The sequence below is a fragment of the Ziziphus jujuba genome, chromosome 6 (genome assembly GCF_031755915.1).
Source record: "Ziziphus jujuba cultivar Dongzao chromosome 6, ASM3175591v1".
Lineage (NCBI taxonomy): Eukaryota > Viridiplantae > Streptophyta > Magnoliopsida > Rosales > Rhamnaceae > Ziziphus > Ziziphus jujuba.
Window position 1 is genome coordinate 11,169,715 of NC_083384.1, and position 70,402 is coordinate 11,240,116.

The window sequence follows — 70,402 nt, forward strand, 5'->3', positions numbered from 1 at the left end:
GAGAGGGATCAATGTCCAGCGAGTAAGAAAAGAGCAAAGTTCTTTTATGGATTTTGATGATTTTAGTTTAAAATTTAATATAAATTAATGATATCACTCACCTCGTGAATACTTATTGGGCTTTAGCCATTTGGGGATGAATTTTACTTGTCGTATACAAAGCACATTTTTGGTATGGTATGTTTTTTTATTTTTATTGTAGACTCTGGAGGAAAAAGCCATTTAACATAAAGTTTGATGAAGTCAAATATGAATTCAGACCGAAAATTTGTTTGTGTTCATAAGATAGGTTGGTGGTAAAACTATTGACAACATTTTCAACTTCTTTTTTTTATTTTTTATTTTTTTATTTTAAAGATTAGAATATATGATTGATTTTTAGTTTTTCCTTTTTTCTTTTCTTTTTTTCTTTTTTTTGTTATCTAATTATGTCTACTTTCTTTATCTCAAGTGTCAGTTATGTGATAATTATAATTTGTTAAATATCTTAAAAATTAATAAAAGTTTATTAACTTGAAGGAAAGAAAACCTTTAAAAAAAAAAATTGAAATCTATGTGTTCAATTCTTACTAACTACTAACATTTGGAATAAATGAAATAGAATAAATGAATTACACATAACTATGTTAAAAAAATAAAACTCAAACTATGTTAAACAATGACATTGGTATCCAAATTAATAGTGGATCTATGAATTTTTTCTGGAGGCATCATTACTATATTAAATATTAATTGTTTTTGTGGTTTATCAAAAAATATGTTTATGTATGTGTGTGCGTGTGTGTGTATGTGTGCGTGTGTGTATGTGTGTGGTATGGAGAAATATATAGGCAAAATTACAACAATTTAACTACTAATGTCCAACTAATTACAAAATTCACTATACCATTCTTTTTAAAACAACTATAATTATAAGGACTACCAAGACCCTTTCGTAATTTATATTTGAACAGGATTCTCCGATGTTCACGAAATATTTGTTTTATTTAGATGTATTTCCTCATATTTGTTCCAAATTTAATATAACCACAAAAATAAGTTTATTTTAAAAAAATAATAATAATAAAGCAATTTGTCAATTTCGATGTAATTACAGCAAAGCAGAAAATAAATAATAAATACTATACTGTTCAAAATATATGTTTTTAGTTTTATGGATTTATTTTTCTATTACTAGAAATTAAATGTTAAAAAATAACAATTAATAAGCATGATATAACTAAGAAAATTGCTAACAAGTATTAAAAGTATGATATGATTATGAGAAGATAACAGATAAATATACAAAAAGCAAGGTAGATAAATTAAACAAAATACTAAAATTTAAAGATAAAATGGTAAAAAAAAAAACACAAAACAAAACAAAAACACTCAACAGGCATAGGTTTATAGATTGATTTGGGGGAGATTGGGGAAAACCATACCAAGTGTGATAAATTGGTAAAATAAATTAAAATAATAATAATAATAATAATAAAGTTGCGAGGGAGTCTTCCATGTGCCCTCTTTGGCCTCATGTGGGTCGCTGTATTTACACATCATGTCTTTATATATATATATATATTTATAGCTCAATTATTTATAATTTAGGCAATGTAGTCTTGACAGTTTGAATTAATAATCCACATGGCACGCTAAATATTGATATCTACAATAATGGTTTTCCAGCTAAAAAAGAAAAAAAAAAAAAAGAAAGAAGAAGAAGAAAGGTGTCTATAATAATGTCATTTTTTCTGTTTGACAAAATGAACCATAATATATATCAATCTTTGAAAATGAAATAATATTTTATCAAAGTAGTTAAGGTTTTCACAGATGAAATTTGTATTGAAGTCGAAGTACATTTGTTAGGATGAATATCTGGGGTTGATGAAAATGAGATCTTCCAATAACAAGTTGCATAAACATAATGAAAACGAAGAGCAATATATGTGGTTGTGTGTGGCTGTCACAATTTTTTAATAACAAAGGACAATTAGGTAATTGCTGTTTTTTTTTTTTTTTTTTTTTTTTTTTGCTTTGTGGGTCATTTTCAAATTTTGCCTTTAGAAATTAATCATTTAATAATTTTTTTTTCTTTCATATTATAAAAAGTTTTAATTTTATAATTGCAATCAAACTAAGACTCATTTAATTTATATTATATATTTTTAGAAGAAGTAAAAACAATATATATACACTTTTTTTTTATTGAAGGAAAATATAAGCCGGTGTATAATCTAACTATTCCCTCCTCTGTGAGAGTTTAATTATCCTTTTTACATTAATCTCTATACTTGATAATCTGCATTTTTCTTATCCAAGACGAAAGCATCCTTTCATTGTCCCAAAGAAGAGAAAAACAATCTCAAATCATCATTTTTTTCCAATGAAAATTCTCAAAATATTGTTGAAAAATAAAATTTAAATATTGTTTTATTACAATTTATCATATATATTATTCTTTTTTTAATTGCTTTTCAATTTACCTGGGCTATCATGTTTATTAGTGATCCAAAAAAGGCCCAACACCGAAAATAGACTGCATTATGAATCGCGAACAGCAAGCATTTCGGCACCAACAGACTGCTGACAAAATCAAGTGACCCATTAAATGTTGAAAAAGACTACTAAAAAAGAAACAAACATTGAACGTGTTAAAAACAAAAAAAGTTTAATAACTTTTTTATTTTAAAGAAAATTTTCCAATATGTTTCCATATTCGATGTAAAAAAATCTGCCATTTATTTTAAAAATTTGATCATTTAAAAAATAACAAATGATAAGCTAATAAACAAAGAAAACTGCTTCAAAGAAATGAGTTAATTTTGAAATTAGGAGCAATAAACTTCTAAATCTTTAAACTATATGCATTTTGTTTTTCGATTTTGTGGGAGCAAGTGATTTGAACTTGGACCAGATTTTTATTACTTGATCATCTCTGCTGAGACAACTATATGCATATTAAAATTAAAACGAAATTGTAAATTTTTTCTAATTTTATCTTTGAAATTTGCTATCAAACAAATTATATTAATCTATTTTCTTGTATCATAAAAAGACACTCATTACATTCATAAAAATTTAAGAACTTTTTTTTTTCTTAAATTTTTATTTTTGCAATAACTGCTTTTTTTTTTTTTAAGTGTGTATATATATATATATATATATTTGTGCTTCTACCAAGCGGTCCAAGCAAAGGGGTTAAAGTGAAAATAGCAAAACACAATGGGGTCCTCTAAGATATTTCACATAGGTAATAGTTCTTTCTTCTACACTATCGGTGGTGTTGGTCTCTGAGACTCTCAGACCAGAAGCTGAAGAAACAAAAAAGAAGAATATGGACATTGCTCTGTTTTCCCCATCTTCGCTTTTTCCTGATGAGGATGATTCTTCTGGGTCTGGTGGTACTCTTCCTCTCTCTTTCTCACTGTCTTTGGGTTTTCTTTGTTTTGTCATGTGCTCTGCTTGCTAAATTCTAGACATGTTGGGTCTTCTACCATTCTGTTTTGCAGGTGAAGAAAAGGCAGATACCCAGCAAAGCTACGTGGAGAGGAAGCATGAGTTTCCTCAAATGGTAATGTTGATTCCTCCTCTACATGATTGCTATCCACAAAAAGTGAATTCCTTTTTGCCGTGTTCGTTGTCCCACTATTGGGTTGAAAATTACTTTGATTTTGTTCACCAAATTTGTCCCTTTTTGTGATAATTATTTGAAGTAGTTCAAAGCCTTCAATTTACAATAAATAAAGACGTGTTTTGGCCTTAATATAATTTGCGTAAAGTAGCATGAATTTGGGCTTCTATGATTATTGTGTTCAGCAATCAAACTGGGTATTTAGGGATAATGTTGGGTTATTGATTTTACAAATTTGCATTTGTAAATTGAAACTCTATGCATATTAAAATCTATTTTCTACCCATTTCAGATAGAACTAACTAAATAAATAGCATCCCTCATGCATGGACTTTAATATCTTAATAATGTTTGGATACTTCCCTTTATTCCTTTTTGATGATTTTGTGTAGTCCTCAATATAGAAATTGATTTTCTATTTTACTGATATAGTCTGTTTCTTGAGTATTTCTTTAAAGGTTTACTCAAGATTTTGATGTGATTTTTCATTAATCTGTGTTTCTGGACTGTTTGCAGGAGTTGTTTATCCGAGAATTTTCATTTCATGAACTAAATGCTAATTTACTTTGGCCTGGGACATTTGCATTTGCAGAATGGTTAGTTCAAAACAGGCACTGGATAGAAGGACGACGCTGCATTGAACTTGGCAGGTATATCTCATTGAAGTGGATATAGGCTATTAACAATTTTTATTCATCATAGAATGTTGTTCCTGTGATACTTTCATTAATGTTTCTATCCCCTTGGTACCTTATGTTATCCTCTTTATGTGTGTTGTTCCCTTGTTTATATGTATGTTTACAACTGAAACACTCTCCTTTCTACTATGACTGTTCAGTAGGTGTATACCTGGCATTTGGTTAATTATGAAAATTTCTCAGAAATCCACTTATGACTAAATGTGGGATCTTTTACATGAATACATAGATTTCCAGTGCCCCGTCTTTTTAAGGAATAAAAGTTTTTCGAGGCTGTGGGCCTGTGCTTGGATTATATGTGTTTGTTTGCATTCTTTTAATGATGAACCAGCTGACTCTAATTCAGGATTTTAATAGCAATATCATTTGTTTCATATTTTGTCCATCTTAACTCCTTGTATAGGATTATAAACAAATCCACAATTTACAAACTGCTTTGCTTGAATTGATTTTGATTTTTGTCGTTGCTGATGCTGCTTTCTGTATTGATTTTGCAGTGGCACAGGTGCTTTGGCCATTTTTTTGCGAAGATCATTTGATCTTGACATCACAACATCAGACTATGATGATCAGGAAATTGAGGAGAACATATATCATAATTGCAGGGTAAATGGAATAACACCTATCCTACCCCATATAAAACGTGAGTTGTCATTTTCTTGGCCTTGTCAACTGAGTTCCCCTTTTCAACAACCTCGGGGCCTAGTTTTGGATTCCATAATTACACAAACAGTTGCATGCTGATGATCTCTTCTAGTTTTTGACGGAGATTCTCATGGGGACAATTGATAACTCTGTTCACTCCATGATAGATGTTTCAAATATCAATTATTCATCATCATTGTTCCCTGGTTTCTGTAATAATTTAGCCTGATGGTTTCCTCCCATGATTCGGCCATAGAATGAGGGCTTCCTACTTTACTCTCTACACATGGATTATTAGTAATTGTTACCAATTCCATTTTTTAAAACTTTATTCCATTTTCTTTTCTGGCATTTCAGTTTGGTTGATAATGCTCAACATGGGTAGTTGCATTGAGTTCCTGTTTATGTTTTAAATTGTTTATTTTTGGAGGATTAATTTAATCCAGATCTCAATTACATTTTCAGATACATGGGGTGACAGGTTTCCAATCACGGATCCTGATTGGGATCTTATCATTGCTAGTGACATTTTGTTATGTAAGCTTCTAATCTGTTTACTCTCTTATGCCATTCAATTAATCAGCCTTAACTAATGGTACCAATAAAGATTAAAGTTCTAAAAGATAATGAACGATTCCCCTTTAATTGCAAATTGAGTTGCACTGTCTAGAAATTATGTCCTTGATTATTACCAAATTGTTATTCAGTGAGTTGCATGAATTGTAAATTTATGATCAAGTTCCATTCATGATTGGTCCTTTTTCCTTGACTGTTCCAGATGTGAAACAGTATACAAACTTGATTAAAACTCTATCATTTCTTCTCAAATCCTACAAGCCCAAAGATGGGAGAGCAGTTACTTTGCCAAAGAATGAGCAAAATGGTGCGTATTACACCAGTGATTTCGTGAACATACAGCAGACACTTAATAACAAAGTAATTTGCTAACTCTTTACTTCTTGCCACCAGGAGTGTCCGAGGGGCTTCCCCGACCGTGCTTCCTAATGAGTTGGAGACGCAGAATTGGAAAGGAAGATGAGTCACTCTTCTTTGGTGGTTGTGAGGATGCTGGTCTTGATGTAAATCACATTGGATCTCGTGTGTATTGCATTAAGCCTAGAGAAATAACCACAAACAGCAACTAATGGAGTTTTCTTAGAAGTGGGAATTCATTGAAGTTGTCTCTCATTCTGAATTGGCATGTACTCTAGGGAACTGGCTGAAAGTTCTTGCAATGGCGAGAATTTCAGAATCATTATATGAGAAAACAGTGGTAAGGCCACCGGGTTGTCCTCCACCTTGTGTTGCACAATATGTAGAACATTTTGAAATTCTGTCAAGATGAGTACTGCTTAGCCTTAAGTTTCGAATTTCCTGGCAGTGTCTGATTCCTCGTGCTACTACTGGTAACTTTATGAGTGTTTCATGAAATGAAAGTTATCAAACAAACGCTTTAAAGTTATCGAAAAACGAATACCAACCATAAACAGATAGTACTTGTATTTATGAAATGGTAAATAATAAAAATTTAGTATTCAAGAAGGGAGAAAAAAATTGCAATAGATTGACCTCGATTACTGTCATAAATTGTTCACAGCCTGTTGAGATCATACGTGGAGAAGGGCTTCAAATGTATTGTTAATTTCTCTTGTAAACAGCTTGATTTTCTTCATAAATTTGATTAAGATAAGAAAAATCATAATGACAACAAATGATCTACTCCCATGGCTACAAACAAGTGGTCAATGAAAAGAGGGAATGAAAGGGATTAGTGGATGATGAAAAAACCAAAAAAAGAAAAAGAAAAGAGGATCGAATACTAGGATCTCAAGATCGAAAAAATAAGAAAGATAAAGAACAGATACTATTCTAATTTTTTTTTTTTTTTTTTGGTGGTAAATAAAAACAGAATACTATTAGGCATGCATCGTGATCAATTTGTGATTCCTAAAGTTTTTATTGCTAATTGAACAAGCTGGTTTGTCTTTCCCAAAATATGAGTTTAAATTGCTTAAGAAGTCAAGCATGTGTTATGCTTTTTGTTATAATTAATATTGCTGGCAACCCTTTTTGATATTCTCTCTCCGGTAAAATATACTGTGTTTTCGAAAGCATTATGGCCTTCTCTCACAAATAGATAAGGGTGTTAAAAAAAAACCAAAACAACCCAATAATCCAATTTTGTACAGTTGGATCTATTAACCAACCTTTCATTGGATTTTGAATCGATTCGGATTGAAATTTTGAAAAATCAATTTGGTTGGATTTGAATCAATTTTTGAATTTAAAAATCTAATTCAAACCAAATCAATCTATTTATCATATTTTTAAAAAAGCATATAACTTACATATAAATATATTTAATAAAAAAATATAAAATTTTCATATGTGACCTTTTTCATTGGTGGGCTCACTATATTTAATGTAAAAAAAATTTGAGCCGTTTATAATATAGAAAGGCTAAAAAAATGAAAAGGGTTAAAAACTTAAAAAAAAAAAAAAATCCAATAAAATCAACCAATCCAATTTAACATCTGAACTTATCCAATTGAAAGTAAAAAACAAACCCCTTTATAATTGATTAGATTGGATTAAATGTAGATTGGATGTAAAATTTACAAAATCGATCAATGTTAAATCAGTTTAGCTACTTGATAAAACAATTAATTATTATGAATGGATGAAAAGATAGATGTGATCCATTAATATAGATCCCATGTGGATCTAGATCTTATGAGGATCCACTCCCGTGAGCACAGAAAATTTGTTCGGCATTTTCTATCCTTGCATGATAAGATTTCCTTTCACTTCATTGACATTTTACTATGTCTAAGGGATGGTGACGGGTTTAATAACTTTTATAAAAGAGGGAAAAAAAAAAAGAAAAAAAAAACACTTTTGGATAACATTATAATTCGCCTAGGATATCAAATTAGAGACAATATAAAATCTATCAAACTGGGGATAGAAAAATATGTTCTTCCTTTATATCCTCATTAACAAGTTAATAAATATATTCAATAGATTCAAGAATATTTTAACTAGTAATTTATTTCTGTAAGAAAATATGTATAACAATTTTTATTTTTATTTATTTGTTTATAAATCTCCCTTCCTCTTAAAACCGGTATATTGATTTTTTGTTTTTTCCCAAATAAGAAAATGATTTTATTCTTACCAGAGGCATCGAGCAGATACCATATGGAGCTTTGTGCCTACCTCTCATCATGTATGACAGGATGTGGACCGAACGTGCACGCAATTCAAATGAAGCTGTTTATTATGATTATTATTATTGAGATAATTTCTTACCTTGTAAAAATGTAAATAATTAATATTACAGTCATGCAATTTTTCATCACACTTATTTATCAAATAATATAATATAAGATTGGTAAGAATAATGCTGAAAATATTAATTAATCTAATAAAAAAACTTAATAAATGATAAATATTATTATATTATTTGTTTATATTTAATTGTATTTATTTTTTAAAAAATTAATTTATTCATATTTAAAGTAAATTAAAAAATTTTATCAAATAAAATTGATTTATTTAATATACCTCTAATCTAATCAATTTGAAAACACGAATATCATATGAAGCTAGAGAGCGGTTCATTATACGGCATTGGAATAGAAGTACTGTCAGGAATGAGTTAAATAAAGTGGTCCAGACCAGCATGTGATAAATACGTGGTTCAAAATATTATAAAAGAAAACATGCCACATGCATTTCTTCACTCATAACTGCTCAATTTCACGTCCACTCCATACTCGATAGCAATTAATGCATCTTTAATTGGCATGTAAAGTCGCTGTTAATCATTAAAATTCTTTGCATTATTAATTTCTTTTTTGCTAATAAGTCCTTTCATATGAAGCCTACGTTTCATTCAGTCAAATTAAATAAATAAAATAAATCTATGTTTGGTAAAAAAACAAAAAAAAAAAAATGGAGAAAATATAAGAATGTTGATGGACAGAAGGCTATAGATGAAAAATTGAAAGAGAAAAGATTAATATTTGAATTACATGAAAGAAAATAAGGTTCAAATTTGCTTTTTTGGTATTAGACGAAGAAAGCAAAACATTTTCTTCTTTGTTAAATTATCACTTTAGCATTTGTTAATGTTTACTAAATCATCACTTTTATCAATTTGGTTAATTAAAGATAAAAATTATTATATGTAAACTGATATATTTAATAGTTTTATTTCCCTATTCTAAATCATTCACTTTCAAATGGTTAATTTTAGTCAAAAAAAAGTTAAAAAGATCTATTGGAATCTTCTCTATTATCATATCTCTCCTTTCCTCTTCGTCCAATAAATTATGCAATTTAGTTACACTGAAACAAAAACAAAAAAAAGTTTATATAATCTTTCTTCTCCCTCTTCATCTCATTATTTTTAATTAAATATTACCACATATAGATAACTATTATATTGACTTAAATGCTTACTATAAAATGGGCATGAACTCCTTATTACGTGTAAACCTTTTACCAATGTTAATGAGTATATTTTATATGAATTACATGTAAAAAAAAAAAAAAAATAGCTTGCATCTATTACATATTAGAATTCTTTTTTCTGGGATTCTGGAGCCCATGTTATAATGGACTTCTACGAGAAATTGAGTGGAATTTTTCCAAATTGTTACTCCTAAGGTATGTTTTTTTTATTATAATTTGTCATAATTTCATATAAGTTAAAAATAATAAAACAATATTTTTATGAGCTTCAAAAAATTTAAGAGAAAAAAATTGTTGGTGCAAATTTATTATAGTAAAATTATATATATATATTTTATTTATGATGAACAATATTACTCACTGCATGTTTATCATCTTCCACTACGGATAATTATAAGAATATCAATGAATGGAAAACGAGCACTCATATATATATTGATTTGATAAGCAGACCGTACTACTGAAATTTGAGCCAGAAATTACACTTACAAAAGTCGGCAAAAAATCAACATAAGAAAAAAAAAAAAAAACGACAAAACAAATACATATCAAATATAACGTGGAAACGCAACCACATGTGGTGTCATCAAAGCCAGTTCCATCAAAAATCAAATATAATGAATAATGATAGTGGCACAAACCACAATTTAAATCATTTAGCTAGCTAGTCAAACATCATTATGCTTTTTTAATTAATAAAAGTAGTAGCCAAATCGTGCATACCGTCCAAAATCAAATTTATCATATTCAAAATATTCATAAAAAACAAGGAACAAATATAAATCAATAACATTCATGATGATGACATATCTAAAATTCCAGCATCACCACAAGCACCGAACCAACCCCAATCGATGCAAACAAGTAGATGAAAATCTGGTGGCCGTTTTGTTCTGCCGAAAGTGTCAGTGTGTCAGAAGACGAAACTTCCTGGAAGTTGCTCTAAACCCAAAACCTCCCTCAATCAGTTAGTGGTCCCCACACCATATATATACATCAAATACCAACCTCATGATCTGCAAATAAAAACCAAATATATCTGATGGAGTCCGTCAGAAGAACTAGGGCCACATATACAGATTGGAATGGGACCAAAACACTCTCTGTACATATATATATATATCAACCATTTATCAATCATGCATGGTCTTGAAGCTGATATGTCTATGAAATTTTTTTCAATTTTAGCCCAATTTTATATATTTAATATGTATATATATATATATATATATATAAATACTTATTTAAGAATGAAGAGGATGTATGAACCTTCGAGGAAGGTCCAGGGGGTTTCGAAAACCAAACATGTGGGGACAGTATTTTTTGTGGCTGTGTGTGTTATTGTAGATTTGGGTTGGAATTTTGTAGGGTATCCTAAGTGGGCATTTTTTTTGGAAGTAAGTGCTAAAGTGGTATGAGGGAATTGTATTATATATATATATGTATATATATTTATGTATATGCATAAAAATTATGTTTGAACAAGTGTTTTCGACTTGGGTATGGGGTGAGGAGGGTACTACTTCCCAGCTCTCATTTGGGATAATTTCAAAATTTAATGTGTTTTGAAGAGGATATATAAGATGAATTTCTAAATTTTTTGGTGGGGTAGTTACAATTCAGATCGTCTAGCAACAATCCCGAATTTCAATCCCCAAATTGAAGGGGAAAAATTGCAATTCAGAATTTAAAGTTGATGTTGATTAATGTATATAAATATGTATATGTGTGTGTGTGTGTGTGTGTGTGTGCGTGCATGGTTCTCAGCCAGTATTAATCTTGACTGAGCAAACAAGGACGACGGTGACCTCGCATATGGGTCATAAATTTGTGGGGAAGTAAAATTTTGTACAATATATTGAGGAAGAGAAACTTTGAGATGATATTTTTGATATTTATACAAGTTGTACTTTATGTATGAAACTTAAAAATTGCTTCTGAACTCAAAGAATAAAGAGGATGAAAACGAAAAAAATAAAACCTATATATATATATCCTTATAAATATAGGAAAATATAAGGAGAAATATATATATATATATAATTGTTTTTTAAACATATAAATATCTTACGGAAATAGCATTTTTTAGGTTACGTACGTACAAAACTGTTTCCAAAAATTGTAAGTCAATTTTACATGTTTGCCTACTAATAAGTCGTTTTAAAATTTTTAGAAAAAAGAAATTTCAAAATCTTCGATGAACAAAACAAAACCTACAATTTGCGCCAATTTCTTCTGAAGATACATATTTTGTAGAAAGAATCGAAAAAATTAAAGTCGATCAAATGCTACAAAATTGGAGCACATACAGAATTGAGAAAATGACAGAAAAAGATGTGAATATAAATACTTTTTTTTGGGGGGGGGGGGGGGGGGGGGGGGTTGGGGGGGGGTGTGTAAAGAAGAAGAAGAAGATAATGTCTGGAAGGTGGACAAAAATATATAATAATACATCATTATGCATGCATGCATTTTTGAAGTTTAGATAGAAATAAACGGAGAGAGGCTTACATGCAATTTGCTTTGTTGTGATAAAACTTCTTTTCCGTCGAAAAAACTTTGCTTTACACTCCACATTTCCACTGTGTGTGTTTATACAATACATATATATTGAGGACAAACAATTTTAAGGACGACCAATTATAGAAGAAGAAGTAAGAAAAACTTCAAAATGAAAGACGATGTTTAAAGTAAGAAAGAAAAGTTATAGATAGAAACTCATGCGTATATGTGGGAATAGGTAAATTCCGGATGTTAGAAATATTTATAGGCACAAGTTAGAAATTTTAAGAGATTTGTTTTTTTGTTGAAATCTCCTGCCACGAAACTTCTATCTATCTTCCCCATTTTTGGCACTTTGTTACTCTCCCATATATAAGACACTTACTGTCTCTGTATTTGCAGTCTCTTCGGTCACGAGATTGGGGAACTGGCGAGGTTTTTGATTTTGATTAATTAATCTATTTATTTTATATTTGGCACATGTCATAATCGTAAGTCAATGTATAATTTGTATAAGCTATATAACATTTGATATCATATATATATATATATATTCTTACTTTAATAATGATCACTTCTCTATTCATAACATTACCAAGAAAAATTGTTGAAAATGCACCTCCACACCCCAGGTTCATACATTGACGTGGATAAAATTCCCCATTCTCGCTTGTAATAAGTTTAATATAAAAAATTTTAAAAAAAAATTTCTGTCTTCATAATTTTTTTTTTTTGACAATGTTACATGTTTTTCTTGTTAATTTTATCCGGAGAAAATATTTAATTAATTAAAAATGCCGTTCCACATGGATTCTTTTGTTTTTTTTTTAAAGAGTCGATTTACATGCAATCTAGATGGTCAATTTTTGTCAATTTCAATTAAAATGAACTTATTTGATATCGTCTTGTAGTTTAGGGGTATCTTTATTTCTTCGTACTAGCATTTATTTCTGTGCAATACACGATATGTGTGACCATAATAAATAGATTTTAATAATAATTTATAATAATTAATTATATTTAAAAACCTACTTAAAAGCTTTATTATTAATAAGTATATTTTGATTTTTTTTTTCAATCTATACTATAGAAGTTTGTTAATAACTATAAATTTGACAGCTACATATAATATTATTCAATTTTATAATTCAAATTCAAAAATATTTACTTATTTAATTTTTTCTATTTATGAATTTTTCCTATCCAATTTTTTTATATGTAGAATTTAAATTTAAATTCAAATGCATTTATATAATTTAATTTAAATTCAATATTTTTCATCTATAGAATTCAAATTCAAATGTATTTTTTGATTTCTTGAAAATTATTAATTTTCATATATTAAATACTAATAATGTAATTTATTTATTATTATTATTTATTTATTCTATAAAAACGTTTTTACCTTATAAGATAAATTATTTATGATATTTAAATTATAAAATGTTTACCTATTTAATTTTTTCCATCTATAATTGTAACAGTCCAGATCACTCATATGAGATATTGTTCACTTTGTGCTCAGCCCGCATAGTTTTGTCAAAATGCGTCTCAAGGGAAAAGTATTCACACCCTTTTCTAAGGCATACTTCGTTCCCTTTTCCAACCAATGTGGGCTATCACAATCCAACCCTCTTGGGGCCCAGCGTCCTCGCTGGCATAAGATATGCTTTGTTCTACTTTCCAACCGATGTGGAATCTCACAATAATATTTAAATTTAAATGTATTTATATAATTTAATTCTAATTCAAATATATTTATAAATATTTTCCATCTATGGAATTCAAATATATTTTTCAATCTTTTACAAATAATTAATTTTTCTATGTTAAATTCTTATAATATAATTTAATTATATTTATTATTATTGTTGTTTTTTTTTTTGGAAAAATTATTATTATTGTTGTTGTTGTTATTATTATTATTATTATTATAAGTTAATTAACAATAATCTAGATTTATATATATATATATATATATACATACTATATCTATTCTTTTTATCGTAAAATAAAAAGAATATCTTTTATTCTATAATAAAAAAAAATTAATTTCATTATTAATTATTGTATATAAAATCTTTTATTTTATAATAAAATAAACATAATGAACTAATAAAAATATATATAATAATAAAGTCTTTTTTCTAATGTTTTCTTATAAGTATATAAAATTTATATACCCATAAATTTGAATACACCCATAAATGAAGAGAATGTGTTGATGTCCTAATAATTAAAGATGAAAAAAATGAAAATTTGGCTTATATATATATATATATATATATTATCATAATCTACATTATATTTGACCATATAGAAATATATTATCATAATATACATAATAATTGACTATATATATGTACTATCATAATGAAGAGAATATTTTGATAAATTATCATTGACAAAATAAAATATACATGATAGTTGATCATATATATACATATATATTATCATAATTTTAAAATATCTTATAAATGCAACTTAATATATATATATATATATATATATATAAGTCATTTTAAATATTTACCATAATTTTTTTGATAAGAAAATAAATCTCATTATTTGTTACCGCATTTGAATCTTATTTTTTTATAATAAAGTTCTATTTATTATTGACCATATATATATATTATCATAATTTAATATTATCTTTTAAATGCAACTTAAAATATCTATATATATATATATATATATATATATATATATATATATATATAAATACATCTATCTAAGTACATCTTAAACATATATATATATATATATATATATAAAGAGTGCGTCTAGAGTAAGGTCGGACTGCACCTCTACAATCAGGACCAAAAATATTTTTTAATTCACAACTGTTGGATTTTAACATTGGATCTGGACGACTGAGATTGAAAGTGGATTCATGTGTGAAAACTTTGCCCAAATCTCTCCTTCCCACTCACTCTTCCCTTCTCGCTCGCAAATCTGATCTCCTTTCGCCGCTCTCCATCCAACCCCAGTATGCACTGCACAGTTAGTGAGAAGTTGGAGCCTTGAATAATATACACATATATATATATATATATATATATATGTAAAAGTTTGAAAAAACCATTATTACTGTTAGTGAGAGAGCTGATGTCTGGTCCAAAGGCAGAAAGAGGAAAGGGATGGGAGATTGATTTCTAAATGAATTGAAGCTTCAGGAAAAAGTAATTAGTAAAGACCATTACTTTATGGTGTGAAGCTAAAGAAGAAAAAAGAAAAAGATTGAATGTTGTTGGTATCCGGCATTAGCAGACAATAATGTGGCTGTCAAATTCTTGACGCCTTTTTGATCTTTTTTCCATGCTTTCGAGAATGAAATCGATAAATTTTCAACAACCCATTATTTTAAACAACAATTCAAGTGAAGCTTGGGGGAGACAAAAAAAGAGAAGAGAAAAAACCAAGGTCATGAAAACCAGTAGATAATGGAATTCTTGATATTAAACACAACAGCAGGGCAATACAAAATACGTGAAAAATGGAAGTGTGTTCCATCAGTGGTGTTAGTTCAAAATTCTGATTTTTGTTGGACGCCGTTTATAAACTTCTAAGGAGTTGAACGAGTTATTTGCAAGTCTTAAAATATGAATATATATATCTATATATATATATATATATATATTGGTAAAACCATTGGATCCTGGTTTGAAGTATGAGAAGAAAAAAAAACATGGCATTGAAGCTGCACAAGTCAAAAGATAAAATAAAATAAAATAAACTTTAAAAAGGAAGAAGATTTAAAGCTTTCTGCAATGGAGAATGGGGACACATACACTCAAAAGTGAAGGTCATAGATCAAAAATTTTTTGGCCTGGATTGAACTGGTGTGGGAATCAGTTTTGCGATCGGGGGAAGGAGATCAGATTTGACAGCGGGAAGGAAGACCAAGCGAGAAGGAGAGATTTGGTCAAAGTTTTCACACGTGAACCCACCTTCAATCTCAGCCGTCCAAATCCAATGTTAAAATCCAACGGTTATGAATTAAAAAACAATTTTGGTTCTGATTGTAGAGGTGCGGTCTGACCTTACTCTAGACGCACTATATATATATATATATATATCTTTTGTTAACATATAGCATATACATATCTATATATATATATGTATATCTTAAAAAGTTTTTAGAAAATATTAAAAAATACATTATTTATCATAAATTTTTTAGTAAGAAAATAAATCTCATTATTAATTACTATATTTTAATCTTATTATTTTATAATAAAATTTATTTTATAATAAAATTTTATTTAAGAATCTTAATCTCATTATTAATTTGTTTATTGTTACATATATTTTCTATTTATAGAATTCAAATTGAAATTCAAATGTATTATTTGATTCCTTGAAATTTAAATATATTATTTAATTCATTGCAAATTAATTCAAATATTATTTATCATGTATATATATTATCATAATCTTAAAATTATCTTTTAAAAACAAATATATATATATATATAAATATAGGTCATTTAAGCATTTATTTCATTTGTTAACATAAATATATATATATATATATATATGTCATTTTAAACTTTTTTGGAAAATATTTAAAAAAAAAATGCATTATTTACTTTAAAGTTCTTAGTAAGAAAATCAATATTATTATTAGTTACTCTATTTTAATTTTATTATTTTATAATGTAATTCCATTTATTAATAAGGAGACCAATATCATTATTAGTTATTCTATTTTAGTTTTATTATTTTCTAATATAATTCCATTTATTAATATACATATAAAAATATGTATTAATATATGGAAATTTTAGAAAAAATATATTTAGTAATAATAACAAAATCATTTATTATATTCATTTTTTTTACCAAATAAAGATATCAATTTCATTACTAATTTATTCATTTTTACATGTATATTTAAGAAGATCAAATAAGGAGATCAATCTTATAATTGAAATTATTTGACTTATTTGGTAAATAAACTAAAATTAAATATTTTATTTATATTAATTTTATTTCAAAAGTATTACCGTATGTAGTTATTGGATGTAATAAATGTTACAATTCCATTATTATAATAATGTACCATTTTAAAATTATATAATATAATATAATATTTTATAATAATATAATAATAATAATATATATAATTTAAAAAGATAATAGTTGTGTTCTTGGATAATGATCTCAATGATTTTTCCATTTGGTTTGAATATACTTGATTAAAATCTTGTTTTTCTAAACCGTCCATCTAATATAGTAATATATATATATATATATATATATTAATTGGTAATAAAATAAGATCAAATAATTTATTTTGAAAATATATTTTATTTTGCTATGTTTAATAATTATTATTTATGATCTTATGTTTTTATATCCAATAAAAAGATATCTTTATTAATTTTTATGTAACCATATTTGTATATGTAAAAATATTTAAAATATATTTAACTAAGGAAACTATATATATGCAATTATATTTAATGTATTTGACTTATTTAATAAATAAAATATTTATTTATTTTAATTTTTTTTCAAAATTATTATCATGTGTCATTTTATACATATTTGGTTATAATCAAGATAATAAATAAATGAATAATAAATAAAATAAAATAAAAAAAGATACTTTTGGAAGGAATTTGAAAAAATAGTATGCTAATACGTAGCATATATGCTTTTTTTATATATATATATATTATATAGAGATATAGATATGCAGCAACATTTAATATTTTATAATATAATATAATAAAAATATTATGTTTTTTGATATTATATTTTTGTATTCAAATAAAAAAAATATCTTTGTTAATTTTCATATAATCATATTTATATATGTAAAAATGATTAAAATATATTTAATTAAGAAAATCATTTATATGCAAATATATTTTACTTATTTGACTTAGTTGGTAAATAAGATAAAATTAAATATTTTATTTGTTTTAAAATTGTTAGCATATGTAATTTTATTAATATTTTGATAGTTATGGATAGTTATATCAAAAATTAATTTAATATATATTTAGTTATATTCATCAAAAATAAGATAATAAATAAATAATAATAAATAAATAAATAAATAATATGTTTTGAAGGAAATTTATAAAAAAAAATAAACTGACATGTGACTCATACAATTTTCTTTTATATATTATAAAGATAAAAGCATTTTTGAGGTCATATTTGGACCCAACGCAAAGTAAAAGTTGACTTTTGCGAGGGAGACTGCCCATCTTTTACCGATATATATTAGAGGACCTCTAACAAATCTAAGATAGTTAAACTATTATCATTTAAAATTGAAAAAAAGAAAATTGTACACCAACCTCCCTTCTTTTAGATATTCTAAAACATTTTTTTAATATTAAATTTTAAAAATTTTAAAATGTTTAAAATACTTTTTTTTTTCCTTGTAACCATATTTTATATTATTTTACAATGCTCTTTTATCTATAATTTTTTATAAAAAATATTATCTGTCATAAAGTGGAATTTGCATATCAAATCACAATTTGAATATTTACTATTAAATAGGTCATTTTTAAATTTTTAAATAAAAATAATTAAATTAGATATCATAATTAAAATTTACCAATTTAGACAATTAATATTATTAATGATTATCTTTTTTAAAAAAAGAATGTTAAATTCATTAATTTTAACAAAATTTGCATATAGTTAACTTAATTAATCATAAAATACTTGCCTCCACATCAACCACTTATGCAGAGTGTCAAAATTATATTTATCCATTTTAATTTTATAATCACTCTAAACTGTCAAGATGAATAAATATGTGAAACGCTTTAATTATTTTCGCAAATAAACCTTTAATTAATATCTTTTAAATATAATTTTTAATTATTAATTCTTAAATTTTGTGGAATCCATTCACATATTTAACAGGTAAAAACTTGATACCTTGTAAGGTAAAGAGAAGTGTTTCTATACCGATGTGGAGACAAGTGTTTTTCTAAGTACAATATTTTCTGAAATTTAGGAATTGGCATTGTTCAAAAGAATAATTTTGAACACGTGGAATCTACATTTCAAAAAACCCATACACACGGAATCTAAGGAAGAAACTTGTAATTTATCCATATATTTTTATATTTGGATGAAGGTCGACAATTGAGTAGTTTTGTCAATGATTCTTACCTCAAAAAGTTAAATAAATCAACAGTCTCAATCTAACACAAAAGTCCACAGGTAGTGTTATAGTTGTCCTAATTAGCAGATAAAGAGGAGGTCACTCTTTTTTGAATAATGTGGGTGCAAAGTTCATTCAGAAAAAAAGTTTGTTCAAATTTTGGTTATTACCCTTTTTTTTTTTTTTTGGGGACGAAACCCAAAAATTAAATTGGTGCACTATAAAATTACACGATTTTCAAAGACTTCTTTAACTTTGATTGAGCAAAATCAACATGTGTCATATGCAAAATGCCAGACATTTTAGTCACCAAAAGTTTGTCTGCTCTTTGTTTGTCCTAACACTTTACAAATCCGGCACGCAACTGTCTCCGTCCAACTACGCGATTTCTCACTGAAACAAGAACAATCGTACGAAACTAAAACTCAATGGTCAAAGATTTGTACGATAAGGTCAGAATTAAAAGGATGCAAAGAGTGAGAAAGAAAATGATTCATTTTCCACTTAACAAAGTTTAATAGTTTTGTCCATGTATGTACGGTATATTACAATTTTGGATTTGAATTTCTATATCAATACGAAAAATAATTTATAAAATTTGATTTGGGATATATATATATATATATATAGTAAGTAGTGGGAAAAAAAAAGGGAAAAACAAAATATCAAAGGAAGCATAGAGTAGGACATGCAGTTTTGTCTTTTTTATTAAACGTCGACGTATTTAATGACCATGAGGTCGGTAAGTATCATATAATTTCATAAAAAAATGATCAAGTAAGCCGTTAAGCCTAAGCCCACAACATTTTCTTTGGAGAGAGGAAGCTTCCAGGAAGTTTCCTAATTTCCCATAACATCAGTACGGTAGGTCGTACGTCTCTCTAAAGTGATATATGATTGATTATGGCGTATAACAATTGCCTCTGTTTCCTCCCAAAAATGACGTCGTTTTCTGACCCCAACGAAAACGACAACTTAATTTGCTTAATTGTAATACCAGACGGAACTCAAGACAACCTCACAATATTCAAACACAGATCAAAACCATAAAAATAAATAAAAGAAAATAAAAATTAAAGAAAAAACATAGTACTTGACCAAAATGCCCCATTGCTCTCTTTTTATGCTTGGTTCGGCATATAACTTGATGGGTTTTGTTCGCATATACATATATTGCTTTTCTAAACGAAGTGAATACATCAACTTTTTATAATGGTCTTTGGCTTATATTCGTCAATGCAAAAGCAAAAAGCTTTGTAAGAAAGAAAATCTTGTAACCTCACTTTGTGGTTCTTCATGGGTTTCCGTGTGTTTGTTTACATATATATATATATATATATATACATATAAAGTTAAAAACGATTTGGTTTTCTTCTAGAAAGAATCGAAGAGAAAAGATTTGGGAATGAGACAAATGAACAATTTTCATAAAAAATCAATAGCTTTTTTTATTAAAAGTAGAAGAAGCAAAAAGAAAGTCCAAGAAGCATTTAATTTTAGACTAGCTAGTTAACAAGAATGTTGGACGTAAATGGTTTCGGCATGTGAAACATACTCGTTTATTAACCATTTTTCTTTTTTTATCCGTATGACCGGTCTCGGAGAATTGTACTTCAAAGTTCAAATAATTAAGATTCCTTTTACGTTCGAAAGAATTGTCTCATCTCAATTATTAATTAATTTTTATTTTGGTTTTAATTAATTCTCATGAGCTAGCCGGGGAATATTATGAAATCGTGCATTAGAATATACTAATTAATTAATAAACTTTTTACTGACTTTTTGATTATTGAATAAATACCGTGCTTTTTGAAGTCTCTATTTTTTTTTTATTTTTTTTGGTGAATATGCTTTTTGAAATCTTGAAGAGAGACAGGTTTGTCAATCATAGTTTCTTTGGATAAAAAAAAAAAGAAAAAGAAAAAGTCTCTCTAGAAGGCAACTTTATTAATTAATTACATATATATATATATATATATATATATAATTTATATGCTAATCGTTCATTTATAATTTTTTTGACTGCGCTCTTTCACTTTCTACAGAGTATTTTACTGCGGAAACATAGCTCTTAGTCGTTGTAGCAGCAATATTTGTGTCAAGATGATATATAATTATGTTAATTAATTTATTAATTGACAAGTTGAAATACATATAAAAATATATCTAAGTATTTAATTTATAGTACTGCAAAAAAAGAAAAATGCTTCATTTATTTATTGGATGCATTCGATGAAACTCATTATTTATCACTTGTTTCTCAGACAAATGATTTGAATTTAAATCTTTTTATCCTCAATATTAAAAAAAAAAACAATAATTTAGGTGCTGTATGTTAATATATTAAGTTTTAATTTTTTTGTATAAATTATATGTAATTTGTTTATTTCAATTGTTTGTGAATGATAATTAGAGGTAGTTAAAATTTGTTTTGTTGAACACATTAATTGAGTACAAATGTGAATGAAGGAAAAAAATACAAAAACTAAAAACCAATACAATTTTAAATTGCATTTTATTTTTAATTTATTTTTTTATTATATTTATAATTAATAAAGATGTTTAACTATCATAAACTAGCATTAGCAAACAATTATTTACAAACGGTGCTTTAAATTTATCACAAGATAAATTGAAGCATAATTATAAGGGGAGGTCCATGTTATAATTTTACCGATACATGATGGCTTTATGCTGGACTTCTTATAAAATAATAATGATAGCACAGCAAAATAGTTATTTTCAAGGGACAGTAACAATGATTAGATTAGAAAAGATGAGCGAAATTTCTTTTAAAATAAAAATAAAAATGAGAAGGTGATATAATTATTTTTCGATTCAGAAGAAATCTTTTGTAATATTAAAATAATATAGAAATAGAAACACATATCAATGATATTTTCCCCTAACATAAAATATCATATAGAAATATAGAAAGACCATGGCACCAAAGTTTGAAAGATATGTTTTACTATTTTATACATATAAATATGTTCGGTGAACCGAAAGATGATCTGTCACTTTCCTAAATACTACAAGTTACCCATAGCTATTAAATTGGATAACCTAACAATTAACTGATTTACAAATTATATTCATTTAATAATATATATATATATATACACATGTATATGATTGTCTGGAAGAAGGTAACTCTGGATAGAAATTAAATAGTAAAGGTATGAAATGACTGGTATACACGCCTCAAAGAAACTAACCTGTATACATCTTAAATATCCAATTATTTTTTATTTTTATATCAGAATGTGGGCCAAGGGCCAAAAAATAAAAAATAAGAAACTAAATTAGAATATCACGTGAATTTGCTCGAAAACTATACAATCAATCAGTCAGACTTTTTTTTTGTTTTTTGTTTTTTATACTTTTATTTTTGTGAAAAGTTCGAGCAAAAGTTTTTTTTTTTTTTTTTTTGGTGAATAAAGTTTGAGTAAAAGATTTACTTATGAACAAATTGGCAGCTGAAGCAAATAGGCCTTTAGATAAGACACGTCAGAATGACATGAGCTCAGGGGCAGAGTCAATATTTTAGGATAGGGAAGGGAAATAAAAGGTAGTATAAATTTTCAAAAATTATAAAAACTATATGCATTATCATTGTTTAACTCTAATTCAGTCATGTATATCATGCACAAATAATTACATAGTAATTCTTAGTAAAATAAAAAATAAAATTCACTAGATATTTTTTTTTAAAAAAAAAAAGCAAAATACTATATAAGTTTATCGGCATAAACAAATTCTTAACAGAAATATATATAAAAAAAAATAAGTTATATTTATATTTTTTAAATTTCAGGCATTTATAGTAAGAAAAATATGGTTTAAAATAAAAATGAATGTAATAATTAGAAATATACAAAATGTAAAGTTTTTTTTTTAATGTTTTTGGCATATAATAATAAAAATATGGTTTAAATGTAAATAATTCATTCTGGAAAAGGAAAATTAAAGAAGATTGCATAAAATAATATATATATATATATATATATATGGCGGGAAGCATAAAAAGGGTAATGGAAGGGATTTAACACTATTAATCTTGCATTAATTATGTAACATTTATGGTTAAAGGATGAATTTAGTGTTAATTTTCTTTAGCATTAATTATGTAACAATTAGAATTCCTAAAAAAAGAGGAATTTAAGATTCATTTAACAAACAATTTAAAATTTAAAGTTTACTTGACGTGATTAACCTTCTATATAAAGAAAGTAAACTTTAAGTGTGTGCGGGTAAAAATCTTAGCTTTTTTTCTTAAAATGATTTATTAGTAAAGGAATCCAAATTTGGCTGCCCCCACTAAATTTGTCGCTTCTTTGATGACAAGGACAAACACTTTGTTATAATTCGGATCTATATTCCTAGAGAAAGAACATTGCAAGAATTTTATAAGTATTACTTTTTGTAAACACCAAATTATTTATCAATTAAATAGGTAAAAAATAATGGCAAGGCATTGAAATGATGAAACTATTTGAAATCTTATCCAGTCAAATTTGATTAAATTTAAATGAAACAAATTTATAATCTAAAAAAAATTGATAAAAAAATTTGGAATGAAAATGATAAAATTCCTCTTCATTTTTAAAAAGTATTTAGTTTTTCACTATATTTATTTGCATGTTCTACCAATAATAAATTCCACTTCATTTTTAAAAATAATTATTTTTTCACTTTATTTATTTGTTAGTAATTTGAAATGAAGTGTTCATATATCATTGATTAACATAAATGGACATATATGAAAAGCAGAACAAAAGATCCGAATCACAATATGGTTCCCATTCTTGTCACTTGGACCCTAGGCTTCATTTTATTTATTTATTTATTATATATTATTTTTAAATCATTTAATACACATGATATTGATGAGATTTTTCTATACTTATCTAATATTTTAAAAATAAATTTATTTTTTTGGGTAATAAAAAAACTAGTTTGATATGCACAATCCAGAAGAACCTTACAACAACAACAATAACAACAAAGAAAAAATAAATAAAAAAATAAATAAAAAATCTCAAATATATATATATATATATATTATATGAAGCTTCCACGAAGCTGCAAATTGAACTTCCCTATTTAAAGAGTTTCACTACCAGTCTACTCTATCTCATCCCGAGTGAGCTAGGCTTTTCTATACCTTTGTGCAAAGGAAAACAAACATCGACTTCTCTCTCTCTCTTTCTCTACTTTCAACCAAGTTAATTTGCTACCAAAAAAGGAAAAAGTTAATGGCTTCCAACCAAGAAGCATCGCGTCTAGAAAATGGCAATCTCAAAGGTCTAAGCAGGGAGATCCGCCATGGCCGAACAGCTCACAACATGTCATCCTCTTCCCTTCGAAAGAAATCTGACCTGACCCTTGTTTCCAAAGTTCCTTGTGGATTACTCAGAAAATTTCTTGCTAATCTTCAGGAAGTCATTTTAGGGACCAAACTCTCTGTTCTGTTCCCTGCTATTCCTCTTGCTATTGCTGCTCAATGTTATGGTTTTGGAAGAGTGAGTGTTTATTAAAATAATTATTATTATTATTATTATTTTTTTTTACTCTATATAACAGTGACTTTTTGAATTTATTTATTTGAAATATAAATAACAATTGACCATTCAATGAAGGATTGTTTAAATTTGGTTTTCAAAGAAATGGAAAATGAAAATCATTTTTTTTTTTTAATCACATATGCTTTGTTTTCTTTTTAATGGGTTGTTTTGATTGTATTTATATATTACAAATATATGATCATTTTTGGATTGGATTCTGGTAATGAAGGTCGAAAACCAATATGAGTTTGATGGAATAATTCAGTTTCTGTGTGCTGTCAAATAAGAATATAATATATTTTTTAAAAATTTTTAAAATTTAATTTCATGTTATATTCTCTTAAATTAATCATAACCCTTGTGATCGTTTTGCTGTAAACAGCCTTGGGTTTTTGCGTTGAGTTTACTTGGACTTACTCCACTGGCTGAAAGAGTCAGCTTTCTCACAGAGTAAGAAATTAATCTCATTATACCTTGTTTATTATCGATTACATTCTATTTGGAATATCGGAAACAAATTAGCAAATACTAATTCATTTTCTCTTTCATGGTGGTCTAAAAATTCCAGACAACTTGCTTATTACACTGGTCCAACAGGTATATCTACTATTTAATTATCCTTTTTTGTTTTTCTAAATTTTTTTTGTGAGTGGTTTCTCTTTTCTGTGAGATTATCATTGTTTATGAAGTTTGAAAATAAAGATCTGGAAAAGTCTGCGTTCGTACTAAGTACATGATACAACATGTGCAAGTGAATAATTTTCTGGTTCTTTCAACTATTTAAACCAAATTTCATAGTTATTTTTTTGAATAGTTTTAGCATCTAAAATATTCGATATTTTGTTCTCATCGATGTCTCCTCCAGATTCCTCCTCATCTCTTATATATATATATATATATATATTATTTCTTTATATCTTGTAAAACGGCAGGGTTTTGTTCCAAAGGCCAGCGGTGTTAGACAGATATTCAAAAGAAAAGGACCTGATTAAGAAAATAAAAATAATAAAAAACAGTAAAAGACAGACCAAAAAAAATACAAAAAAATATCAGACAGACAGACCTTCTTTTGACTTTTCTCCTTTCAAGGAATTTGTTGGAACATCACTATTAGAGTCCTGACACTTCATTATTAGGATACTCGCCGTAATAGATAGCAGTTTCTGTTTCTACTTAATATTAATTATTTGAATTATTTTATTTGATTAGTTTAATTAATTGTTTGGATTATTTTTTAAAATATTTTTAATTTTTTAAATTTCAGTGGGGGGACTTTTGAATGCGACATGTGGAAATGTGACGGAGCTGATAATAGCAATATTTGCACTCAAAGAAAAAAAAATAGCCGTGGTTAAATATTCCCTGTTGGGTTCCGTACTCTCCAACCTTCTTCTGGTTTTAGGGACCTCTCTATTCTGTGGTGGCATTGCCAATCTTGGCAAAGAACAAAAATTTGACAGAGTAATTAATCTTTCTCTCTCTCTCTCTCTCTCTCTTTCTTATTTATTTTTCTTACAAATTAATTAAAAAATAATTAGTAAATAAAAATTAAAATTTTGATTGTAATTAATTGATTAATATTGATTTTGTTTGTTTTTATGGTTTTTGCTCGTGATTGAACAGAGACAAGGTGATGTGAACTCTCTGATGCTGTTGCTGGCATTGTTGTGCCATTTGCTGCCAGTGCTGTTTGGCTTTGCTGGAACTTCCACAGCCGTTGACGCTGCAAACTCTACACTCCACTTGTCCAGAGCCAGTAGCATTGTTATGCTCATTGCTTATTCTGCTTATCTCGTCTTCCAATTGTGGACTCACCGCCAATTGTTTGAAGCTCAAGAGGTATTTATTTATTTAATTTTTTTAATAATGCAAAAAAAAAAATATATATATATATATATAATATCATTACTTTAATTATTATTTTTTAATCGTTGAGTTGGGAGATTCCAACTGGGTACTGTAACAAGCAAAATATATATATATATATATATTTTCCATTGAATTGAACTACCTTAAAAGAGACATTTCGTTACTTATTTTATATTAAATACTCTTTGACATTTATACATAAATATATAAATACATTTACTATATTTATATAAAGGACAATGCTATGTGTCATAATGTTGAACCTAAAGATTTTCCTGGACCCGAACAAAAACGTTGCCTTTGCCACAAGTTTTGGTCTCCAAGGCAGTACATGACAGCGCAAAATTAAAATATCTGGGTGAAGCAGTACATGAATGGAAATTAAATTAAAAGACATAACATTAATTAGTAGTAAATGATATATGTTATATGGTTAATTAAACTTAGATAAATTAATTAACAATATGTATATGCACTTTGTTATAAACTGGACAGGATTCCGATGATGACGATGTTAATTCGGAAGAAACTCCGGTGATAGGTTTCTGGAGTGGATTTGTGTGGCTGGCAGGGATGACCATCATCATAGCTGTGCTGTCTGAGTATGTAGTGGGCACAATTGAGGTATATAAGATTTTCATGTTCAAATTCTATTAACATATGAGAGAATATTTTTGACATTTATAAGCATAAAAAAGACATAAAATCAATTTTACATTGTCTTTATTTTATTGCAAAATTTACTCACAAAAAAAATTCATTGTCTTCCTTTTCAGGACGCATCGGATTCTTGGGGTTTATCTGTCAGTTTCCTTAGCATAATCTTGCTGCCAATTGTCGGAAACGCAGCAGAACATGCGGGGGCAATCATATTCGCTTTCAAGAACAAGTTGGTAAGTAAACCAAAAAAGATCACAGTAAAAGTACTTTCACGAACAGTTTTTTTTTTGGTTTTAATATTCGCTTTCAAGAACAAGTTGGTAAGTAAAACAAAAAAGATCACAGTAAAAGTACTTCCAAGCACAGATTTTTTTTTTAATAATATCTAACTTTTTACATTAGAAAATTTTGCTGAATGGAGTTTTGGGTTGGCAAAAATTGCAGGATATATCATTGGGTGTTGCTTTGGGTTCTGCAACTCAAATTGCTATGTTTGTGGTAAGGATTTTATACACACACACACACACACACACACACACACACACACACATATATATATATATATAATATAATTAAAACATTGGACCTAAATAAATTTATATGTGTGTGTTCAATGTATGCCATTAATTTGAATATGAACTCTCTCAGGTTCCATTGTGTGTGATTGTTGCCTGGATAATGGGTATCAACATGGATCTCAATTTCAATCTTCTTGAGACCGGTTCTCTTACTTTAGCTATAGTTGCTACAGCTTTCACTTTACAGGTAATTAAAAAGATTGAAATTATATCACTAATTTTTTATTTTTGTTTGTTGTATAAGTTTATGATTAAGTTATTATTCATATTAATTTACAGGATGGAACTTCTCACTACATGAAAGGATTTATTCTTTTGCTGTGCTATGTTGTAATTGGAGCTTGCTTTTTCGTAAACAAATCTCCACTCAGTAAGTAATTATATCTAATTTTAATTAAAATATGTAAACTAATTAAAATATGTAATTAATTATATCTAATTTTAAAATGCTGATTATTTCTCTCAGATAACCGAGCAACTATCAGCAACGCGGTACCTGGAATGACAACTGAACCAATCTTCAGAGTTTAAAATGTAAGATTGAGCTAAACTTAAAATTGAGTCCAATAAGTTACTTTGGTATGTATATAATATAGTTTTAAGAGAAATAATAAATTAATTAATGGGTTATTAATTTTTTTTTCTACAGGCTTCAATTAACCCTTTAGGGTTGATGATTCTGGAAGTGTGGAAAAAACCTGCAGAGAAAAGATTGGTTGCATTTGTTATTCTTTCATTTTGACTGGAGTGGCCTGTTAGAAAGCTACATGATGATGAAGTATTTTGCTTTTGCTCAATGATCCAGAATGATTATCAAATTGTCTTTCAAATTTGGTAACATTCATGGTGAAGTCGATAATTAGGTAACTTGATGAAGACAGGCAACTATATCTCATCGTTATGCTATCTATAAATATTTTGGAGTGTTTTTTTTTTCTCTCTTTTTTTTCTGAAAAAAAAATAATCTAAGTTCTCTTTTAGCTGGTCGATCATGTTGTGCCAAGTTTAGTTGTGGCACATAAGCTTAAGGTTAATATATATATATATATATATATATATATGTATATGTGCTTTTGTAATCGAGTTATATATCAATAAATGGAAGATGTTGCGGGTTTGGGTTTGCCAATTTTCCTTTGGCGTCGAAGCTAGCACTAGCACCTATCAATATTAAAGGGAAAAAAAAAAAAAAAAGGAAAAAACAAAGAATTGAGTAAGGAGTTCAAAAAAGATACTCAAAAGAAAAACAGGAAAAAGAAAATTGAAGATCAAGGCCAAAAAAATACAATGTAACTTGCAATTAAAAACTATCAAAAAAGAAAAAAATTGCAATTAGAAGAAGAGGTTGTGTGAAATTTAAGTAATGCAACAAAACATTAATCATCGCGGATCAAATAAGAAGTAGGTAGTTAATGAGAAGATAATTATTTTTTATTTCACTTTTTAAAAATTATATATATATATATATATATATATTATATTTTTCACTTTTAATTATATATGTTTGAAGGTCGAAAAAATTATATGTTTGAAAGCCTTATATTTTTAACATTTCCAAAAAGGGAAAAAAAAAAAACTATATTTTCTGTCAACTATGCAATGATAATAGTAAATTTGATCTTTGCACATGGCTGGATGTAGACCCATCCGGCAGGGATAATAATTGTGGTCTTGGAAGAGATTGCAACCATTTTCAAGAAGAACCAAAAAAACAGAACTAATGTTGTAGCTGAAACGATAGCAGGAGCGCCCTCATGTCTTTCAATTCATGCACACTCTTACCACCTTACATCTTTCTTTCGCTTATTAGATTTGGGGAGTAGAATTTCATCGACATAAAGATTGAAACTTTAAATTCAGAAATATATATTCAATGTTTTTATCATCGAATCAAGTTTATGAATAAAATGAATACTAAAGTTGAATGGGAAAAAACAAAATAGAAGTATTATTTGTGTAGCAATTAATACGTTGAACATATGGACAAATTTGAACAAAAAGAACAATAAATTAAATTTTCATTAAATCATTATTCTTGACCAACCAAATAGGCTCCAACAAGATCACATATCACAATGAAAATCCATATTTGGAGTTCTCATTTAATAAGATGATGAACTAATGCGACTGGGTGTATTTTTAAATAAGCAAATTTATGACAATTAATATATATATGTATATATATATATATATATATTTTTGCTAAAAATAAGCCGTAAGCCTGGCAGCTTTGAAACATCCAGTGTTGACCACACTGAGAGACACGAAAGCACAGGTAACGCCAGTTGGTGAAGTGGCGTTAAGCATCTAATTTGCTATCCTGGTTAATAACCATCAACTTTCAACACCCTCACCATATATATAAAGATTTTGAAACTTTCATTAATATAAATAAGTCAGCAAAAAATATATTATATCTTCTTTATTAAACTTTTGTTGTTTTATTTATCTATTTATTTTTTTGGTGAATAATTTTTGTTTTTCTTTGTTTGGGCGGATATATATATATATATACACACATGTTTGAAGGTCGAAAAAGTATATGTTTGAAAGCCTTAAACTTTTAGCATTTCGAAAAAGCAAAAAAAAAGAAAAGAAAAGGCCTTTATTTTGGTCAACTGTGCAATGATAATAGTAAATATCACTTGAGTTGAGAGAAAGTTGCTCATGGCTGGATGTAGAGTATTCTGGTCTTGGACGAGGTAGCAACCATTTTCAAGAAGAACCAAAAGAACAGAGATGATGTCACTGAAACGATGGCAGGAGGGCTCTCATGTCCTTCACTTCATGCACACTGACACTCTCACCACCTTACATCTTTTTTTCACACTTTTTTCTTTTTCTTTTTTTGTTGGGACGACGTTAAACTCATTAGATTTGGAAAGTGAAATTTCATAGGATAAAGATTAGAACTCTAAAAATCTATTTGGAAAGTGTTAAAGTTGAAAAAAAAAAAATTTTGAGATTTAATTTTTTGGGATTCAATTTTTGAAAATTAATTTTTTTTTTTTTTGTTTGGTAAGTAATAAGAATGTTGGGATTTATAAGTAATTAAATTTAAAAATATATAATAAATTAAGATTATTTATGTATTTTAAAAAAATTTCAAAACTAATTTATCTGGAATTATCAAAATGACACATATATATATGGAAACAATTTTCCCATATATGTTCCTATATTTGTGGGAATCTAATTTCCTGAACCCATACTTTTCCACCTTACAATAAACATCCAAACAAAAGAAAGTTATCACTTTTCTAACGAAATTACATTTCCACTAACTTTACTTCTATCATAACATATTGTAAGTTTTAAAATGTATTTTCAATAATCTAACTACCGGACCAAATTTATGTATCCAATGAATACTAACGTACAATGTGAAAAAACAATCTAGAAGCAGTATTCGTATAAGCAATTAGCACGTTAAACATATGGTATATTTGAAGTTTGGAATTCATGTGGAATATTCTTTAAAAAAAAAAAAAGAAACAATAAATTAATTTTTCATTCAAGTGGAATATCTTTTAGTAAAAAAGAACAATGAATTAATTTTTCATTAATTAGTTGTTCCTGACCAACTAGATACGCTCCAACAAGATTACACAACACAACCAAAATCCATATTGATTTCTCATTTAATAAGATGAAATAGCTATCCCGCTTAATACCCATCAACCTTCAACATCCAAACCATATATATAAAGATTTTGAAACTTTCATCACTATATATTAAGCTTAAATAATTCAGCAAAAATTATATTAAGTTTAAATAACTCTAATTTGTAGACTCACTCGCTCTCCATTTGAAATAGGGAATCTATATATCTTGTTTATTAAACTTTTTTCCCTTTTTTTTTTCCCTTCTTTTTTTTAGGTTTGGACGGTTATATATCTATTTTATTAAATGGTAGCTCGAGTGATTTTGCTACTTCAAAGTGCTCCGGTTTCAAGAAAATCAATCTTCGATGAAACCCAAACACAAAGGCACTATTTGACAGAGTTGATCTCTATAATTAATTAAACCAGAAGCTATAATGAAGATTTTCCAAACATTAGATTCGGTAACCCCGGCTCTATTGTTGAAAGAAAATTAATAATATTGGGAAATTCCCCAAAGTATAATTGGGGGTCTAAGTTTCTGGATCAAACATTTAGGCCCAAGCCTTCCCTATACAAATAGAACCAAAATATTTGGGCTATGGCATTTGCAATGAACCCACTTGAGTGTCCAATTTCTTAACAGTCCGATCTCAAGCGCAAACAAGCTCTCTTAAGTTTAATCTGATAATTTACTGTTGACATCAAAATCCATGAATACCGTGAAATTTGAATTAAAATCCAAAAATTCTATCATTTACATTGAGAGGGCTCAATTTTACTTGGTCTTTGTTACAATTTGCTCATTCTCATATATTATTTCTTCTTTCCAAGTATATAAGTTCCACTATTATATTTTTCATCCGCTGTGTATTCACAAAGAAATTCAATTATTGTATAACCAATTCGAAAATTAATTTATCCTAAGATTAATATTACTATTTCTCACTATATTTTTCTTCATGTTAGTTGAATATAATCAATTTTTTTTACTCAAAAAAAAAAAAAAAACCATAGCTTTTGATTCATTTTTCAAGTACCACAATCCCCACAGGAAGTCTTGCTTTTATTGGATCCAAACCCATTTTTGTATCTTAGGGCCCAAACCATTTGAATGACGTCTTCCATTTGCATAACCTTTTTCTTTTCCTACACGCTCACTTATTAACAATATATATATAATATCATTTTTAATAGATTAATATTACAAACATAATCTAATCTATCAATATATATATATATATATATATATATATTTTTTTTTTTATCTCAATAACATTACAAAGGTATTTATTAATACTATACATATTATTTGATTAAATTATATTTAATAACACTTATTTTTTTGAAAGTTTATTTATCCATTTTTATATTATATTAATATACTAATGGATTAAATAGTGATATATATATTTTTTATAAATATATTGGTAAACTATGTAATGTTATTTTGTTTTAATATTTTGTGTTAATTTACATTAAACTTGTACAAGCACTATTCACGATTTTCATCAATTCCAATAAATTTTTTGTTGGAAGATTATTGGAAAATGTCGAAGGACAAATGGTGGTCTTCCAACATGCTGTTGATAGTTTTTCCCTTTTTATTGGTTTTTATTTGAATTCTCGTTTTTGCTTTTTTTATTTTCAATAAATGTGTGTAAGATTGAAAGATTTTGTTTGATTAAATCATCCTATCAAGTATAATTTAATTTGTTAAATGAGGTTATTCATGGTTTTGATACACCAACTCATTTCCTGTAAATTAAAACTGTTGTAACAATAATAATAAATAAAAAAATAAGTTTATGGGTGGCAACCATAACATTTTAGTAGATTAAGACCCTTAAATTTTAGCGATGAAAGAGAGTTCATTTTTAAAATAGAAGATTTGTTAGTCTTTGTTTTATTCAATTTGTCTAAATTATTGAATTGATAGAGGTACAGAACATTTGACTAACGTTGAGATGAAATCTATCAAACATTCAAACAATATTTAATGAGCAATGCAGTAGACATCATTTAACTTATTAATATATTTTGCAACAATACAAAAATTATTATTTAATTAATTAATATATTAATACAATTTAAAAATAAATAAATTAATATTTAAAAGGATAATAATTATAAAATATAAATCGATTAAATAATATATATTTTTAATAAATATATTAATCGATTAAATAATAACTATAGCATTATATATATATATATATATATATATTTAATACTATATTGATGAATATATATATCTTTGAAACTACAAAAGTGCTTCTTTCCACGCTACCTAAATTGCTCTTTATATTGCATTTCTATACGTGAAATAACTAAAAGCTCTTTAATTTTTTTTTTTTTCCATTTACATATTTAAAAAAAATGTTTGTCTCTCTTTTTTCTTTGGGTGAATTTTTGTCTCTTTTATCTCCTCCTTTCACTGCTTTTCAAATATGTCTTAGCTCTTTCTCATGCTCTTCTCCATCTAAGCAAACAACAATTCACCACTCCAAGCTCCAGAAAGAGGCAAATTTTCTATTTGATTTTGTTGAGTTGAAAAAATCATCGATTTATATATATATGTATAGAGATCTTTTTGTCTACCATTTTCGGGAAGAACCACCTTAAGAAAGTTCGTCAACTTCCAGCAGTCTTTCTTCAGATATATGGGCATGGCAGAAACATGGTCAGAAACCCATCAAAGAGCCTAATATATGCGAGGTGGGTTTCCAGAAATTATTTCAAAAGGAAAGGAAATAAAATTGATTGTTTTTTAATAAAATATGTAAATGAAAAACAAAAAAGGAAGGGATTTTAGTCATTTCACCTAAAATTGCAGTGTAAAGAGCAATTTAAGTTGTGTGAAGCGAAGCACTCAAATAGTAAAGATGATTTTGGTTACTTAAAAGAGCAAAAATGCACGCCCTTTTTAAAAATATCCACTACATTCCAATAAAATGCAGCGCTTTATAAAATGGCCAGGCAGGTTCGTTCCACCGATCTTCAGCATTTATTATTTTTCAGTTAGCGTGACAAATGTGAAAATTATTTAAATACACACTTACCTTTTTTAATTATTTTTATTTAATTTCTTGACAAAAAAAATTATTTTCATTTTAAATTTTGTTTCTTTTATATGGAAAAATGAAAATCATATATAACCAGTCAGATCCCTTCTCGGGAATCGTGACAAATATATATATATATATATATATTTTTCAACAAACCTGGGAACTCCAATTCACACTCATAAACGACCGCGTTTTTACTGTGCTCTCCCTCTTTCTGTGTTCTGCAACCAAACTCTAAAACCACCTTCGGCTTCCTTATCTCTTCGCATAAGCTTTCTTTGCGGTTTTAAGGATTCAAAACCATGGGGGAAGAGAAAGCCGTACTTTCATGGCGTAATATGCCAAGCCTAAACGCATCACGTTGCGTTCTCTTTGATACCACGGACCACCGCGAAGCGCTCTTCAAGAACACGAGGCTTTGCCTCAATGGTGTTGCCGGAGGTAAAGGTGGTGGTGGAGGCAGTGGCATTCGTTGTAATTTCGCCTGCGTTTCGGTGGCAGAAAAGAGAGAGCTCAAAGAGTTCGAGCCCACGCCATCTCAGCTCTTGAAGCATCCTTTGGCTATTCTCGCTCTTGTTCCCAAAGATGTCTCGCTCTTCGCCGCCGGAGCTATTGCCGGCGCCGCTGCTAAGACCGTCACGGCTCCTCTCGACCGTATCAAGCTTCTTATGCAGGTTTTGGTCGATTACATTTTCGTTACAATTTGAATTTGTAGAATTTCCATTTTCTGCTATCTTTTTCATTTCATCGCAGTTTTCTATTTATCAAATGATGAAAAAACAAATAAAATAAAATCTCATTTTATATTTATCCGAAGCTATATAAAACTCAGAGATTGTGCTTGCTAACCAGGTTTAAGTATTCGGAGATTCTTATTTTCTGTTAGTTGCTTAATGGTTATGAAAAATGACGGATGGAAATAGAAATAGAATGTTTGAAAAATGGTTATGAAAAGCATTTTTCTTTGTTAAATTGATAAATAAAGTTAAATTCTGATAGGAGTAACAATGGTTATAATTAATATCCATCGTCTACTATACTATCTCAATTGGACTTAGACAGTAACAGTTTATGAGTTTACTATTTGCAGACTCATGGGGTGCGAGTTGGTCAAGAAAGTGCTAAGAAGGCAATTGGCTTCGTTGAGGTATGTTATGGTTGGTCACAGACAATAGATTTTTGTAATTCCCTTAAATTCATGTTTTATTTATTTTTTATTTATTTTGTTTATTTTTTTATTTTTTTATGACAAAGCTCTTCTCATTTTACTGATCCCAAGTATTGTGATCCATCTCTACTATTTTACTGCTTTCTATTGAAAGAATCTCATGTGTGTTTGTCATTCTTATGTTTCACACAAAAGCAGCTTATTTCCTTGATGGAATGGGAAAACTGATAATAGCATAAATTTAATAAGTATGTTGTCAAAATTTGATGAAGGAAGTTTATCAGATAATCTCTCTATTAACCTGCTTATAGTTTTGATTCATGTCCTACTCTGGTTCTGCACACTTTTTCTTTTGGCCTTAAAACCCAATTTTATATACCGTGTTACAGGATTCAGCAGACTTTGCTGCTTGATCTTTATCTTGGTGATGATTAGGCATTTTCGAAGTTTCTGGCTGATTCATCCGTTTTTCTAGTTGTTAAAACCTGCTGATGCTGCAGAATTGTTAAAAATGAAAATGGTTAATGGATAAGTTTCCATTTTAAAGATAATAGATATTGAGGAAAAAGAAGACTGATAGAATCCTGTTCTAGAAAATCCAGTTAACTAAAAATCAGTTCAGTTATCTATTATGACTCTAACTGGCGTTTTTTTTTTTTTTTTTTTGTTTTGTTTGTAGTTGTTCAGTCATACCCTAATTAGCTCTTGATTTACACGCATGTTAAATCTTACTATATATTGAAAATATTTTCTTTAGATGCATGACTGACTTCATATTTTATATCTAAATGACTGCACACCATGCAGGCAATAACAATGATAGGGAAGGAAGAAGGAATAAAAGGGTATTGGAAAGGCAACCTCCCTCAGGTTTGTTGCATATAGAATTCTCCATCAACATTTCAAAATTTCATCTTCCCAGTTAATGTTTCTAAGGATTTACCATGGTACATCCATTTTCAGAGTTTCTTTTGAATTTTTCCAGGTGATTCGGATCATACCTTATAGTGCCGTGCAGCTTTTTGCATATGAAACCTACAAGGTAATCCTGTAACCCATATTCTGGAAACCCTCACTTTCAGTATAATTTGTATGTGGCACTAAATGTTTTACATTTTTGCATTTATAGAAATTGTTTAGGGGACAAGATGGAGAGTTATCTGTGATTGGAAGACTTGCGGCAGGTGCGTGTGCAGGCATGACATCCACTTTTGTAAGTGATGCAATAGATTCCACAAGTTTTAGTTCATAAATTTTCTTCCCAGCCCTCAATTGATTTGCATTAAGTGTAGCATCCAAGATTATGCATTTCTTATGCATTTCTCCTTGTCCTCTGCTTTTAAGCATTGGTTTGTGTTTAGTTATTTATATTGTTGAAAAATGTGCACTCGTATCACTAATTTTTCATCCTATCTGGCATGTTTGACTTTCATGATTTTTGCCTCTTGCTAGATAACATATCCACTAGATGTTCTGAGGTTACGCCTAGCAGTTGAACCAGGATATCGTACCATGTCTGAGGTATGGACTGGCTTATTATTTATATTAGTTATGGCAGGATAATCTTTCCATATAAGGTGGGTTTCGATTTGCTGTTTCCAGGTTGCATTAACTATGCTGAGAGAGGAAGGAGTAGCATCCTTTTACTATGGTTTAGGACCTTCTCTTATTGGAATAGCTCCATATATTGCTGTAAACTTTTGTGTTTTCGACTTGTAAGTGCACTAATAACTGTTTTTATTGTCTGTTAAGAATAATAGCATAATAACTTCTTGTAATATGTTTAATGTTGATGACAGAGTGAAGAAGTCTTTGCCGGAGAAGTTAAATAAGAGAACTGAAGCTTCTCTGGTAACAGCCTTGGTGTCAGCTTCACTAGCCACACTCACATGCTATCCTTTGGATACTGTAAGAAGACAAATGCAAATGAGGGGCACACCATACAAGACTGTTTTGGATGCCTTTTCAGGTAAATTACGCCACTAGTTATTATAATCACCATTAAATAGTATCTAAGCCAATCCACAATAAGCTGCTTCTGACTTCTTAGGTAAACTTAAAGGATGCACTTAGTTTTGTGTGTGTCTGTAATGGTAGTTCTACTTCTTTGAGTCAGTTAAAGTGCTGCTGAGTTTAGCCAAACCATCACGGTTTACTTGGATGTGTTAGGTTATACAAGCAAGTTGAGTGCTGATGTTCACAAAATATTTGTGTGTGTATGTGCTTGTGTATATCTGTTAATAATATCCCTATCCTAGCCATTTGTTGGTTTGGAAGGCAGATTTTGGATCCACACTCATTTTATCCGTGCTTATCTTGCTGCTGCAGGAATTGTGGCTCGTGATGGAATTATAGGTTTATATCGGGGATTTTTGGCCAATGCTTTGAAGACCCTACCAAATAGCAGGTTCACATTTGTTCTTAAGTTCACCCACCTTTCACTTTATAATAATTGGTAATTGGTTGCAGTTGTGAATGCATTGGTTGGGATACTGGAAATAATTATTCTGGTTTGCATATTATTCAAGCATGTAGAAACTTAACTTTGTCTTTAATATTTTTCAAAACGCAACAATGGTCTATTTGTATAGTACGGAATAACAGACATTTACTTGTATAGTTTTTCTTTGTTGTCTTTGGATTTGTAAAGAATGTAGCCCTCCTCAATTCTTTGCTCTTTTGTGTCCTCTCTGTATCCCAACAATATATTGTTTCACATATTAAGTTGGCTTCATATCATGAAATATTTGCTACATAACTTCTACCACACCTGATTGACCAACTTTTTCTGTAATGCAGCATTAGGCTTACCACCTATGATATTGTCAAGCGTCTAATCCTAACCAGTGAAAAAGAGCTTCAGATGATTAAGGAGGAGAATCGCGATAAGCAACACCAAACTGCTGGTACCCAATGAGAAATTTCGGTGTCATCTACTGCTTCTAAGCAAATTGTTCTTTAGGTGATCAATCTTCCATCAAAAAGCTCCAAATACCATTATTTGGGGGAACTTAGTTTTCCACAGGAGTCCCTGCAATGAGATTCTTTGAGCTGTCCATGGGACAAGGTCCCATGGACTTGTTTTGTAACAATACTCGTATTATAGTTCTAGGTATTTTGTTTTGGGCACATGGTATTATAGTTCTAGGTAGGCGGCCAATTTTTTGGGGACTTGGTGGTCCATCAACAATCTTGTATTACATTTGTGGAAATTTTGGAATTGCTTGGTAAGTATTTTTACTGCCGAGTTAAAGGGTATCATAGTTGGTAATTCGTTCTTGTATTTCTCTTCATCAGATATCTCAATCCTCTCTGGATAAACTACACAACGAACTTTCAAATAGGACACTGCAAAATTATATTTTAATTACTTTTTCAAGCTTAAAGAGCATTATCTAAATTAAAATGATAAACCTTATAAGGTTTCATCTTAACGATGCTTAAACTATCATATTGTACATTATGCAGTGTCTCAGCTCCCCCCAAAAAAAACAAAAAAAAGAGTACTCAATTTTAATTTGATAAAATTCTTTTTTGAAATTATAATTTGAACAATAATATTTTAATATATATATATATATATAAAGTCAATTTCAAATAATTTTATTTTATTTTATTTAATAGATAAAAGTAAATTTAAAATTTTGACATATAAAAATTTTATTTAAAAAAATAAATTAATTAATAATTAATAAATATAATTTTAAATTTTAATTCCTATACAATCAAGAATTAAAAAAGAAAATCTTCACGTGAGGATGAGTTGATTATATACATATATAACAATTAATAAAGCCATGATAAAAGGATGAATTTGATTTACGTCATGACAGGATTTCATTATCAAATTAACATATATTATTTTTATTTATTTATTTATTTATTTTTCTGGGGGACTATACCTTTAATCAGGATATTAGTTTAATTTTAGTTAAACTTCTGGATTGATTTGCTGCATAATCAGATTATGCGCGACAAACAATATACAAGAAGTATAGCGTTTGAGTGGTGGAGGAACTACGAAACCAGGAACGGAAGGATAGACAAGACGACGCCGTCCTCTGAAGCATTTACTTCTCAGCTGCAGAATTCCAAAATTGAAGTAACTGAGAAAAGTCATATTTGGCATTTTCTAACTGGTTCTCGTTTCAGCTTATGAAATCAATGAAATGGCCGCTTATGCAAAAGACTAATCAGAAACTCTAACCCACTCCCTAAGCGGGTTTTTCTTTCTATTCTTCACTAAATGGCTTCCACTCTGCAACTTTCGTTTCCTACATCTGCTTCTGACTACTTCACAAGGACCAAGAAGACCAGGACTCCTCGCCACCTTCAAATTGTCTTCTCTTCCCCGCAGCCAAATTTTCAAAGAGGTGAGGAAGACAGTCATCAGCCTTATCATTGCAGGTATTGCCCAACTTTCAATCTCCTCTTCTTTCTGTTTGGTTTCCAAGAAAAAAAAATTTCTTTTGGAGAACAAAAGAAAGTGCAATTTTCCTGCTTTTTTCCGGTTTGATTGTTGTATCTGTTTGTGAATTGTACAGAAATGAAGGGAAGCCGCATGTGATATTGGTGGAAAGATATGGCAATGGTACTGCTAAGAGGTTGTTCTTACTTGACGTAATTTCTTTCTTTGCTTTTTGTTAATCAACTCTGGAATTTTAAGATTTTAACAAAGTTATAGAGAGTGTTTTCAATTACTTGATGTTGCTCTGTGCGATTCCATTCTGAGTGTTAGGCAATTTGGGGATAATGATACGTTGATGGGTTATTTATTTTACATATTTTGGGGGCAATTCATGATGTTCTACATTGTTCTTGTACGAATACAGACAGTCAGATAGTATTTTTTAATCGTGGTTTCTCAAGCAGGTTTTTGGTAGATGATGCCTTGCAGTTAGAGACTATTTACGAGGAACATACACCAAGATCTAATAAGTCACAGTTCTCTAGTACAAATTTATATTGGCTTCCAGATACCATCAAAGATTTTATTTTACCTGCAGGCTTCCCAGGTGATTGAGAGTAGTAGTCTTTTCTAATTCCTTGTTGCTTCTTGCTTTCCCTGTTTTTCATTTCTTTGATACTATTCCTTTACTTAAACAGTCAAAGTTAATAATTATTTATTTGTGGAGTATGTTAGAATAGTTTTATTTAAGACATTTGAAAAAGAATATTAACTTGATGCATGGATATATAATGAAGAAAAGGCAGTTTAAAACTTAGGAGTTTCATTTTCCATACTTTAGTGGTTTAGAGACAATTTCTTCTAATCTTATGCAGGATCAGTTTCAAATGATTATTTGCAGTACATGCTGTTACAGTTTCCCACAAATGTGACTGCATGGATCTGTCAGACGTTAGTCACTTCAAGTCTCCTAAAGGTTAGTTAATATCTCAGGTCGTTAGTTTTAAAGGATATGCATTGACGCTCTATTTTGACCCCTTGCTTTGAGGATAAAAGGAATTTACTTTCAAAGCCCGTATTATGCACACAAGCATAAAATTCTGAGTATTTAGCTCTTTAAGATTGAGGTGGATTATACTTCTAGTTGCTGAGTTCATGAGATGTGTTTAACACTAAAATACATGAGTGTCAGAGATGGCTTGTATCAGAATTGGAGGTGAGATTAAGCATCAGGATTGCTTAACAACCTCCTTGGGGGTCTTTCAATATAGTATGACAAATATTATGACAATAGACTGAATAGTTTGGGTTGTGTGTTAATATGAACATTTAGTTAGTTCGATATATACTTGTCACCACAATATGGTACTCGCTAATTGTTGATCATATTATTGTCTCAATCACTTAGAGAAAAATGAGAATTTTCTAGTATGATTATCCAGACTCTCAGCCATACTTGTTTTTAATGTATTTTAGATGCAGTTGGTCTTACCCGTTATGCTTGCAGGCTGTTGGTGTTGGTTCATTCTCAGGGAGTACTGCTGCTGCTTCTGCTGCCGCCATCAGGTGATTTTTTTATTTTTATTTTTTTTCAACCTTGTTTGTGTATCTTTGTTCCATTGTATGTTTGACAATCTATTTTTTGGGAGGTACTCCTACTTCACCCAAATGGTACCGCCATGGTTACATTCCTGGAGCATACATTGATAAATATTTTTATTTATGTACGTAATTGTCTGAAACAAGTATTTATTTATAGATCCACATTTAGTATGTCAAACTAGTTTTTATTGTATGGAACTGTAGGTTATAAGATTTTTTCTGCAGATGGGTGTCAAAGGATGGCATTGGAGCTCTTGGACGCTTATTCATTGGTCTGGCAGTTGTAGAGAGAGTTAAACAAAAGGTTATGTACTGAATTTTTTCAGTGACTATTACTCTTTTTTCCAGGTGGTAGATTTGGAAATCTCTTTGATGATGATCCAAAACAATGGCGTCTATATGCAGACTTTATTGGCAGTGCAGGAAGGTTTGTGTGTCAACTGTCAAGCTTTCTGTTTGATATCTGAAGAGTTAAAGTAGTAGGCTATTAAACACATGAAATTGTCTTGCAGCATTTTCGATCTTACAACACCGTTGTATCCTGCCTATTTCCTTCCGCTGGCATCTCTTGGAAATCTTACCAAGGTATTCCACTGCTGTACTACATTGTCCTTAACTAATAATGTAATCAAGTTTGCACCACTAGCACCTACTCTTTCTTTGTAAATGAGTGTTTTTTTTTTTTTTTTTTTTTTTTTTTTTTTTTTAATAAGTATGGAACACTCTTTACATCCTGTAAATTGTATGCACCTTTGTAATTTACATGGGTTTTTTGTTTAAACAGGCCGTTGCAAGAGGACTCAAAGATCCTTCATTCCGTGTGATTCAATACCATTTTGCAATCTCAGGAAATCTGGGTGAGGTGGCAGCTAAGGTATCTATTTATTAGAGTATTACCTGTAAGCTTTTGTGGTCACATCTTCTTTGACTGTGTTATGTCTCATCTTTATTGTTCATGAAGATTCTTTTCCTTTGTTTTTGTATTGTGAATTTCGGGGCATAGAAATTGAGATGATGTACAGATTTGAAATTTTTGTAATGTATATGTCTTTGTGTGTGTATTAAGGTAACTTTGCTTCTTGGTTGCTTTAATTACTACTTTTGTTCTGGGAGGAAAACCTACATAGTGCTGCAATAGTTAATGCTTTGCTAAATCCTTGTTTTCTTATTCTTATCCGTATTCTATTTGAGAAGGGCTTTTTCATTGTAATTAATTAACCTAAGATTTCAGGAGGAAGTTTGGGAAGTAACTGCACAGCTGCTTGGGCTTGGTTTGGGCGTACTAATCCTGGTATCTTGTTAACTTTTAACCAATGTTGTCCTCTATATTTTTTATGATAATATCAATTTATTAGGAACTAAAATAGGTGTTGCTTTATTGCTTTTAAATGGGCTTAAACTTGTGAACCCAGGACACACCTGGCCTTGTAAGATCATACCCAATTTTGGCAATTACTTGGATGGGCACGCGGCTTCTGCACCTTTGGCTACGTTATCAATCACTTTCAGTTTTGCAATTTAACACAGTAAGAATATTATGTATGCCATTCCAATCCCTCCCCCTCTCTCTCTCTCTCTCTCTTTCTCTATAGTGTGAAACAAGGCAAAAGATGGAATAATACTTGGTATTATATGACTTTATTTGTTTTCTTTCCTGGATATCTACTTGTTCACTTGCAAAACTGGGCGATGAGGAGGAGAGAGCAATCAAAGAGATAAAGCAGAAATTACATTTTGTTTAGTTAAATAGTACGTCACTCTTCCTGTTTTATGGTCCTCGCAGATAAATCTTAAGCGTGCTCGTATACTGGTAAAATCGCATGTATTGCACTCTTCTGTTCCAGGTAGCTCTCAGATTCTTCTCGTCCTTCACTAAAAGTTGTTTCTGTTACAATAATAACAATTATTGTTATCTTGATGATTTCAGGAATTACTGATTGCAACAGAGAAGAAAACATATTGTTGTGGCAAAGGTTCATAAAGCCACGGATCATTTTTGGTGTGCCTCTGGAAGAGATTATGGGTGGCGAGAGATCTGTTTCCACGGTAATCCCCTATTTATTGTTCCTCCCTTGAATAAAATTTTATAGAGCCACTGAGGTTTTGTGGAGGGTTCATAAATCTTAATCTCTTTTTGACACTCTTTTTACAAAATCTTGATTAAATAAAATTCACATGCATGTACACATGTAACACACCCTTCAAGATGTTCAAGATGTTAGATATGGGCTTGTATGCTATCAGACAAGCGTTGTTATCCACCCTTCTTGTATGACAGTTGAAGGCACTAATGAAACTATACGAGAAGGAAAAATTTATTCTTGTGGTGAACAAACAACAAATAGAATTCGAAGTCTTAGTATCATTCAAGGTATTATCTGATAAGTCCCTGCGAGAATTATACAAGTTCGCCGTTCTTTATCTGAATTTAAACACTAAAAATTAAAAATGGTAGTGCAGGTGGGAGCTACTGGTATGTCTGTCTTGCGAAGCCTGTGGCAGACTTATTGGCTGCATGAGAAGTGGGACAGCTTTGGTGATGCGTTTGACCAGCTTGCTCAAAGCCTAAAGGAGATGGATGATAATTTTGAGGACTTCATTCAACAGTTAAATATGACTGGTTGGGATACTCAGCAAATAAATTTAAAGGTCCCCAAGGAAATTTCCATAGATGAATTGGACCCCATTTGATATGCATACCATAAATATCTCCATGAAAAATATTTTGTGAGTCATATCATTCTTGCACTATGTATAATTTTTTAAATTAATCAATTATTTTTTTTTATAGTCAACTTTTTTTTTTCTTTTCAAAACATATATTAAAATTGAACTGGGATATACTACTAAAATTTCTTATTTTTTTAATGGAGCCAAAAAAAAAAAAAAAAATCTTATTTTAAGCCTTACCCATAATGTTGAACAAAAACTGCTCGCGCCAAAAACACAAAAATAAAAAATAAAAAATAAAAATCTAGACCCAATCCCAATTTTGGCACTGTCTTCCTCAAACCCTAAAAATAATTGCATTCCCGCCAAAATTCCATAAACTCAATTCCTACTTTGATTCTCTTAAAACCCTAAAACCAATTGCATTCCCGTCTGGGTTTTGTGTGTCTTAGCCTTTCCTTCCTTCCTTCCTCCAATGTTTGTCTCTCTGCAATTCCGTCTCCCACCAACCGTCACGAGCACTCCTCCACTCAAACTTCTCCCGCCAAATGCGCACGTGCCGAGTCTCAGTTCCATGTCCGTTCGGCACGTGCGCCGTTTGCGCCTTCCCAGGCTTTCGCTCCGTGCCACTCCGCAGCTGGTGGTAGTCGAAGATGACGAAGAGCGGGGAGCGAATGGGAGACCGCACCGTGATGGAGCTTCGACGGAGGAACGAAATCTCTTGCCGCCGGGGCTCCGGCGAGAGACAATGCCGGTTCATGTGGCTGTGATCATGGACGGGAACAGGAGGTGGGCCCAGATCAGAGGCTTGCCTGCGAGTTCCGGCTACGAGGCCGGCGTGCGGTCGCTTAGATCGGTGGTGGAGCTCTGCTGCAAGTTGGGAATTAGTGTTCTCACTGTTTTCGCGTTCTCCACAGAGAATTGGTGTCGTCCAAAAGTCAGTTCGATGTTTTAGTATTATACCTTAGTTTCTCTTTCTAACTATCCATTACAAATTATGAACTAGAAAAGTTGGAAAAAAAAAAATCCATGTTTTCTAATTATGCAGGTGGAAATTGAATTTCTGATGGATCTGTTTGGAAGAGCAGTGAGAGAAGATTTGGAAAGCTTCTTGAGGTAGGCCACTAAGCCTCATTGTATTCATTCAAGTTTCCATTTTTTTTTATTTTATTTTTTAAATTTCTTAACTTGTAACAGGGAAAACATCAGAATTTCTGTAATTGGGAATACCTCTAAGCTTCCAAATTCTCTACAGCAATTGATAGCCAATGTAGAGGAGACAACAAAGAAAAACTTCGGTCTTCAACTAATAGTCGCAGTAAGTTATAGTGGTCAGTATGATATTGTTCAAGCTTGTCAAAGGATTGCTATGAAAGTAAAAGATGGCGTTGTTGCACTTGATGATGTAAATGAGTCTTTAATTGAGCGAGAGCTTGAAACTAACTGTACCCAGTTCCCTTACCCTGATCTACTTATACGGACTAGTGGTGAACTTAGGATTAGCAATTTCTTGTTGTGGCAGTTGGCCTATACCGAATTGTTCTTTTCAAAATCCCTCTGGCCTGATTTTGGAGAAATTGAGTTTTTAGAGGCTTTGCAAGACTTTCAACGAAGACAGCGTCGTTATTGTGGAAGGAGTCTTAACTAGTTACTCCCTTTCACTTAGTCTTTGGTATTGTGCAAAAATGGGAAATCTAGGCTGAGCAAGATTGTGGAACTATTTAAGGTGATATTAAAGATAGGTAGCTTATAACAACCATTAGAAGTACATGTTGTAAGTTTATTAGGATGCTATGCAGATTGATCCGAATTAGCTGTTCAAAATGATGCGGCAAAGGCAGTTGCAACTGTTTTTCCTAGGAGAATTTGGCTACTGGAAAACACTGCTTATGAAGGAGTTTTGTGTTTGTTAGAAATTGGGTTTTGGGAGAATGCGCCACAGTGTATCTTGGAATGAGTATGCAAAACATGTATGTAGAAACATGCAATCCTGCTTTCAACATTGAGACACTGTGTGAGGTGAAGTTTGGATCATAAAGGCTGCATGTAAGTAATCAAAACTGCAGTTAATACAAGATCACACTACAATATGTTATTTGTTTTCTTGTAGCTGAAAAACTAGGATGGCCATCGAAAACTTTTGCGGCTGAGCCTCAAGTCGCATTTCTTTGCTGATGTTCACCATGGATATCAGTATTCGTATAGGACACCGATGGTTGCTTATCCAAAGTTTAGAAATGCTCTCTCCAACTGAAGGCTTAAATAGCTTAGGTGAATTGCTATGATAAAAAGAACTCCACCAACCTGATCAGATTGCATCAAATAGTATTTGAGGTATGTTATGTTTCACCAGCTGAATTGTATTTCTGTTCTTGTTCTTGTATTACACATAGCCTCGTATTTATACGAAATGCTGCATGAGATTATCTTATTTTTACCATATGGTGAGGTGCTTCTCAAGTTATTGGTTGTGCTCATCTAATCCTGACTGTTTTATGCTTGGTAAAGTAGATGAGTGCGGAATCGGTAATGGTATAGTGTCATTTGAAAGTGACTGGCTTCTTTTCCTATACATATATCTTTGTCAACCCGCGTTTAGACAAGCACATCGAAGAAATGTGAGTTTTGGTTGACCTCCGAAATTCAGCATTGGGGGATAACTGCCCATGGAATTGGGTTAAATGTAGCCCAAGATTCAATGAGGCCCAACAATTCTTTTAAGTATGTGATTTGTTTTTCACTTGCCAAATGCAAAAAATTAGTCGGTTTTGTATTGTAGATTGGTACCCTTGTTACCTTATACAAAAATTACTCTCTCCCCAGTTCAGTAAAGGAGGGCCGTTGTGGAAATTCAAGTGAATTATATAATAAATCAGCATCATGATGGTTTCATCAATAAAAAAGATATGTTAGGTTCCATTCAGTGATTGATCAATAAAAAGTTACATAGAATAAATGCTTGTTAATGACACACCCCACTTTTTAAAGAAACAAAACCCTTTTTTTCTTTTTTTGCTTTAATGCTTTCTGTTGGTGAAGTGGGTTTACCGAATTCTAGTTTGCAAACAACCATCCTTTGATGTTTCATTCTTAAATGAGAAAAAGAGAAGCGTCCACCCTTGCCAATTCCATTGCTGAGTTAATGTGTCATTCGTGGAAGCAAATAATTACTTCTCAATCCATGGTTTCCTCCATAATTGTTTGCTGGCCCTTATTATTGTTATTAATTTTTTCTGTAATACCTCCTAGATATGGTTGGTGGGTCACTCTCAGCTAACCATTCATTTAAATGTTTCCGTGTTGCTGGCACTGTTTCTTTTCTTTATATATTATACGTGTGTTTGAAATGTACGGCTTGTATAAGCTGCTACTAAATTATTGGCAGAGGCAGGAATTTCTAGCGCAATTAAATATATATTGGCATTTAATGTATTCACTGAATAATGAAATATGTTGTTTACTAAATTTTATATGTACAACGATTTTATATTTTATTAAACTATGTATTTATTCAAAAATGTAAGGAATACCTGGCCTTCACTAACAAAGTGTTTGATTCCACGTGTGAATCTCTCATGTCCGAGGGAGTCTAAAACTCTTCCAGAATACTGAAGATTTGTTTCCAAAGTCAATTATTCTTTTTTTTTTTTTAGATATATTTAATTTGCGTTGTTACCAAGTAAAATGGACATTATATTCTCTCTTTTTTTTTCTTTTTCTTTTTTTTTGGGGTGAAAAGTAGGCAAAAGTCAAAAGAACGGCCTTTGTTTTTCCCCACCTTAATAATCAATCAAAAGAAGGGCTAAATTACTTATCTAGCTAGATGGAATATTTATCTCAAATATTGCAAAATAAGTTCTTTTTTAACCCCAAAAAAAAAAAAAAATTTAAATTAAATCGAATGGAAACGGTTTATCTGTTTCTTTTATTGGTAGAAATGCTTAATGGACAGAGCCCCTTAAAGATTATCTCTTTTTCTTGTATCTGTATTGCTAAAAATATTAGTTTACCTCTATCACTATAATCTAGTATTTTTAAGAGAGGAATTTATCATCATTTCTTTTCCTTTTTTATTTTTATTTTTTTCCCTTTATTAGAACAATTACTAAATAACACAAAGTTTGATCAATATATATATAATATATAATACCAAGTTGGCGGGCTCTAAACTTGGCGAATTGGGATCCCAAAGTTCCCAGTCATCCACTCAATCTCTTTTTTGAATCGGAATTTTCCACTGTGTAAGACAATGGAGAAGAAGTAAAAGCATATTAAATTAAATTAGAAAATTTTGGATAAGATTTTTAACTTGATTTGCCTGATCACACCCATCTACTAAGCCAAAAATAAAATCAAATAAAATAAAAAGATAAAACCCAAATTTCAATCTTTCATGGTCATGGTCATCATTCTATGGTTCAGTTAAGTCAATGTTTAATTAATAGGATCCTTAATGGAAATCAAGAGGGTCATCATAAACAAAATAAAAAAGAGATAAAAAAATGTTATTCACTTTTGGCAGTATAATAATTAGTAATTAATAATACAATAATAATAGTGCATCTGTAGGGTATAGCTGGATTCTAAGTGGGGTCCATATTTTATTTTTTTTAAAACAGACACGTAGCACAAGACACTTGCTAAACCCCAACCACCAGGAGGCGGGACCCACACGTAACGGTAACAGCACATCGTGCATGTACACCACGTGTCGACGGATGCCGCTGCCGTGATATTTTGTTTCCTTTTTTGTCCTGGCTCTGCGAGACTTGGAATAAAACTTTGTCTGGTCCTCGCCTTTGGAAGCACGGGAGTTCGGTGAACCCAACCAATCATAAGAAGCCGTGAGGTGACAGATTGGTGATGCTGAAAAATATCGGGAAACGGGGTGAGATTTTTGGAGTTTCGAGGAACAGTTAAAGGATGATTTGGTAATTTCGTAGGAAAATTTATCTGCAAAATCTCCTTCGTCGGGATAAAAGGAACTGATATGGTAGATACTGTTACGTGTTCTCCAAGCGAAAGCCAAGTAAGCCCCACTCTTTTCTTATTCGTATTTGTTTATTTTTTCTCTCAGTCTCTCTTTTTCTATCACTTTCTCGAACCAAAAAAAAAGCTGAGCAGTTAAACCCCAGAAATCTTTACCGGCGGGAAGTGAGAATTTTGGACGGCGAATCGGTCAGGGAGAGAGAGATAAGAGGTGGGTTTTTGGAAGGGATTCGAGGTGGTAGTGTTTTGATGGGAAGTGATTGTTAGGGTTCTTTGTTTTATGGGACTTACTCAAAATGCGCAAGTCTTTCAAGGATTCGCTTAAGGCTCTCGAAGCTGATATTCAGTTGGCCAATACCCTGTAATCACTCTGTTGCCCCTTTTTTTTTTTCTTTTTCTTTTTTTCCAATCTCTCTGTTGCAATATTCTGAATTTATCTGACACTGGGTTATTTTCCAATTTCAACAAGTGTAGTTTTTGTCTTTTTGTTAATGAGGTATAATCCTATAATAAACTGTCATTTTTAGATTTGTTTTGTTTTCTTTTCACATAGTTTCCTAGTTGTTGATTTTAAATTTTTTGCTAAATCTGGTAGTATAGTTAATGCATATTGAGGTTACTAAAAGGCGATACTCAAAACTAACATTTGCTTGTAAGTTGGACAATTTTTTGAGTCGATGCTTATCTACTTTAAGATACAAAAAGGTTCAACGGATTCTGTTCTCGCCCACTGTCTCTTACTTGCTTGAAATTTCTACAAATTGTAAAGCTGAATTCAATTAGTTCAAACCCCAGTTTGTGGGATTTCAAATATGGTTAAAAATTAATGGTATCTATAACTTGATCCCCCAAAAGCCTATATTGTTGGGTCAATCACTTGTATATTATGTGTTTGTATATGTATTTTAGTATTTGTTTATTACTTTGTAGCTCCAAAATCAAATGTTGGTCATAGAACAGATTACTGGGCGCTTTTCTGTTTAAGATCAGTCGGTGTAGTAGTTCACTCTCATATCCAAGGTCTCTGCTGAGCTTGTAGTCATTAGAAGGCAAAAAGAATGAGCCCGTAAATTGTTTTCTTCTATGCAATTTTATCCATTTGAGATCTCAAAGCCTTTTCATTGTGATGATACATTTTCAAATGTGAAATGCAATATTTCTTTCTATTTTAGATGTGATATCGGTGAACCCAATTCTCCTATTGTCGTCTTAACCAATATTGAAACCTTGTGGTGTTGCATCTCATGGTTATATAAGGGATGAATGATTATTCTGTTTCTGCAAGGTTTATCTGTCAGCTCTAAAAAGTTGCCTTTAATATTGGTCTCCCTAACATAGAAAAGGTATATTACAATACAGGGCCTCTGATTACCCAAGGGAGTATGATGGTGCCTGCCTCCAAATGAGATTGTCATACGGTCCGGCAGCTCAATTTTTTCTATTTCTTGTTCAGTGGACTGATTGTCACCTTGCTGGTGCCTTAGGTTTGCTTAGGATTCTTATATACAAGGTGAATTGCATTATATTCCGTATTCCATATATGCTCTTTGATTGTGTTTCATTGCTGTAGCACCCTCTATGTATGATGTAATTTTGATATAATGGAAATAAATGCTACATTTTTCCTCGTCATGGGTGTGATAATATCAGGTTTGTCACAGGCATATGAGGACGGGAAGACTACCATGTGTATTCATGAAAGGAAAGCTAGTCTAAAAGAGTTTTACAGTAAGTGAACTTGAGAGTTGATGTTTATTCTATTAACTTCTTGTAACAGTTTTTTCCTTTATTCCCCCTTCACTTTGGATAATTTATTGGACTTGGTTAGTTATTTGTTTTTTAACATTGTTTACAAATGTTATTTTACATTCATTTCTTTGTGATCAGGTGTCATATTTCCCTCCTTGTTGCAACTGCAAAGGGGAATCACAGAAGTAGAAGAAAGGAAACAGAAAGACATATGTGCGACAAAGTACAAGAGAAAAGACGAGTTTGATAAAGGAAAGCTCTCTGAAATTGAGTTAGAAAGAGAAGAAGAATGTGATATTTGTATGGAGATGAACAGCAAGGTTGTGTTGCCCAATTGCAATCATTCAATGTGTATAAAGTGCTACCAAAATTGGTGAGTGAACTTTGCATGTGTTTCTTTTGTGAAACTCCTTATATGATGTGCTCAATACAGATGCTTAGAGAATCAAGTATACTTGTTCTATTAGAGCAAACGGTAGTCTAAATATTTTACACTTCCACCTAATAAGATTGAATATAAATAAAGGACCCAACAGGACAAATAGCTGCAAATTGAATGTATAGTCTGAAGAACCAGTTTCAGCTTTCAAAATTTTCAGTTGTGCTTTGTTGTCAAGTGTTGATATTTTACCATTTTCGGTAAGAAATCTAATGATTTGATGTATATTTGTCTCCATTTATATCCCCAACCGCCACCACCGTTGTGACTGTAGTAAATAAATGATGCCATGTGCCTTTAGTGGGCCCTATGCAACACTTGTCTTTCTAAAACTCTGCTTTGGTGTAGAGTTCTGCATGTGTTTCCTTGGTACTATAGGTATTCCTTTTTGATATAGAACAACATCGAAATTTTGGCATTTCAAGTGGATGGTGAACGTGGGTGTTAATTTCTTAAAACTTTTTAGCATTTGAAGATAAACGGCACAAAAACTATATTTGTTTTGGTTAATATAATGGGTATGTAATTACATCCTATCTATTCTAATAATATTTGGTGTATAGGCGTACTCGGTCGCAATCTTGCCCGTTCTGCCGAGACAGCCTCAAAAGAGTAAATTCAGGTGATCTTTGGATCTACACCAGCAGCGCTGACATTGTTGATTTGTCTGCAATCACTAGAGAGAATTTGAAGAGGCTCTTCATGTACATTGATAAATTGCCATTCATTGTTCCTGACCCAGCCTTTGTTTCATATGACCCTCTACGTTGATTGCAGGACTACCAAGATTTTTATGTTAGCATCCTCATTATCAATTTAGGGCTTGTTTTCAGGAGATAAAAACGATTTGTAAGTAACACTTTGGTTGGTTGATTTTGTACAATTCTTGAACCTTTCAAGTGCTCTGATTTAAAAATGTAAATGTGTTTGATTCTCAGATTTTCTCATTTAATACAAAATTCCATTGTCTTGGTTCGCTTGTTCCATGGTTTTGTAAGTAGGTGTGAATTGTGATCTTTGTACGGCCCTGAACAGATTTTCCACGAGATAGTGGATTAAAGTAGTTTAAATACTGCTAAGTTATTATAATATTTAAAAATTACAACAAAAAAAAAAAAAAAAAAAGCAGCGAGAGAGAGAAAGGGGTTGTAATGTGGCTCTCTTACCCCCTTTGTTAATTTTTTATTTTATTTTATTTTATAATCTGAAACCCCTCGTTGTTTATGGTCGATGTGATATTTAATATGCGATACTTGTAATATGGTTTTGATGCCAAGGATGGGAACAAATTAGAAGAATATTTGGTCGCAACCAGCCCTTCATATTACGGGATCTCGGGGCCAAATTTATTATAAAAGAATTCTTCCAAAAAATAAAATATATATATATATACACACACACGACATAAAAGAAGATTTTGTTCAGGAACTGAGGAAGACAAAATAGATCAGAATGTTGGAAGCAGCCACGTGGCCGACTATTTTCCTTTTTTTCCCCACTTTTGGTAATACATGATTTTGCGTTTGACGACAACTTCACGTTCTCCAACTCAGCTGCTCTTATAATAAATGCGAACTAAAACTGGTAATCAAGTTTCACCGTGGGGATTAAAAATAAAAACTTACCTTCGAACGATTTAATGAAAATCTAAACTTTCTAGATATTTATAATCTGCTATTCCTTTTATATTTTAATTTTATTGTACTCCTTGATAGTGTTCTTTTAATCGAGAAATGAAATTGTATAAACTATAATTTTGTGTTAATATCTTTTCCTATTTTATTCTAAGCTCCAAACATGACCCATATAAGTTAAAATTATACTTTTTAACATAAGCAATCTTATGAATACAGACTAATACTTATGGTTTAGATTGGCAATTAATTTAACAATTCACAATTCTCCCTCTACAGTAATTTCTGTTAACTATATGCTTCAGCGGTATTTTTAGGACGAGTTTCTTATTTTTGTGTTCTTTTCTATTGTCACACTTTTGGATTGGAGGCAAATAATTTTTCTCTTCAATAGAAAGATCTATTGGATGAGCTATTTTGCAAAAGCACCACAAAAATAAATACCGAGGTAACATATAGCCGGTTATGCTTGTAATAATAAAATTATGGCAGCACAAGGGGGCGTTCTTTGTTCACGGATACACCACATGCAACCTAAACCTAAACTAAAGTTATGAACATACAAAATCTATACCATTTGACCCCTTGAGTATTAAACATTCCGCCGCAGTTGAGAATTACTAGCCGCAGTTGAGAATTACTAGTTTCAGTCATCATCCTCTTCCTCGTCCTCCTCCTCTTCCTCCACCTCCTCTTCATGCTGCCCTCCCTGATAAAACAAGACATTTATGCTTGCATTGGAACTAGGAAAATAAAATTGAAATCAAATCTAAGAAAAATGGACAACCACGAAGAGCTCAGTCATTGATGCAACTTATTTGAAACGGACAACCAAACCTACAATTTAAACTTTCTCATTACAAGTTTCAAGAAAAGGGTCCACAAATGCTTTGAATGTACCTTGATGTTTATTGTCTGCGCCTCATATTTCCTACCAATTTTGACAGCTTACCCATATTCACATGCCGTTTACTACTTTAAATTAAAGGATAACTATTAATTATTTAGATATGAGAACCATAAGTGGGAACCAAATCAAAAACCATACCAGCATCAGCACAAAGAGTTTCTAAAAACTGAATCGGCAAACATTACATTAAAAAAAAAAAAAAAAAAAGAACCTTAGTAGCCTTCTTTGGTGCATTCAATCCCTTCTTAATGAGATAACCAAAGAAAAAAGAACATTCAAAGAGAATTGACATAGCACCTTTTCCGACATGTGTTTTGCCAACACAAAATATCCAGAAAGGATTAAAAAATAAATGCTAAATAAATAAATACATAAAACATCCAGGCCATGCTAAGCAAAAATCAAATGAAAAAGAGTTCTACCTCCTCATCATTATCCTCATCATCATGCACTTCAGATTTTGACCTGTCTGATTCCTCATCATCATCATCTGCTGTGCTCTCCTGTCAAACATAGAAAAGTCAACGAAAAGAAAACTAAAAGAGCCAACCTAAAGGACTTCATCTGGTTAGAAAGAAAAGGAATGTCCACCTGCTTCTTGTTGTATGCCTTCATTTGCTTCTCATAATCAGTCTTCCTTTTTGCGGCCTTGGCTTCATACTGTGCTTTCTCCTTTTGAACCAAGGTAAAAAAAATGAAGGTCAGTAATACAAAACAAACTCCACAATAATATAGCAGGACAAGGATTTTGAATTTATTTGACAATTAAAAATACATTACAACATCCTCTAACATAAAACTTTGCAGCTTTGCTCATCTTCTATGATTCAACAAATAGTTAATGCACATCCCCAACTTAGATATGAAAAAGGTGAAAGTGATGTCATCTTAAATCTTGGACCAACTAAACATTCCATCTCCCATGAACAGAGTACAGGCCATAAAAACATAACGTGACATAAAGTCCTTCACATTCAGGTGGAAAAAAGGAATTGTCAATTGTCTGTTTTGAACAGAACCTGTTGAACTTATAGCTGAAAAATAAAAAAGAATCATTTTCAAAGTATAAAATGGTCTTGTACATATACACATAAAAGCAAACAACACTTACAGCACTAGACATGGATTTCCACTTTGCTCCTCCAGCTTTTCCAACCTTCAAATGCAAAGCGCAATGTATTTTAATGTTAAAAGAGAATAATTCATCATTAGAATCTAAGAGAGTAGACAGAATGCATTGAAATTTCTTACAGCCGATACAGCCTTCACATTAGGGTTTTCCTTCTTGAATTCTTTCCTGAACTCCTCACTATCAACATACATTATCATGGTAACATTCAATAATCCGCAAAAATGAAATTAATATGTAGTTTCAAGAAACAAAAAGGAGATACAAACAGGAACACAAAGAAAGCACTAGATGGCCTCTTGGGCTTGTTCGGGTCTTTCTTAGCCTTCTTAACATTCTTGACCTGGCGTTTACTGCTCCTTTCGGCAGCCTTCCGCTTCCCAACATTCCTGAAAATAATAGAGATACAGAGTATCCATCACTACAATATTCCTGTAATCGCTGTATGCACCATTCAATATAAAACATCAGAAACCGGGAAAAAAAAAAAAAAAATACTTATTCTATCGACAATGCCCACGAAACTAACAACCGAAAATCTGTCGATGAACTCCTTCAGGGTAATCTAAAACCTAAGAATTCCATTCAAAATTGAATGAATTTATAAACAAAAAACACAAAAGTCAACTAACTAACCTGTCATCCACAGGCTTCAAAACTTCCTTTGAGTACTTTGCCGTCCCCTTACCCTTTGCGGTTTTCATCCTTGAGAAACTTCCTGGTTTGTTAATCAAGAACTGGAATTCATTTACAGAAATTGAAATACCAATTTTATAATTTTACACTCTTAGAATCACTTTTGTTATTAACAAAGAGTCAACACTAACTAGTTTGATTTTGACCTCAAAAACAATATTGTAATGTTGTGAAATCATTCATTGAAATCACCAACCAATAACAAAACCAACACTAATAGCTATAAATTATAAATAAAATTAAAACATAAAAGAATACCAATGCACATATATTGAAACTGGTGAGCGAGCTAGAATAACAAATATTCGGAAATATTTAATTAGCCAAAACCGATATTTAAGCATTTTCAACTCGAAACTTAATCAGCTAAACTTCAAAAACGCATATACTAAAAAATCGTAAAAACAATAATTAAAAATCACTCCGCAAAACACGTACGAGAATTCAAAAACACATGCAAACAATCAAAAAATAAATTAAATTAAATTAAGAGCTTTTAGTTTTTCAACTACAAGCTACTAGAAAGCCGTGCCCGTGATTGTTTCCGTTTTTCAGAAAACCAGAACTAAAAAACGTGACGATCAAAAAAAGCCTACGTTTTCGCTTTCGTCGATTTTCTCTGTAACCAAACGGAAACAGATCTAGAAAAACAGTCTTACCTGATAAAGTACGTAACCGAGCGTCGATTCGCAGAGAAATCGGAGCGAGCGAATCTCAAAACGCCGAGAGAGACTAAAAATAAAAATAAAAAAGCAGATGAAAAGAAAAGTGTACGACCGAGCGAGAAGTGGGAAATTGACAAAGCAACCGAATCAGACGGTGAAACACTCGGGAACTTAGACCGCCTCACGAGGTCAGCGAAGCAGGTGCTTTTACCGACTATAACCGGTTTCAAGGTTCTAGTACTGTAAAGTGTAAACCATTTATTTATTTATTTATTTTAATTTTGGGTTTCTATTATTAAAATAGATTGAAAATTTTCGGCTTTTGTACGGGTTGGTCTGGGATTGACTGGGGAGCAATTCGGCAAATGAAATTATGAATCGTTTCCTCCGAGATATTCCATACGGGCAAAAGACAAAGGAGATTTTTGTTGCCTGCCCCACCTTTCGACACGTGTTCGTTTTCGGGTTGTTTTCTCGGATCCGATTCATTTCGGAACTTAAAAAATGGTTTTAGTTATTTTGGACTCGGTTACTTGGGCTTCCAGCTGAAAGGAGCTGTTTAGGAGTGGCCCAATTAAAGTTTTTAATTTTCTCCTGCTATTTTTTAGATTTTTTTTCTTTCATCTCTTGTCTGCTTTCATGTTTTAAGAGAATTGAAATCAAGATATTGTTGTCACGTATGAAAATTTTTATATGTAACAGTACATCATTCGTCATCTCATAAAATTTTGGAATCATCATGCATAACATAAGCTAAATTATACTCGTTAGCAATGTCACACAATATTAAAATAAAATATGTGGCTCTTACATATATATTATAGCTTATAACACAGCGACCGACCTCAGTTAAAATAGAATTAAAATAATCTTAACCAAGTTTTAAGTTCACGCTAAAATTTAAGTTGTTAAGATATAGATTAACGTATTATTTATATTTTCCTCAAATAGTTTCCATCAAAAAACAAATGCAAATTTTAATATAGAATTGAATTACCAATTTTTTATACTTTTAAAATAAATGGTAATTTAATTCAATAATCTATTTATATTGTAAAATTAAACTATTTTAAATTCAAATCAATCCAATTTAAATATTTTAAATTTAATTTAATATGATTGGACAGAATTTTTAATAATTCAATATAATTTTACAATATAAAAGATCAAGATTCAACATCAGTGATTTATTCGCCAAAATAGAACTTTGTTACTAACTTATATTAAAGGACCAATGTAGACTTAAAAAGCATATAAATATATATATATATATATATATATATATATATTTTCATGACAACATTTCAAGTGTCACAGCCGGAACAAGATGAAGCATGCATTAATGAAGCTAGAATAACCCAACTAAACAATTAAGAGTGTAGATTCACAGATTCCGTAATGGACAGAAGAAATCGACATGAAATCCTACAACGCTGAAACAAACAGCAATGGATACGATTTATCCCCTTAACAAAGAAAATCTTCGAATTCCGAGCCGAGAGATGTTTTAAGATTTTCATTTGTGGGTGTGCAATCTCAGCCACAAGAAACTGTTAAAAGCCTCCAGCTCATTAAACCCTTTTACGAGCTCATTTTTCCGGACCCCACCATTCCACTATCAGATAAGGCAAAGATAAGATCCAGCCTCTCACAACCGTCAGATGGATACGCTTATCCATCCAACGTTTCACAAAGCCTCACCTCGGATAAAGATTTCTTCTGCTCCACCAAATAAAATCAAAATCCCTTCTGTCTTCACCAGGGAAAAAAAAAGGAAACTACCCACCCTCTCGAACACTCCACTTCCACTCTCTACGCACCCCCGGCGCATTTTATCCCAAATGGCTACCACTACAGCCGCATCCTCCTTCATCGGAACACGCCTCCCCGATGTGTACTCCAATTCGGGCCGCATCCAAGCCCGTTTCGGATTCGGAGGCAAGAAAAGCAAGCCAAAGAAATCCATAAAGCCCAGTTCCGATCGTCCACTCTGGTACCCAGGAGCCACTGCCCCAGAATGGCTCGACGGAAGCTTGGTCGGTGACTACGGGTTCGATCCGTTCGGGTTGGGCAAACCCGCCGAGTACTTGCAGTTCGAATTGGACTCATTGGACCAAAACCTAGCCAAGAACTTGGCCGGAGACGTGATCGGAACCCGGTCGGAGGCCTCCGACGTGAAATCGACCCCGTTCCAGCCTTACAGTGAGGTCTTCGGGTTGCAGAGGTTCCGTGAGTGCGAGCTCATCCATGGCCGATGGGCCATGCTGGCTACTCTCGGTGCCATCACCGTCGAGGGGCTCACCGGAGTCACTTGGCAAGACGCCGGAAAGGTAAGCAGAAAAAAAGGGTTACGTTTTCAACCCCCCCAAAAAAAAAAAAAAACCTACTGAGCCAGAACACTTTTTGAAAAAAAAAAAAAAAAAAAAAAAAGAGAAAATTTTGGAGTTCTAAAACGGTGACGTTTTTTTGATTTTTTTCCAGGTGGAGCTGGTGGAAGGATCTTCTTACCTTGGGCAACCACTTCCCTTCTCGATCACCACATTGATTTGGATCGAAGTTTTAGTAATTGGATACATTGAGTTCCAGAGGAACGCCGAGCTGGACCCGGAGAAGAGGCTTTACCCAGGTGGGAAATTCTTCGACCCATTGGGCTTGGCCGCCGATCCAGAGAAGAAGGCCACTCTTCAATTGGCTGAGATCAAGCATGCCCGTTTGGCCATGGTTGGGTTCCTTGGATTTGCCGTCCAGGCCGCGGCAACAGGGAAAGGTCCGCTTAACAATTGGGCTACCCATTTGAGTGATCCTCTTCACACCACCATTATCGACACCTTCAGCTCCTCTTGAGCTCTCTCTCTCTCTCATGTTTGATCTCCTATATAATTTCAACCCTGTAACCTTTTAAAAAATGTTTGTAAACATTTTATGTAGATGAATTATTTATCAAGCTTTCTCTACTGCATTATTTAGTGTAAATTATTATGCAATATTCTGAAAAGGAGGAAGTGTTTTAATGCAAAGCTTATATACAGGAGGTTTGGATTGAGAAAACTCTTAAAGTGCAAGAAGTAATTCAACATTGGGATAAAATGGAGTGTCAAGATTATATTAGAAAAATTATCATAAAAGAAAATATTATATTAGAAAAATTAATGTAACATCTCCTTCTATACATAAATAACTTTATCTTTTAAAAATTACAAAACTGCAACATCATATTTCATTTTTAGTGAAATATTGCAGCCTCATTTATTCATATATTCTCTTTTTCAGCTTTTCATTTGTAAACTATCTCATTTTGATAAATTCAATTGATTTAAATTGTATATGACATTTTAACTTGTCGTACACACTCCAAATATAGATTAAAATTTGCCTTATAGAAAAAAGCCCATTACTTGCCAAAACTTTCAGTAAAATAATGTACAATATAAGCAATCTATTTCACCAAAAACAAATGTACAATATAAGCAACATTTATTCATTAAAAGAAATCAAAAAAAAAAAAAATGCTCTTTATTTTATTTTATGTTTTTTGCTGGCACGTAAAGCAAGAGATCTGTACATAACATAATGTAGAAGTAGCTGTCAACTTGTTCTGTTTCCACAACAATAACCCACTTTCTCAAAAAAAGAACCTCTGTGCTCTCTCACCGATCCATCGCATGTCTCCACACTCGATCCAACCTTGATCTCCTCCACCACCATTCTTGCATTCAATGGCTGCTCTGCCAAAAATTAGCACAAACCAATTGTAATACCCCCGGTGATTCTTAATCCATGACGATCTCTCTTGAGGATCTGTCATCCAAGTCCTGTGAACTCTCTATCTGACTGTCTTTTCCAGTCCTTTTCTCCTTTTCTGGTCCTTTTTGTTTTTTTTTTCTATCTTTTTTTCATCTGGCTCGAAGCTTCCTTTCTGCTTTTGGTTTAGATGGAGCAAGATCAGAGAGGTTTGCTACCCCTGCATGAATCCCTCATATCTCTTTCGCTGAAACCGAGATCTACCCCAGGTCACTCAGTGAATAACAAGGTCCTGGTTGATAAACTTTTCACCGTTCATATTAAGAAGATTGACGATAGCCTCTTTAAGTTTGCTTTTGAGCGTACTGATGAGAAGGAGAGGATCTTCAAAACCAGACCTTGGACCTTTAATGGAGCGCATTTAATTCTTAAGGAATGGCCAGCCTCTCTAGCTCTCTCTGAAATTTCTTTTAAATCTTCTACTTTTACAGTTCAGATCCACGGCCTCCTACCATTATACCTTCATCCAGAAGCAGCCCTTCAAATAGGTGAACGTTTAGGGAAGGTCTTTAAAGAGCCTATTAACATGAAAACAGTCGTTGCACATCGATATCTCCGACTTAGAGTGGATATTGATACTGATAATCCTCTACCGGCGGGTTTCTTTCTGGAGAGACTAGAAGGGGAGGAGCCTTGGATTCAGTTCAAGTTTGAAAGACTAGGAGACTTTTGTTACAGATGTGGAAGGCTGGCACATATCACTGGTAAATGCCATTTCGGGCAACCAGCAACGATCAGAACAGGAACAGGTGTAGAGGCCCGTCTGTATGGTCTGTGGCTCAGATATGAGTCATCGGAAAGTTTACTGTTCGTAAATACGCCGCTGGAGGTTAGTGAACAGACGCAGCTACGAAATAGAGTCAATCAAATAGGGGACATAGGTTTGGTTATTCCCAATAATTTTTGGCTAGATGAACACTCTGCACCAAAAATTAACGGAGCTCGAGGATAAAGAGAAGGGTAACAGCAGCCATCTTCAGAAATGGGAGGAGTCAGAGTTTGAGAATATCAAAGAAATTTGCCCAGAGATCGATGTACTCAGCCTGACTTTGCGCAGACACTAGCTTGGTTTTGAGAAGGATCTTCAAGCGGCAGTTTTGTGGAAAATCAAAAGCCCCAATTTCAGCTCAATGGGCCTAACAAATTGGGCCGCAAATATTATTCGGACTATTGCAACTTCAAAAGCAAATGAAAGAAGAGACATAGGATAGGTTGACCTGACTATATTGAAGCCAGGGTATTTGATCCAATATCTTTATTTAAAATGTGTTAATGAAATCTATCCATTGAATTTTTTTGATTTTATTTTTTGATTTTTATATATTTTCAAATTATTCTTTTCAAATATCAAAAAAGAAAAATTAAGTTCTAAAGGGAGCATGACGAAGAAGGAGAGGAAGAAAAAGTGAGAAAGAATGGCAAAGTGGCTTGGGATGACCAAAGAGTTCTTCAGGAGGAGGAGGGACGGAAGTCAACAATCATGGTTTAGATGGTTCTTCCTTGTAGAATCTAAGATGAAAATGCAGGGATTAAAGTGTGGAACTGAATGTCTATCTAGAAATTTGCAGATGATGTATTGCTGGACAAGTCAAATATGGCTGTTTCAAAATATCAGACTGAGTGCATGGATGCTAAAGGATTAGCAGAACCAAACTATCAAACTGGAGAGGTAAGTTGCTGTGAAATATGTTTATATAACTTATATTCTTAATTTTATTTTATTTTTCTAAAAATAATTAATTTCACATCAAAATTCAACGTTTTGGAACTTATAAATTACTTCTTCATTCATAATTTGTCACAATTAGACAAAAGATAATGGCAATATCTGATTTTTGTTTGAATTATTCACTTCTTTATTTGGTAGGCCGATAATTCCCAAAAAAAATACTTTATAAAAGAATATAACTTTGTAAACTGTAATGTTTTTTTTTTTTTTTTTAAAGCTATTTGGGACATGTTGAGAGAAGTATTTTTTAATTCAAACTTGTCCCAAAAAAAAAAAAAAATCCAAGTTTCATTATCTTAAATTTTTAAAATTTTTGTTCCTTCCTATATTTTCCATGCACCAAATACTAAAGAATTTTCAAAATCAATTTCTGGAAAATGATTTCTCATTGAAATAATGTAATAAACATTTTAGTGTGTTATTCATACAAGGAAAACATTATATTTTGCTTATGCTATCTTAGTAGTCCGTTGGAAAAAATATTAACATAGATGCATTGAAGAAATGTATTAGTACAATACAATGGTCTCGTATATATTATGAAATAATTACAATAACAATTATGGATAGGATTGCCTAAAGGTGATATATAAACTTATTCTTTCATCTTATATTTTAATTGGTAAAAAAGTAAATTTATGCCCCTGTTTTTTATTTCTTTCATGCACAGACTATATATATATATATATATATATTACATGCATCGGTAACAATGGGTTATAATGTTTTTTCAAAGAATAACTCATGGGCTTGGTTTATCTTAGGATTGCATTTTTTATCTTGCCATGGAAAAATAAGTTATTGTGGAGATTGGCGGCTCAAAAAAGGAGGTATAATATTAAACCAAAAGTATATTTCAATGAATTTTACACAACTTTATTATCAATTAAAGACGTAAATATTTGAAATATATTTCTATTTCATTCACATTTACATACTTTTTAGTTATGATTCTTTCAAAAAAATATATATATAAAAAATGTATATATTAAATTATAATTTTAGTTCTTGGGTTGCTGTAAATACATATCGATGGCAGAATATGATGATCACATATTAGAAAATTTTAAGGTCTATTTCATTTTTCTACATTAAGCCCACTCAAACTATCCCACTTGCAAATTTTGATGATCCAATTAGAAATTTCTCCAATAATCATCAAGAAGATTATATATTTTGGAGTTAATATTTTTTGCCTTGTGGTATTGGATAAGAGTAAGACATTATATTCCATTTGTTGCTCAAATTAATATTCATATGTTTTGTACATTGAAAAACATTTAATATTTTTGTGGTTAGGTTGAGATACTAGTTTTGTACTTTGAAATTTGACTCCTAACAAATTCTGCAAAATGCCTGCACCTCAGTTGAAGAATTTTGAAGGTCTTTTATCGACTGCAGTAAACTCTTGTAAGTGGATTATTTAAATTCTGCATAGAGCAGGTAATTCACCAGAAGAATTCTGATAGCAGTTATATTTCTTGGTGATGATATACCTAAAACAAATTTGGAAAAGGAAGGTGTATTTGCTATATGATAATAATAATTCCGATACATAGTTGCATTAGCCATTCCTTACGATAGTTACTTGTTTACATGGATGACTTTCTTTGTTTGTTTTTCCTTTTGTAAACAAAGAATCTGACGATAGTTGCTCTCTTTCTTTGTTTGACAGGTTCAACTTAAAGAAGCTCACATATGAAGAAAGGAAGAACCAGTTAATTAAAGAATTAACTAAATTTGGGCAGTGGCATAAATTTTCAAAGGCACATAGCCTAAATTTTTCTCCCTAATTTTGTCTTTATTTTTGATGAAGTATGGAAGAATGTGAATTTTTTATGTTGAGGAATGTGGATTTTGTATGCTGGAAGAATTATACGTTGTGTTTTTTGTATGCTAAAAGTATGGAGATTGAAGACTGAATTGTGGAGAATAGAAATTGAAGTTTTGGAAGAATTCTATGTTTTGTTTGGTTTTTTAATTGTATATTCTATTTAACTTGAAGTTTTATTTTGTTTATTTGCATTACAAGGTCATATAAATGGCGACATTGACATATTCTCCATCAACTAGCTAAAGCAAAATTCTAAGTGAATTAGCTCATAATTTATATCACGTGTGCAATATCTTTGTCCCCAAAATTTATATTTATGTAGACTCACATATAATGTGCATCATAGTTTTGTTCACATATTGTTTAATATATTATGTAAGTTGTTTCATATATTTAAAGTCTAAATACACTACTATATCTTGGTTGTTTACTTTTTAAAAAAATAATAATAATAATAATTTAAAGCATTTTATCCTCCTAATGCAGCTCTCTTATGTTAACTATGATTTGGAGGAAATGGATTTTATTATGTCCATGAGAGAAAATAACTTGATGATCTTTTGCTTTATTCTTTTATATGACATTCTCTAAATTATTACCATGTAGTTTTGTATGTTATCGGTATTTGATTTGTTTACCTAAAGAGCTTTTCTTTTATGTTGTCTAACCATATACAATAAACTTTTCTTTGGGAACATGGATACAGCCTTTTTTCTTTGGGGACATGTTTACAACCTTTCTTTATCATAGTGTTGGGAATGAGGAGTGTACTTGATTAGGCTGGTAAAATTTCTGTCTGAAAGTCTTTACACACTTTTCAATTTATTAGAGTTGATTTTCTCTAGATTGCATCATTCATTTCATAAGCACCCTTATTTGGTAGTCACTGAAGCATATTATTCATTTAAATTTGACAGATAATGCACATGCCATATAGAGAAACCTGGCTTTCCTTGTGTCCATGCAATTGCAGCATGTAAGCATCAACATATTTCTCCATATATCCTTTGCTCGGTGCATTACTTAGTTGACTCACTCTGTGATGCATATTCGGAAACCATATATCCACTTGGAGATAAATGTCAGTGGCATGCTCTAGATGATGTCATAAACCAGCTTGTACTTCCACCTAAGATTGGCAAACAGTCAGGAAGACCAAGAAAGAAGAGGATTCAATCTTAAGGAGAGGAGCGTCATCAATATAGATGCGGAAGGTGCAAATAGATTGGTCACAGCAGCCGATCATGCTCAGCCGCCATACCTCTTGATAGCACTGCCAACCAACAGCACCATTTGACTGAAGGACCATAAATCGCTCTACGCTATATTAAGAATATGAGGGCATGCTATGTGGTATGCGTGTGTTATGCAATGTAGTATGGAATGCAATTAGTAGCTCAACCGCATAACGTGTGTTTTGGCATAATAGACGTTGGTTTTATGTGTTGTTTTGTTGGAAAAGTCATTTGTCGTATTGTGTTGATAAAATATCAATGACCCTAAACAGAAAAAAACTACAAAAGTTCGGAAAAAGTTCTCAAATTGGCAAAAATATTTGGTTACCGTAGGTTTCATCGGTAATTACCGAAACCCCTGTGGTAATCACATTTTTCCAATTTTTTGGCCCCCACAATTTCCCTAATGTGTGTTAAATGAAAAAACATGTAAAATATACATTCTTCAATGATCCTAAAAAAAAAAAAATCCAAAAGTTCTGAAAAAATTCTCAAATTTGCACAAAAATTTGATTACCGTAGGGCATTCGATAATTACCGATGAAACCTACAGTAATCAATTTATACTTGCTGGAAAAATTATCGTAGAAATCATCGGTAGTTACCAGAACCCCTATGGTAATCACATTCGACAACTTTTTTGGCCCCCACAAGTCCCCTAATGTGTGTTAAATGCAACAACATGCAAAATATACATTTTTCAATGATCCTAAGGAGAAAAAATCATAAAAGTTCTGAAAACGTTTTCAAATTGGCACCAAAATTTAATTACCATAGGGCCTTCGGTAATTACCGATAAAACCTACGGTAATCAATTTATACTTGCTGAAAAAATTACCGAAGGTTTCATCGGTAATTATCGAAACCCCTGTGGTAATCATATTTTACCAATTTTTTGGCCCCCACAACTCCCCTAATGTGTGTTAAATGCAAAAACATACAAAATATACATTTTTCAATGATCCTAAGGAGAAAAAACCACAAAAGTTCTTAAAAAATTTTCAAATTGGCAAAAAAATTTGATTGCCGTAAGGCCTTCGGTAATTACCGATGAAACCTTCGGTAATTTTTCCAGCAAGTATAAATTGATTACCGTAGATTTTATCGGTAATTACCGAAGGCCCTATGGTAATCAAATTTTTGTGTCAATTTGAAAACTTTTTCAGAACTTTTAGGGTTTTTTCTCTTTATGATCATTGAAGAATGTATATTTTGCATGTTTTTGCATTTAACACACATTAGGAGACTTGTGGGGGCCAAAAAATTGGTAAAATGTGATTACCACTGGGGTTTCGGTAATTACCGATGAAACCTTTGGTAATGTTTCCAGCAAGTATAAATTGATTACCATAGGTTTCATCGGTAATTACCGAAGGCCCTATGGTAATCAAATTTTTGTGCCAATTTAAAAACTTTTTCAGAACTTTTGGTGTCAGGACCCGTCCAAAATTTCTCACCGGAACCTTAGACAAGCCCTGATCTCAGGAAAACCCTACCGGACCCTCCAATGGAAAATCCGGCAGAACCTCCCCTAAGTGTTGGACTTACCACAATTTTCCTGCACTGAAAATACACTTCTATATACACCACCTTATTCCTCCCACATTACTACAATTTAAGTTCCACAACTGGCAGCACTTCGATAAACAAATTATATGAAAGGCATATAATGGAATTAATTTAGTAAATAACTAATTAAAATATACCATCATAGATTCTCATCCGCCCACACCACCCACTTAGTGCTGCACATGTCAAATACATTTCAATATTGTTTTACAAATATGCCAATGCGTAACATAGAAAGAAAGGTAAAACAACAACACATTAACAATAAAAAAAAACGATAACAAACGTTTTAATGATAATGGTATTAATGTAACTTGCCTGAGGGCTATCATATTCCCATATATGCCCGAGGGCGATCACCTATCCAAAGGCTACCACATAACCACACCTGCCCAAGAGCTATCTCACTTATCCAAAGGTTACCATTTGTCCGAGAACTATTATACTTGCCCAATGGCTATCTTTCTTGCCCGTAAGCTGTGATACTTATCCGAAGGTACCATATGATAGTAATAATAATAAAACAATAACAAAATTAATATTAAAGATCTCATAATAGTGTTAATAAAAAAAAATAAAATAAAAAATAATAATCAATATTATTTACTAAAATCTCAATAACTGACAATAGCAACTGCAATAATACTTAATAATAGTTTTGTTAATAAATACCATTGATAATAACAATAATAACAACTTAAAATCCATAGCATAAAATGAAATATGCACGTTCATAATGGAGATATGTACGATACCTTCTAACATACTACGTGATCCATTATTCCAGCTGTCACCGGCACTTTGCTACCAATACAAACCAGGGTGGTTGCCTATATTGGCCGTTCGATCCCCTGGACTCGTAGGCAACATGGTTATGAGGCTAGCTCTACATGGACCACATTGGTTCGCCGTCTCCGTATGGTGCGGTATACACAGTATAATATCAAATAATATAATATACAAATATATGTATGAACATATAAAAAATACCTGATGCACCATACTATATACCAGTGGTGCCCGAAGGTACCCAGCGTCCCGAGCATTGACTGACAGGAGGTTAGAGAGAGAAACTTGCATACGGTCGTTTTGGCGTCCCAACAGCGCCGCTGCTTAAGCCGTCATCCCGGCCATGGAGGGGGGCGGCTTATGGCCAATATTAAACTTGCTTGCCCTTGGTCCGATGGCAACTCACGGGAGACATTACAACTCACACGCTTATTATAATCACATATACAGTACAAAACACCGGTACGTGTATGGGTGCATCTTAAAAAAAACTATAAATTTCATAACATTATAAAATATTAAATTTAGATAAAATATAATCCAATTCATATGCTTTTATCAAATACATAAACAATAATAATAAATAATAAATAATCAAATATACAGATATTCTTGATCACAATAATTTAATATAGTTATTATTATTATTATTATTTTATTTTTCTCAAACCTTCAATTCAATTTATACCAAAATTGTCATCAAGGCCACATACAATTTCACATACAAGTAAATATACAGAAATGCATTAACGATATAGCAATACAGTTTATTATAAGTCATCCATAGATATCTACGTATATATTCACATATATATATATATATACATTTTCACACATTTAAATATATATATACACGGTAAAACCTTTAACAAACAATTTAACAAGTGAAATGTCCAGATACATATGTATAAATACATTTTTGATATGCATAATCAAAGGCTTCAACAATACATATTTATACATATATATATATACCCACTCACACTTCTCAATACATATTCACATATCACCATGTATTTATATACATTACCGCACATGTATATATACATATATATAATACGTGTATTTGCCAATATTCCCATACACATGTATACAGAAAACACACACACACACACATATATATATAATATACAATTTAATTTAAATCTCCATTTTTCATATTTAATTTAATAATTTAATCAAAAATAACAACCTCTCAAATACACATCCATAATTTACAAACAAAATATCAATGCGAAGCTAAAGATACGGAGAATACAATTCTAACCTTCGATTGACTTGAATCTACCGGTGGTGACCGGAATTTTCATCGGAAGTCGCTGCCAACTTGCCCCTCCTTTGTACACTGAAGGAGCTCGAATTGGAGCAAACGAAGGTCACCATTAGCTTTAGAGGATCCAAATTAAGGGAAAGAGATCGAGAACACAGTCGGAAACGGCAGGAATCCGGTGACCGGACGGGATGCTGCCGCCGGCTTCCATGGCTGTTTCCCAACACGTCAACGACTTCCTCGGCAGCACACTTCGATTAAGCTCACATGATGGTCTGCCAGGTGGTGTGGTCGGTGCAGCTTGGGTGCGTCGGAACATGGTGGATTCGGCCGGAGAGAGAGAGACGGCTGCTGCCGCTCCCACCGCCCGATCTGGGCGCGTCACCACCTGACCGGCCACCAAATTTGGCAGCCAAGCTCACCGGCGACTGAGTTATGCCTATGGCCGGTGCGTCTAAGCAGTGGGTGGCGGGAAATGATGAAAGCCGATGAACCCGAGGGAGAGGAGAAAGGAGGAAGAAGAAGAAGAAGGTCCCATGCCCCCCCCCCCCCCCCCCCCCCCCCCCCCCCCCCTTTTCACGTGCGAAGAAGAAAAGAAAAAGAAAAAGAAAAAAAGAAAAAAGAAAATAGATAAACAATTATATAAAATAATATTAAAATAATATTATTGTATAGAATAATAATAAAATAATAAGGTTTTTAATCATGGTTGACATGTGGTATCTCACCATTGTGACACATGGCACCCTTTAATAAGTCATACGTGGCACACTGTTCACATATTTAAAAATAATATTAAAATAATACTGTATTTGAAAAATTTGCAGATTCATAACCTTTTAACCAGATGTCCAATTTAAACGTGCTGCTAGTCTATGAACTTGTATCAATGAGTACTTCACAACCATGCATGAGTTAAAGCTCAACTTTGCATGAACAAAAAGTCAACTCCGGCATGCCTTGGACAGTTTGGACTTTAACTTGTTTACTCATAACTTTCAAACCGTAGCTCCGTTTTCAATGTGCTACTAGTCTATGAACTCATGATAATGTGTACTTTTTAACAGTACCTTGGTCAACGTGAAATTTCATTAGGAGCAAAAAGTCAACATTTAACTCATTCTCGGTCAACGACGGTCAAACTCGGTCAACCTTGATCAAATTTGAGAAATTTCCGGTGTACTTCGGGACGGGGTGTTACATTTGGGGTTTTTTCTCCTTAGTATTATTGAAGAATGTATATTTTGAATGTTTTTGCATTTAACACACATTAGGAGACTTGTGGGGGCCAAAAAATTGGTAAAATGTGATAACCATACGAGTTTCGATAATTACCGATGAAACCTACGGTAATTTTTCCAGCAACTACAAATTGATTATCGTAGGTTTCATCGGTAATTACCGAAGACCCTACAATAATCCAAAACCAAAGGACATTGCTCGCCATTAAAACAACAATTGAAGATCTACCAAAACCATCAAGTGGACCAAAATTGAAATCCAGAACCAAAGGACTAATTGGAAAGTAAACCGTATTCCCAGCTATGGCTCCCAAAGCCCCAAAGAGAACATTCAATTGCTTCTCCGACCTCCTTGATGCAGATTTTTCAAAAGAAACCTTGGTGAGCAACGTCAAAAACTTAAAAACACACACAAATCCTAGTAGAATCGGAACAAAATCGCCATT

General features: G+C 31.2%; 8 protein-coding genes and 1 long non-coding RNA gene across 13 annotated transcripts; 7 read left to right on the top strand and 2 right to left on the bottom strand.

The window, feature by feature from the left end:
- Positions 1-3,177: 3,177 nt before the first annotated feature.
- Positions 3,178-6,331, top strand: LOC107405518 (protein N-terminal and lysine N-methyltransferase EFM7). Of its 2 annotated transcripts, none has more exons than XM_016012586.4 (7): positions 3,178-3,386; positions 3,495-3,556; positions 4,133-4,266; positions 4,812-4,957; positions 5,425-5,496; positions 5,738-5,842; positions 5,929-6,331. In XM_016012586.4, exons 1-7 carry the CDS (start codon positions 3,320-3,322, stop codon positions 6,102-6,104), a joined length of 762 nt encoding a protein of 253 aa, XP_015868072.1. In that variant the 5' UTR covers positions 3,178-3,319; the 3' UTR covers positions 6,105-6,331. The 2 variants fall into 2 exon arrangements, with proteins under 2 accessions (XP_015868072.1, XP_015868073.1); XM_016012587.4 differs by having other exon boundaries at positions 3,178-3,383.
- Positions 6,332-10,103: 3,772 nt separating this feature from the next.
- Positions 10,104-12,183, bottom strand: LOC125419177 (uncharacterized). The gene is made up of 2 exons (XR_007238183.2): positions 11,950-12,183; positions 10,104-10,454 (listed from the first exon to the last, which is right to left on the bottom strand). It is a non-coding gene; the product is annotated as an uncharacterized LOC125419177 (long non-coding RNA).
- An 11,999-nt stretch (positions 12,184-24,182) lies between these two features.
- LOC107405517 (vacuolar cation/proton exchanger 3) lies at positions 24,183-28,887 on the top strand. The gene is made up of 12 exons (XM_048464508.2): positions 24,183-24,609; positions 25,034-25,101; positions 25,220-25,248; positions 25,916-26,112; positions 26,275-26,490; positions 27,016-27,144; positions 27,297-27,413; positions 27,625-27,678; positions 27,829-27,945; positions 28,038-28,128; positions 28,225-28,292; positions 28,408-28,887. Exons 1-11 carry the CDS (start codon positions 24,343-24,345, stop codon positions 28,287-28,289), a joined length of 1,350 nt encoding a protein of 449 aa, XP_048320465.1. The 5' UTR covers positions 24,183-24,342; the 3' UTR covers positions 28,290-28,292; positions 28,408-28,887.
- Positions 28,888-34,328: 5,441 nt separating this feature from the next.
- Positions 34,329-38,880, top strand: LOC107430833 (probable envelope ADP,ATP carrier protein, chloroplastic). The gene is made up of 10 exons (XM_016041697.4): positions 34,329-35,103; positions 35,520-35,576; positions 36,405-36,467; positions 36,583-36,639; positions 36,727-36,810; positions 37,050-37,118; positions 37,200-37,312; positions 37,397-37,566; positions 37,926-38,004; positions 38,397-38,880. The coding sequence occupies exons 1-10, from the start codon at positions 34,732-34,734 to the stop codon at positions 38,512-38,514; spliced, it is 1,182 nt and encodes a 393-aa protein (XP_015897183.2). The 5' UTR covers positions 34,329-34,731; the 3' UTR covers positions 38,515-38,880.
- Positions 38,881-39,513: 633 nt separating this feature from the next.
- On the top strand, positions 39,514-44,397 carry LOC107430824 (protein root UVB sensitive 5). 3 transcript variants are annotated; one of them, XR_009639419.1, is made up of 15 exons: positions 39,514-40,004; positions 40,142-40,201; positions 40,470-40,612; positions 40,881-40,981; positions 41,513-41,571; positions 41,833-41,879; positions 41,956-42,034; positions 42,120-42,192; positions 42,392-42,481; positions 42,839-42,898; positions 43,020-43,133; positions 43,391-43,451; positions 43,535-43,653; positions 43,823-43,978; positions 44,068-44,123. XR_009639419.1 is itself a non-coding variant. In XM_016041690.4 (15 exons), the coding sequence occupies exons 1-15, from the start codon at positions 39,844-39,846 to the stop codon at positions 44,296-44,298; spliced, it is 1,491 nt and encodes a 496-aa protein (XP_015897176.2). In that variant the 5' UTR covers positions 39,520-39,843; the 3' UTR covers positions 44,299-44,397. The 3 variants fall into 3 exon arrangements, 1 of the variants encoding a protein (XP_015897176.2); XR_003057798.3 differs by having other exon boundaries at positions 39,515-40,004; positions 43,814-43,978; XM_016041690.4 differs by having other exon boundaries at positions 39,520-40,004; positions 43,886-43,978; positions 44,068-44,397.
- Positions 44,398-44,531: 134 nt separating this feature from the next.
- LOC107430825 (cis-prenyltransferase 4, chloroplastic) lies at positions 44,532-46,717 on the top strand. Its single transcript, XM_048463394.2, has 3 exons — positions 44,532-45,214; positions 45,326-45,393; positions 45,475-46,717. Exons 1-3 carry the CDS (start codon positions 44,753-44,755, stop codon positions 45,923-45,925), a joined length of 981 nt encoding a protein of 326 aa, XP_048319351.2. The 5' UTR covers positions 44,532-44,752; the 3' UTR covers positions 45,926-46,717.
- A 2,545-nt stretch (positions 46,718-49,262) lies between these two features.
- LOC107430836 (E3 ubiquitin-protein ligase AIRP2) lies at positions 49,263-52,438 on the top strand. The gene is made up of 5 exons (XM_016041704.4): positions 49,263-49,627; positions 50,626-50,776; positions 50,928-50,994; positions 51,154-51,388; positions 52,018-52,438. Exons 1-5 carry the CDS (start codon positions 49,563-49,565, stop codon positions 52,223-52,225), a joined length of 726 nt encoding a protein of 241 aa, XP_015897190.3. The 5' UTR covers positions 49,263-49,562; the 3' UTR covers positions 52,226-52,438.
- Positions 52,439-53,521: 1,083 nt separating this feature from the next.
- On the bottom strand, positions 53,522-56,819 carry LOC107430832 (high mobility group B protein 1). Of its 2 annotated transcripts, none has more exons than XM_016041695.4 (8): positions 56,483-56,819; positions 55,764-55,864; positions 55,397-55,516; positions 55,250-55,307; positions 55,110-55,154; positions 54,590-54,670; positions 54,421-54,501; positions 53,522-53,797 (listed from the first exon to the last, which is right to left on the bottom strand). In XM_016041695.4, exons 2-8 carry the CDS (start codon positions 55,829-55,831, stop codon positions 53,735-53,737), a joined length of 516 nt encoding a protein of 171 aa, XP_015897181.3. In that variant the 5' UTR covers positions 55,832-55,864; positions 56,483-56,819; the 3' UTR covers positions 53,522-53,734. The 2 variants fall into 2 exon arrangements, with proteins under 2 accessions (XP_015897181.3, XP_015897180.3); XM_016041694.4 differs by having other exon boundaries at positions 55,764-55,845; positions 56,483-56,816.
- A 1,417-nt stretch (positions 56,820-58,236) lies between these two features.
- Positions 58,237-59,447, top strand: LOC107430831 (chlorophyll a-b binding protein CP29.1, chloroplastic). The gene is made up of 2 exons (XM_016041693.4): positions 58,237-58,818; positions 58,970-59,447. The coding sequence occupies exons 1-2, from the start codon at positions 58,330-58,332 to the stop codon at positions 59,330-59,332; spliced, it is 852 nt and encodes a 283-aa protein (XP_015897179.2). The 5' UTR covers positions 58,237-58,329; the 3' UTR covers positions 59,333-59,447.
- Positions 59,448-70,402: the final 10,955 nt, after the last annotated feature.

Excerpts from the sequence above, each read along its gene's own strand:
- LOC107405518 (XM_016012586.4), top strand. The coding sequence starts at position 3,320 with ATGGACATTGCTCTGTTTTCCCCATCTTCGCTTTTTCCTGATGAGGAT. Across the intron at positions 3,557-4,132 it reads AGCATGAGTTTCCTCAAATG|GAGTTGTTTATCCGAGAATT; the intron begins GTAATGTTGATT and ends GACTGTTTGCAG. Across the intron at positions 4,267-4,811 it reads CGCTGCATTGAACTTGGCAG|TGGCACAGGTGCTTTGGCCA; the intron begins GTATATCTCATT and ends TTGATTTTGCAG.
- LOC107430824 (XM_016041690.4), top strand. The coding sequence starts at position 39,844 with ATGGCTTCCACTCTGCAACTTTCGTTTCCTACATCTGCTTCTGACTAC. Across the intron at positions 42,482-42,838 it reads TGGGTGAGGTGGCAGCTAAG|GAGGAAGTTTGGGAAGTAAC; the intron begins GTATCTATTTAT and ends CTAAGATTTCAG. Across the intron at positions 43,134-43,390 it reads CAGTTTTGCAATTTAACACA|ATAAATCTTAAGCGTGCTCG; the intron begins GTAAGAATATTA and ends TGGTCCTCGCAG.
- LOC107430833 (XM_016041697.4), top strand. The coding sequence starts at position 34,732 with ATGGGGGAAGAGAAAGCCGTACTTTCATGGCGTAATATGCCAAGCCTA. Across the intron at positions 35,104-35,519 it reads GTATCAAGCTTCTTATGCAG|ACTCATGGGGTGCGAGTTGG; the intron begins GTTTTGGTCGAT and ends TACTATTTGCAG. Across the intron at positions 38,005-38,396 it reads AAGACCCTACCAAATAGCAG|CATTAGGCTTACCACCTATG; the intron begins GTTCACATTTGT and ends TCTGTAATGCAG.
- LOC107430825 (XM_048463394.2), top strand. The coding sequence starts at position 44,753 with ATGTTTGTCTCTCTGCAATTCCGTCTCCCACCAACCGTCACGAGCACT. Across the intron at positions 45,215-45,325 it reads AGAATTGGTGTCGTCCAAAA|GTGGAAATTGAATTTCTGAT; the intron begins GTCAGTTCGATG and ends CTAATTATGCAG. Across the intron at positions 45,394-45,474 it reads GATTTGGAAAGCTTCTTGAG|GGAAAACATCAGAATTTCTG; the intron begins GTAGGCCACTAA and ends AACTTGTAACAG.
- LOC107430832 (XM_016041695.4), bottom strand. The coding sequence starts at position 55,831 with ATGAAAACCGCAAAGGGTAAGGGGACGGCAAAGTACTCAAAGGAAGTT. Across the intron at positions 55,308-55,396 it reads AGTGCTTTCTTTGTGTTCCT|TGAGGAGTTCAGGAAAGAAT; the intron begins GTTTGTATCTCC and ends GTATGTTGATAG. Across the intron at positions 54,671-55,109 it reads GGAAATCCATGTCTAGTGCT|GAGAAAGCACAGTATGAAGC; the intron begins GTAAGTGTTGTT and ends TTGGTTCAAAAG.
- LOC107430836 (XM_016041704.4), top strand. The coding sequence starts at position 49,563 with ATGCGCAAGTCTTTCAAGGATTCGCTTAAGGCTCTCGAAGCTGATATT. Across the intron at positions 49,628-50,625 it reads ATTCAGTTGGCCAATACCCT|GGCCTCTGATTACCCAAGGG; the intron begins GTAATCACTCTG and ends ATTACAATACAG. Across the intron at positions 50,777-50,927 it reads TTAGGATTCTTATATACAAG|GCATATGAGGACGGGAAGAC; the intron begins GTGAATTGCATT and ends GGTTTGTCACAG.
- LOC107430831 (XM_016041693.4), top strand. The coding sequence starts at position 58,330 with ATGGCTACCACTACAGCCGCATCCTCCTTCATCGGAACACGCCTCCCC. Across the intron at positions 58,819-58,969 it reads CTTGGCAAGACGCCGGAAAG|GTGGAGCTGGTGGAAGGATC; the intron begins GTAAGCAGAAAA and ends ATTTTTTTCCAG.
- LOC107405517 (XM_048464508.2), top strand. The coding sequence starts at position 24,343 with ATGGCTTCCAACCAAGAAGCATCGCGTCTAGAAAATGGCAATCTCAAA. Across the intron at positions 25,249-25,915 it reads TTATTACACTGGTCCAACAG|TGGGGGGACTTTTGAATGCG; the intron begins GTATATCTACTA and ends TTTAAATTTCAG. Across the intron at positions 26,491-27,015 it reads AATTGTTTGAAGCTCAAGAG|GATTCCGATGATGACGATGT; the intron begins GTATTTATTTAT and ends TAAACTGGACAG.